A 54,701-nucleotide genomic window follows, 5' to 3' on the forward strand; every position below is an offset into this window, starting at 1 on the left:
TTAAGTTATTAGCCTCCACCGTATTAACCAATGGGTTTTTCAAATAATCTGTTTGGTTAATAACCAAAATCAAAATTGGGCTAAAATATTTACTCATAATTACGTAAAATGGATGCGTAAATACATGAAATGAAGGTATAAAAGCTAGAAATATATGAAAACATTAAATGGTTTGGTTAATTTCGGTTAACCTAGGGTAAAGAAAAAATAACGATTTTCGGTTAACTTCAGCTTCGGTTCTGTCAGTTTTCGTTTAAAAAATCATTCATAGAACGTGGGGTCATGAAATTTCTATTCATGAGACGTCAGACACGACTAAGTACAGCCTTAGTTTCATAAAATAAATGTAGATGAAACTAAACACACAACACTGATCTTAGTTTAGAAGCTTTAAAGCTTTAATTAGTTCGGATGAATGTGAAATGTGCCAACGCAAATGCATAATAATAATAATAATAATAATAATAATAATATAAACCTGAAAACCCCAAATCTGGTTTAGGTAAGGAAAGAAGGAGAAGAGCGTACACGGTGTTGCGGCGTGTTGCTGGCCGCTTATTTAAAATGTTAGGGGCGCAAACAACTTAACAAGATGTGAGCTACTCAGAGCTTGGACGGATAATAAACTCAAAATGAGTTATGCGCTAATTATTTTTTGAGTTGAAGTTATGTTTAGTTTATATGATATCACAATTTAAACTATTAACTCGGTTGAACCTCTCGGTACAACCCGGTTCAACCGATTGTACAATTTTTTAGCCAGATCCAGTACGAGTTAAATACCGGTTTTTAAAACACTGGCCAAGACTATGTGTGGTGGGACGTATTGAGAGCAATATCGCCCAATGAATCTACAAGCAAATAAGTAATTCATTTATCAATATTGAAAATAATAGTGTCAAATTGTCGGTGGATTAACAAGCCAACCATGTTAAGATAGAGGTGTAAACGAGTTGAACTGCTTGAAAGCTACTCAAGATTTGATTGATTAAAAGTTTTTAATGAGTCCAGTCTTGAGCTAAAGCCAAACCCAAGCTTCAAATAATGCTTGTTTAGTTAACTAGCCTTGTGTAGTTAAGTTTTAACTCTTTTAGACTTTTATGTTAAAATTTACCACTGCACTACCGAGCTTGAGCTAAACTTTGGCTCGTTTAAAACTTTAACGTACTGCACACAAGCTCGAGCAGAGCTTATGGTTTCTCTCAACATATAAAAAACAATTGAAAATGTAAATAAAATGAGCCGAGCTTAAACTTGAAAAATTTGCAAGACTTGAGAGCCTAATTGAGCTCAGGCTCGGTTCAGCTGGTTTACTTACACAGTTACACACTTACACCTAGAGGTGCACAAATCGGGGTTTTCAAATACCCGGGTTCGGGTATGGAATCAGGTTCGGATATGATCGGGTATTGGAAAATGGGGTATTGGCAATACCCGGGTCCGGGTCCGGGTATTGTCTCTAAAAATCATACCCTATGTATCAGGTTTGGGTCGGGTATAGAACCGGGTGTTTTAAAATCGGTTATTTGAATACTCTATTTTTAGGTATTGAAAAAACCCTATTTTCAGGTTTTTTCAGGGATTTTTCCGGGTATTTTTCGGGTATGTGGATTTTTTTAAAGGAGTTGCACTTTTTAGGGGTATTTATCGTATATCTTTCAGGTATTTTTCGGGTATTTGAAAAACCAGGTTCCGTGTATGGAACCGGTTTTGGTTTTCTGGTATTACCGGGTACAAATCGGGTCCGGTTTGGGTACGGGTTTTGGTACTGAAATGCATACTCTATCCGTACAGTACGGATAGGGTCGGGTACGGGCTCGGATATTAAAAACCTGGGTATAAATAACCGATTCCATGTCTTTTTTTTTTCATGTCCGGTTCCAGGTTCGGTTTTTTGTGCACGGCTACTTACACGGTTACACCTAACAAGTAAGATCTCTTTACTTGGGCTTCAACAAAATTGGCAAAATGCAAACCGGTCTCTAGGCCCACAAACTTCCGGATCTAAACCCATCTACAACTCAAATCCAAAACATAACCCGACCCAAATATATCCGGATCCTGTTTCTAGTTACCCAACTCAAAACCCTGCATCACTTTACACACACTCTCTCTCACAACAAATCATCGTCGCTGTCGCCGACGACGGAGCCATAGAGAACATGTTGCGGTTAAAGCAGCTGACGTCACACAGATCTACGGTTACTCTGAGCTCTCGGTTATTATTACTATTATCATCCACCGGACAGCAACATAAAGCAATTTTACCGAATAATATTCCGGCACGGTTAACCTCTAACCGCTTTCTCGATTTCTATCAGGTTACTTAATTAATACGTTTACGCATTTATTATTTATTAATTAATTAATTTATATACATTTTTAGTTATTTTTATAAACATTTTATATTATAATTTTATGTATAGTAAATATATATATATATGATAGGCTCGATTTCGAACTCGTTTGTTAAACAAGCTTATTTTAAGGCTCGAGCTCGTTTAAGCTCGGCTTGATTGGAGCTTTTAACGAGCTGCTGCTCTCGAGTAATGAAGCCTGATTTGAATGCAGCTCGACTCGAGCTTTTAACAGTGGTTATTATGTTGCAAACGTGCGGAGCCTGAACACGATTAGGCTCCAGCGCGGCTCATCTATAGACTTACGAGAGCGAGAGCACGGTAATTAGTAATTTGGTATCACGAGCCAGGTTGAGCTTGATAAGTAGCGAGAGCTTGTTTAGGTTCGCGAGCTAGCTTGAGCTCGTTTATTAAACAAGCTTATTTTAGGACAAGAGCTTGTTTAAGTTCGGCTCGATTCAAGCTTTTACGTGAGTGAGAGCTTGCTAATTGTTAATTTGGTATCGCGAGCCAGCTTGAGCTTGATAAGCGACGATCGGTTTTGTTAGGCTCATGAGCCTGGTCGAGCTCGATTAGTGAAGCTCAGGCTTGGGCTCGTTTATTAAACAGGCTTATTTTAAGGCTTGAGCTCGTTTAAGCTTTTAACAAGCTGATCTCAATTAGCTCACGAGCCTGCTCGGCTCATTTGCGCCACTAGTACTTGTAATTTGTAATGAAGCTTAGTTGAATGCAGCTTGGAAATAAGGATGCGATCGAGAAAGAGCGTGCTCGACTGTAAGTTTTAGATTCGGTGTTTTGTAACTGTAATTTGTTCTTGAGTGGATCATATTGGATAATTTTTGTTTTGTGTGATTTAGGGCAGTAAAGATGAGATGAATAGAGGATATTTTGCTGATATGGCAGAACTCAAAGAACATGGTGGTAAGGTAAGTTGTTTCTTTAATAATATATGCAGATTATATGAACTCTTTACGGTTTATAGTTTATCAAATGTTTACACATCACACAGATTGCTACAGCAAATAAGATTATCATTCCAGCAATGGCAGCTGTGAAGTTTCCTCAGCTAGAAGTCAATTCGTCAAATGGCAAATGTTTCAAACTACCGATAACTACTTATGGAACCGACACTGACTCGATGAAGGATGATATACCGAAAGCTACTTTAATGTGTCTTTCGTTTCGAGCAACCTCTCAGGTTTTAATTTCATTTCATTTCTCATCAATTTTGTGTAAGGAATTATGTTAATCTGTGTCACATTTTATGAATTATGTTTTTTTCAAAAATGTTTACTTATACATGTTAATTGTAGCATAGTTAATATAAACCTGCTAAAGAGAGACTATTTATAAGCAAATTTCTTGATTGTCATATACTCATATATGTTATATGAAATATGAAATACAGTATAATATAGGAGGGTAAACGAGCCGAGCCCGATCTCGTTTTGGCTCGAGCTCAGTATATTTTAATTTAAGAAGGCTCGAGCTCCGCTTGTTTAGAGCTGTTTTTCTAAAGCTCGAGCTCGGCCCAGAGTAGTTTGTCAAGCTCGAGCTCTTCTCAGGCTTTACTTGTTTATTTAGTTAATTATTTAATATTTATTTAGATATACAATATAATTATTTACATATATATATTTATAATTATAATTTTTATATATAATATAATATGTATTATATAATTATTTTTATAACATGGCTATATATAATAACATTTAGTATATAAATATATTAAATAAAAATTATATAAATAAAAAGCTTGTTTAGGCTAGCAAGCCGGCCTGAGCTGGATGTGCGAAGCTGGCGCTTGAGCTTGTTTATTAAATGCGCTTTTATAAAAGCTTGACTTGATTTGAGTTTTTAACGAGCCGATCTCGAGCAGCTCACAAGTGGCTTGGCTTGTTTACACCCCTAGTATGATGTAAAGTTTATAATCGGGAATATATATATTATATATTTATTGAATTATTGAAATGCTATCTGTTTACAGGCAATGACTGATTCTTGGAGTGCTCCCTTTATTGAAGCTTTCAAAGACTCAAATAAAGTTCGGTTATATGAGGTATTAAATAGTAGTAACGCCTATCACTTTATAATTAAAATTCTATAAATTTCAGGTTTTCTTGCATATTCTTTATAAATATTATAATTTATTTTTATTTTTATTTTTTTAGATATCATTCATTGAATCATGGTTGCTATCTTTGACCCCAATAAAGAAGCTTTTACTTCTAATATTAAAGAAGTCAAAACCTGAGGAAAATGGCGTGTTGCATAAACAAACCGCGTATGCATTCGGTGATCATTATTACTTTAGAAAAGAGCTTAAAATACTCAACCTTCTAACCGGGTATCAATCTTTTTATGTACATCTTTCTTCTCAGCTTATGAAATATAAAACATCATTCGTTTTTTAATAAACTCGTGTTATCGTTCATGATCAACAGTTACATGTTCTTGCTGGACAAATTTGGTAGAATACGTTGGCAAGGGTTTGGCAATGCGACACCAGATGAATTGTCTTCACTTCTATCATATACCTCGCTTCTGCTCAAAGAAGATTGATGGTAACAAAAGTTTTGTAATTCTTTTTGTTGAAAGATTGTTATAATAAAATTCAAAACATGCCTTATGGTTTAGATTTTGGAACTATAATATATGCAATGTTGCCTTGTAAGTCAAAACTGAGAAAACAATTTTTCGCAAATGTTTATGTACCGATGAATCCGTTCGTTGCTTGAACTTTGCAACAAACTTTGGTTCTGTTCGTTGTCAAAAGGCGTGTAAAGTCTATCGAGTATGTGCAATAGAGATGCATAACTACGCCATTTGACCTTGTTTTTAGTCATCATGCCGAGTCTTTTACACAATTTATGAACTATTTAATGCTCATACGATGAGTCTTTGATCCTTGCGTTTAGCTTTAGCTCACTTCCCCATCATCTTCCTTCGTTTAAAAGGGAATGTTAAAGATAAACGCGGGTAAAATAATAAAAATCTCTTCATATACAATATCCACTTGCTAATAAGGAGAGCTTTGAAGTTTCAACAATTTCAATCCTTAGGAAATCTTTTTATAATTAATTTGTTATAAAATTGATTAAAGGCTTTTATATACAAATTAAGATTTCATAAACTTAAGTTTGACTAAATTACGAATTTCTCTACATTTTATCATGTTGCAAAAATATGAGCTTGAATACCAATTGTAAATTATTCAAGAAACATGACGGTGATAGGAATCACTGAAAGTACTAAAGAAACAAGTACAACAATAAGGGATAGGGGTTTTGTGAAATATTCTAAATTATTAATAGGTAAAAGAATTGGTGTTGGTTGAATATATTTACCAAAATAACCTAATCCTCTTTTGATAAGACCCGTATAGATACATGCCACAAACGTAAGTAAAGCCAAAGCTAACAGTTATTCATATTACAATGAATTGTGTAGATTCTATGGATTATGTGTAGGAAATATACCCACACATTTGCAATATCTATAAATAAATGAACTTTATTTATGTATTTTTTTAGAAGGTTAAAAAAGATGAAAAACATTGACTTTTAACCATTTACTTGTATTTTACCTACACACATGCAATATCTATTTGCATGGTGCAAGACTGCAAGATTCACCATTCTTAAGTTAACTCCATTAGAGAGGCCCTTGACATCACAAACAAGTGCATTGGTAAAAAATATTAGAAAACAGCTATTAATGCAATTGTACTAGTTTCTCTTTGGTCAATTTAACGTGCGAGAAACGACAAGATTTTCAATAGTGTAGTTACTTTACCTTTCATAAGTGTTGGAGCGAATCAAAGCACAAGGATTTCTTTGAATAAAGAATATGACATAGCTTTCTGGCTTAGATTAAGATTATTTGTGCAATTTTAGCTTTGTTAAGTTTTCCAACTTTTAAGTCAATTGTACGACCGGAGCGGTTTAACTAAAAAGTGAAAAACGTTGCGTCACTACCAAATAGGCATGGAGGCTCTTGTTAACTTTTCCTTTTAGAAATTCGTAATGATTTAACTAACAATATATTTATATTTATATTTATATTTATATTTATTTTTATTATTATTATTATAAGCCCTGCTTGCGGTGCGCACATATGATGTATATATGTGTGAACCCTCGGGTGGGCAAAAGTGAATTTGCACTAATTTTGACGTTATTTTACTAATCACGTGAAAATAACGTTAAAAGTGACGGACGGTTAATCAGGCATCATGTAGTGGCGTTGATAGCCGAAAGACAAGGGTACATGCACCGATCAGCCGGTGTCCCGATGATTGAGTGCTATGTGCCTTATGTCCAAGGCTTGATGCAAAACTACTATCGAGCCGGGGGTCTCACCGGAAGCAGCCTCTCTATCCTTATGGGGTAGAGGTAAGGCTGTCTACATCTTACCCTCCTCAGACCCTACCATAGCTTTGCTATTGGTGGGATATACTGAGTACGATGATGATGATGATGATGATGATTTATTATTATTATTATATGAGTGGGTGAGTGTGATTCTTTGGGAAAAGTTTTGACACACCCACTTAGCCCCGATGCCTGTTATTAGGGGTGTGCGTGGTTTGGTTTGGTTTAGCCCAAAACCAAACCAAAAACTAAAACTTCGGTTTTGGATTTTTAAACTGTTCTGTTTTAGTTTTTCGGTTTTAATTTTGGTCTCGTTTCGGTTTTTACCGTTTGAGCTTGAAAATTTTAGGCTGAAAAAAAGTTGGCTGAAATAATTAATTTTAAATAATTTGACTAATAATTAATTAATTGACTATTATACATATAGCCAAAATATATGAGTTACATATTTATTAAATTCTTATAAATTACTTAGAATAAAAAATAAAAATAAAAAACTATAAATTCGGTTCGGTTCGATTTTTTTGGTTTCTAATACATGCAAAACCAAAACTGAACCGCAAGTTCGTGCTTTATAAAAACATAAAACCAAACCGTCGTTTTGTTTCGTTTATGTTTCTTCGGTTTGGATATTTCGGTTTTTTCGGTTTCGGACTCAGGTTTTTCGGCTTCTTGCACACCCTCCGCGAGTATTACATTAGCGCCCGAACAAACTTTCTCATCTTTGATGCCCACATGAAATCTAGACGAAATGATTTAACATAAAAAGTAGGGTGAGGTGGCAGCAACATCACCCCACTACATCTCATAATCACCGGCTAATTCTAACTAACCAATAAATATTATCGTTATAAAAAACAAACATTTCATTCAACTTATGTTAATCTAGACCGAACCCGAGCCCAAGCCAAGATCAAACGAGATCGAACCTGAGCCCAACCCTAAAAATAACCTTTCTAATAAACGATACCAAACCGAGCTTCACTTACCGAACCATAATCAAACTTTTGGTGGGTTTTAATAATAATATTACCGACTTTCAAATTTGGGGCTTCTCATCATCCTTAAATCTTCATCAAACACCAACAAATTATCACAATCACAAACCCAACATTACCCAATTTTGAAACCCTTTGATAATATTATTATCTTCACAAAATCACAAACAACCCTTATGCACACCAGGTGTTTGATAAAAGTCCTCAAAGAAACACAATACAATTAAGATCAGAAATTCGGGATGCGGGCATTGTCCGGCATTGCGGTCCGTGTTATTGTTACAAGGGGTGGTTGTTCTTTGTAGTTTTCCGGCGAGTTTTAAGCTAGAAAGAGCTTTTCCACATAATAATAATATTGATAATTTGGTGGAGTTGAGTAAGATTAGAGATAGAGATTATTCGAGGCACCGCGGATTATTACAGCAGGCTTCGAGGAAAGATTTTATTGATTTCCCGGTTAAAGGGACTTATGATCCGTATCGTGTCGGGTAGTTTGTTTATTTTTATGTATTAGATGTTTAATTGTAGCAAAGTTTTAATCTTTTTAATGTAAGCGAAGCGATTAAATAAGAACGAGGCATGTTCATGTTCGTTCGGTTAAGTTTATCGGAACAGAGATTGAACAATAACAGATTTTCTTCGCCGTATTCATTCGTTGTGAAAATGAATGTGTTCATGTTTGTTAGGGGTGTGCATGGGTCGGTTCGGTTTTGTGCTCAAACCTAACCAACATCCAAAATGCCAGTTTTTGAATTTTTGGAAACCGTTTGATTTTGGTTTTTTAGGTTTGGATTTAGTTCGGTTTCGATATATTTGGTTTTGCCATTTGGGCTTGAAAACTTTGGGGCGAAAAAGAAGTTCGCCAAAAATAATGAATTTGGGCCTAAATTTTTTTGTTAGCTGATAATTATTTGATTATTATACATTTGGGCTAAAATATATGGGTTAAACTGTATATTAATCTATTATGAATTACATGCACACCGAATCGGATCGGTTTTTTCGGTTTCATGCACACCCCTAACATTCGTTACAATACAACGAACGCTTCATTAAGTTAAACGAACAAACATAACTGAACAAACATAAATGAGCATAACCGAGCGGAAACCACTTATAAGTAAACATGAAAATCAATCTACTGGGCCTAAGAAGTTAATAAAACCAGACTAAATTGTAACGGGTTATATTTCAATTTCATGAAACTGGACTAAGTTGTAATGGACCAAAAATTTTCAAATAATTATATAAAGGAACGCGCACGAACAGACATAAAACAAATTTAAATTAATGAACATAAACGAACTCACGAATATGACATGTGTTCATGTTCGTTCATTTATTAAATAAACGAACTTTCTATCGAACAGTTCACCAAGCATTTTATTCGTTTACATGCATACTTATTTTGATAAGAAAGATGAGTAATATTCTAGGTTACTTTGTAAAATTGTTTAAAACTGTTGGTGTGTTAATCTACAAGTTTCTTTATTTTAAAGAATTATATATGTGTTAGGCTTTATTATTCAAAGGTCAAATTGGGTTCTCCTCCAAAGGAATATTATGTACAAGTTGATACAGGAAGTGATGTATTATGGGTCAAATGCAAAGATTGCAAAGGCTGCCCGAGATTAAGTGGACTCGATGTATTATTCACACACTCTTTTATATACACTTTCATCATAGTTTGACATTTAAACGATCGACCGATGACAATGTGCGCGTGCTTTTTTTTTTTAATTTAAAACAGATTCCAGTCATGTTGTATGACCATTCAAGTTCATCAACATCTTCTGTAATCTCTTGTTCACACAAAAGCTGTTCCATTGGAATGCAATCTGGTGATGCGGAATGTTCAAAGGACCAGTGCAGTTATAGATTTAAGTATGGAGATGGTAGTGCAACATCAGGATATTATGTGTCTGATTTACTTCATTTGGAAATGATGTCTGATAAGACAAACCTATCATCAAATGCTTCATCCTCGGTTGTGTTCGGGTAAGTTATTAGCTAAATAAAAAAGTAGCAAACTTTGGTTAAATTTCGGTTTTAGGTAACAATAATATTTTCTTCACCCGAACAAAAAACCATCAAAGTTTCAAAAAATTGATTTAACTAATTTGACCTGTCATCTGCTCAAATTAATGATGTGCAGGCCACATCTTGTTAACTTTGACCATGTTGACTTTTTTCTTGGCATGATACTTGAAAACCGGTTAAGTCAAAAGATTACTTAAGGTTGAAAGTTTGAAACTTTGATGGTTTTATCGACATGGAAAAGTGGCACAATTTTATATATGTACATTTTATGCCTTTTTTAGCTAACAAAGTTCTAATACTACTCTATTGACTCGGAAAAACTTGATAAATGTAATGAAGGGTAGATGAGAAACTTTGTAAATTATAACTATCATTTTTGAAAACCGGTTAACTCAAAAGATTACTTAAGGTCGGAAAGTTTGAAACTTTGATGGTTTTGTCCACATGGAAAAGTGTCACAGTTTAATATTTGTACATTTTAATGCACTTTTTAGCTAACAAAATACCAATTTTACTCTATTGACTTGAAAAACTTGCAAGATTTAATGATGAATATAATGGACGGGAAAATGGGAACTTTAAGTTTTAACTATCCGTTTTCGAAGGTGAATGATTATTTTCTGACAAAAACAAATAGAAAGTTGGTTTACCTGAAATAGAAATTTAGTCAAAGTTGGTCAACTCTTTATGCATTTTGGTGAATGTTAAAAGTTAAAACCTTTTTTGATCTAACAGAGTTGTGAAACAGTTGCAGCACATATCAATCTGGTGAGTTAACTATGCCCGATAGAGCGGTTGATGGAATATTCGGGTTCGGTCAACAGGGCTTATCTGTAATTTCACAACTTTCTTCTCAAGGGGCAGCCCCGGATGCGTTTTCTCATTGTCTCGTTGGTGATGGTGATGGCGGGGGTATTTTGGTCATTGGTCAAATCATGGATCCAAACATGGTCTATACGCCACTTGTCCCGTCACAGTAAGCTTTCTTTTGAATCACTGTGTTTGCAGTTTGTGGCACGGTTTCTTAGTCAAACACAGTCAACCTTGCAGACAACATTATAATCTAAATCTGCAAAGTATTTCTGTTAAAGACAAAAAATTATCAATCGATCCATCGGTTTTTGAATCATCAAATAACCGAAAAGGAACTGTAATTGATTCGGGAACAACTCTTGGATACCTAGCAGAAGAGGCGTATAATGCGTTTGTAAACGAGGTAAGAACCAAAGGGCAAAACTGTCATAAAGCTTTAAACTTTTTAACTCTCTTAATAATTTAACAGTTTTGCATAATGTTTGCAGATTACAAAGTCTGTTCCTCAATCTGTGCAGCCTTTTGATGCAAAGGGATATCAGTGTTATGTAACTAAGAATAAGTGAGTATTTGATGCTTTTTTTAAATGATTTTATTAGTATTTGTTTTCTATTATTTAATATTGTTTTAGTGCCTCTGAGGTGTTTCCAAGTGTGAGCTTTAATTTTGCGGGTGACGCTTCTATGGTTTTAAAACCCGAGAACTACCTTCTGAGACAGAAGACTGGTATTTTCATGCTCAATATTGTTATTATAGTAAAACAAGTGAATCTTTTTCTTTTTTGTGGTCATATTTGAATATATATTACATCTTTTTAGGACGGTGAGACCGCATGGTGTATCGGATTCCAGAAGGTTAAGGGTCAAGGTTTCACAATTTTAGGAGGTATGAATATTTAAATTATTATTATTGTATGAGTTCTTGATCATTAAAGGTAGCAATTTTAGCCCTTTATATGAAACGGGCCAATTAGGGTTCTATTTGTTCGGTAACGGGTCAACCAGGTAATAGATTAATTTAATAAAAAAGCATCTCGTTTCATGCAGATATTGTTTTGAAAGACAAGAGCATTGTTTATGACTTGGGCGGTCAACGGATTGGATGGGTTGACCATGACTGTAAGTCCATCAAACTTTAACTCTTATTGTAAAAAAAAATAAAAAATAAAATAAATGAAGACATTGTTAAGGTTCTTAATCATGTTGTTAGGTAGAAAGCCGGTTAACGTGTCTACTAAATCAAGCGGTCGCAGAAGGATGTCAAATGCTAGTTCAATGGATTACAGAAACTCACTGCATAATACACTTTATAAACTGACCCTCACCATGTATCTTGCTTTCTTGCTACATTTATTGTAGTTTTTTAAATGAAAATAATCTTTATTTATTTTTGGATTTTATAGCATAACCATCATACTTTATGATTATGTCAATAGTTACACGAGGTCGGTTTTTGTATATCTATAGAGCTTAGACATGTATATGTACTTAGTTTTGAACACAAATGTTTTTTTTTTCTTTTTCATTTGTATAAACTCAAAGAAACATTGCATGCTACAATCTTCAAATCCAATATTTTGGTTGTTTTCGTCTTGTATTATCGTTTCCATTTCCTGGTCTATACGCCACTTGACGAAACTTAATGAAATGATGCTGTATATATACAGCATTTGAAAGTTTCCGTTCAAAGTCAGAGTCTGCAGTCATTACCAAACAACAAAAACATAGAAAGTTTCATATGCGGTCCAAATATGAAATATGCAGGAATCTTCATCCGTCATATTCATAGTCCCCGGTCCAATTAATGTGATTCGATGTTTCATTTGTTCATTTCTATTTTAAGTTTTTCTCGTGACAAATCTTGTGTACCGTGTACGTTGGGCATAATGGGGAGGGAAATTTTCCAAAAAAACCTATTAATAAAGAGAAATTTCATTTTTGTTTTAATAAATAAAAGTTTCTGAAATATCCTATATAAACACGTCTTTAACGACATATTTGGTTTCAACGCGTCTTTCGCAACATGGTGGCCTCCAGCGCGTATTTCACAATGTGTTTGGCCTCTTTTGTTTTTTTTTTAATATTACATTATTATAACTAATTTTACTAATATTTGGATTTTCTTTTATAACTTTTAATATATAAAGTTACATATAATTTCAAATATGCCATTGAGATGTGTTTATTTTTATCTGCACGTTGTCATTAAGTTTACTCAAAACCGGGCCGTGTCAAATTTATATCGAAATGTTCAATAAGATTTGACCAAGCTTGGTTTTAAGTAAAGTTTATGCCAACACGTAGATAAAAATAAGCACGTCTCAACGGTATATATGGAACTTTATAAAACTTTGTAAATTAAATTAAAAAAAACAAATATGAGTAAAATTAATTATAATACTGTAACATTAAAGAAAACAATTAAGAGGCCAAACATGTCGTGAAAGACGCGTTGGAGGCTAGTAAGTCGTGAAGACGCGTTTGGTGGCCAAACAGGCCGTGAAAAACGTGTTGAGGCCAAACATGTCGTCAAAGATGTGTTTAGAGGGAACATATCTGAAAACTTATATTTAGGGGACAAAAGATATGCAAGGATTCCATCACTTCTAGTTCATTCAAAACATCATTATACATTGTTTCTCTAACAGGAACATAGTTATGAGTTACTACTCCCTACTTGAATATATCAAACTTGTGAAACAAGTGGAGTCTTACAGCAATATTATCCCAGAAACTTTGATACATTCCTTTAAATCCTACACCATGTTAGTATACCAGTCAGATCTGCAAAGTGAATTCAGCAAGCCTATGCCATGGATTGGGATGTACATCGCGCTAGCTTCTCTCTTTTGCATCCTTGCGATGACGAGTGACTTAGTTCATGGTTTCCGAAACAAAAACCTGTGGTTTCCATGCAAATATTTCACTCTAAACGCGGCTTCTCTTACAATGATAGCTGTTGCAATGAAACTACCCGTGGATCTTAATAATTCAATGCCAGGGTATGTGGACCAGACCGCAAAGCTCGGAAGCTTGGCGATTATGTGCACCATGATGGCTAATTCACTGCCTTCTCTAGCAACCATGGACCATAAGGAGCTTCTCACAAACGTCATCGCTTTAGGCTTTCTGGTAATCACCATCTGTGTTAATGTTTGCATTCAGATAAATACGGGTGTTCTTTCATACTATATGGATGATGCGTACTCGCTTGAGAATATTTCTGATGCTAAAGATCTATCGTCACACACGCATTTATGTGACCGAAGCTTTATAGCAATCGCTTATGTGGTTTTGCTACTCATGTTGTTGATAATATACGTGTGTACCTCGTTAGCGATTCTAACGTCCAAACAGACACTCAAGTTAAAAAACAAAGTAGCTCACGAACACGCTTTAAACGACCTACAATCAGGAAAACCAACCGTCGAGAAGTTAAAGCAGCATGTGAGCAACTACTGGATCATGGATGTCACTAGCAACTCCATATACATGACAACTTGTTTTACTACAACCTCTGCTTCAGGAGTAATATCTATTATAAACACTCTCATGCATTGTACTACTATGTCTTTCATGTGTGCACATGTAGTTAAGCATAATTTAGACAATAAGTCGGATTACAAGTGGTCGATGTTAGTGATTCTCGGTATACAGTTTATTGGAGTTATAATCGCCACAATCGCCCCAATTTTTAGATGCTTTGCGGGATTAAGCTTTCGTGTGTCCACAGAACGAAGTTCGAACCATATTAGCGTGTTTAAAGTAGAGAGCTATTGGACTCAGAAGTTATGTGATTATGAACAGAACAGCGTATCGTTCTCAACCGGTGGTAATATTAAAATCCTAATTCTGAGACTTTGTATAGGACTTCAGAAGAAAGTTGTGGTAGTATGCAAGATTATAGCGTTGATCCCGGTTTTCTTTGTCATTTGCGTCTTATGGTTTCAGATCATCTTTAGTTGCTCATGGTTCGGGTTAGTTTTTAGACATGCACAAAAAGATACAAGCATTAATACTTGTGATAATAATCGACACGATGTGGAGACAATGGAGCTAGCTGATACGACAGTGAAAAAGATTCTAAACTTCGTCGATAGCGTTATCAAGAAAGGTGAAAAACAACAGCCTTGTAATCTAATGAAGCTTCTGGAGAGATCTCGTGGTTTCAAAGGAGTCGAATTCTTTAGCAGGCATCATGTTCCGCCTTTGCTTTCAGAAGAACTCGTTAATTGTTGGAGCTTACATGTGATAACCTTGACAAGCATAGTCCTGTCTCTTCCAAACATCGAAAACGACAAAGTTGATACCTTGCTAAGCAGTGTAAGTGAAGGTCTTGTATATGTCACTCTTGTGGAAGAAAGCCTCAATGCTACTAGTGATTATATAAGCATTCGAAAAGCGGCAAAGATGTTACGACTAGAAGTTGAAGTCTACCATAGATGGCTAGGAAACAAGCTGCAAAACCATGTTCCTCGTTTGCATACGACACGAGAACTTCTTGAATGGTTCAGGGATACCGCCAAAAACATGGTCATCGAAAACCAAAATGATAATACCATTTGTGCTAATTCAATGTATTTTGTTAGCCAAAAACTCCTGTTTTCGTATCGCTCCAACGTTGAGCGGATTAGCCAAGATGAACTATTTGAGCAATTATCATCACTGATTGCAGACACATTGGCTGCTTGTCTCACAAACTTACCCCGAGTTATAGCAACGAAATGCCACAAAAGTGAGGCCGGCATCCATGCTGCAGCCCGACTTCTTGGTGAGACAAAGCAGATAATCGATAACCTTCAAGATCGTGAACTTCCAAGCTTGAATCCGGATGAGCTTCCGTTTATCGACAAGTGGCATGCTTATTATAGTTTGTAAGCAAACATTTCCTTGAAAATCAAACTATTGGACCAATGAGGCAAGTACATTAATATCTATATATCATCATTTCTCTTCATTAGGCTAAAGATGAAATTTGTTATTAATTGCTTAATTCCTTCTCTTGATTTCATTTCATATTGTTTTATGTTTTAACATACGGTAATGAATTCCAGGATCATGTCGATTATATCGCGGGCAACGTACACTCCAGCATTCGAAAGTATGCTAATAACAATATGGGGGGTCAAGTTATTGTACAAAAGGAGACAAAAATGAGAAGGATTTATAGACACACAAAAAAACCTTTCGAAAAAAATTAAAAATAAATAAATAAAAAATCATAACTCAAAATTTAATAAAAAAACAAAAAAAGTAAAAACACAAAAATGTTCCCACCGTCTTTCTCATTCTTAAAAAAAAACCTTGAAAAAGACACAATGTTGAGTGAAAAAGACCATTGTATCTTTTTGTTTATCATTGTGTTTTGTGTTTATTTTCGTCATTGATTGTGTCTTTTTTCCTTGATATTGTGTCTTTTTTTCTTGACATTGTGTTATATTAGTCAACATTGTGTTATATTTTGTTTGACACTGTGTTATATTTTGCGATTTATTGTGTCTTTTTTTAGTTATAATTGTGTCTTTTTTTAGTTATAATTGTGTCTTTTGTTCATTTTCGTCATTGTGTTTTTTGTCTCTGCATTGTGTCTTTTCGGTGTTTTTTTTGGAACGAGAATCAAGAGGGAAACATTTTTGTTTTTTAAATTTTTTCATTTTTTATTTATATTTTGAGTTATGATTTTTTTTATTAATTTTTTGGAATTTTTTAAGAGTTTTTTGTGTGGCTACAAATCCTTTTCACTCTTCTCATTTTTGTCTCCCTTTGTATTTTATTTTTTCCCTCCATATGGGTTCCTAGTAAATTAATATATAGAAGATATATTATTTGAGGCTATTATCTTGTAAATTAATATTTGTGATTATCTTGTATCCCTGTATATATTGTATCCTTGGTATCAATAAAGTCACTTATTTATTTATATAGTAGGTTTTATTCCCCGTATAACGGATGTTGTTTTAATTTTTCGTTTCTAACATTTATATATATTTTTTATTTTAATTTTATTTATTATAATAAAGTTAATAATATACTTAGAGTTTGAGGATAAAATGGTTTCACAAATAAATGAGATGCTATAACCGTTTAAAAGTTATCTGGGTTTGGTGAGACCCATGACTCGCTTATTTTTTTTACTATAAAATTGTTTCTTAATTATAAATAATATCTTTTTTAAATGCATATTAATTTTTAGTATATCGATATTTTATAGGATTTTCATATAAAATATTTGGTAAGATCGATTTTTAATATAATGAGATGTTATAATCTGTTTAAGATCGCCCTGCTTGCGGTGCGCACATATAATGTATATATGTGTGAATCCTCGGGTGGGCAAAATTGAAATTGCACTAATTTTAACGTTATTTTACTAATCTCGTGAAAATAACGTTAAAAGTGGGGGAAGGTTAATCAGGCATCATGTGGTGGCATTGATAGCTGAAAGACAAGGGTACATGCACCAATCGGCCGGTGTCCCAATGGTTGAGTATTATGTGCCTTATGTCCAAGGCTTGATGCAAAACCACTATCGAGCCGGGGGTCTCACCGGAAGCAGCCTCTCTATTCCTACAGGGTAGAGGTAAGGCTGTCTACATCTTACCCTCCTCAGACCCTACCGTAGCTTAGCTATCGGTGGGATTTACTGAGTACGATGATGATGATGATGTTATAATCTGTTTAAGGGTTATCTGGGTTTGGTGAGACCCATACCCGTGAATTCGGGTCAAATGCATGAGAAGCCTTCATTTACAAATAAAACAATCGGGTGGCTTGAGATAATATAGGAAGCAACCAAAAAGCTTTTAAATGTTTCGTTTATATATATTTAAGATTAAGATATGCAATTGTAGGAGATTGTGTGCATCACTAGTTGTATTTTATGCTTTAGTGATATTCTTTATTTTATCTTTTTTTTTTACTTTTGGCGCCAACATTTATCATAGTTTACAAATATGTCACAAAATATTTTTTAGTTTTAACTCTTAACATTTTTCCACTTTCAACTTTGGTCCCCTATACTTTTCATCTTTTACAATTTTTTTGTTTTATGTTTCGGTCTAAATTTAACGAGTTAATACACTGCAACGCGTGTGTGTGGTTCAACGTTTTTGTGTCTAACTTTTCCCGTTTAACGGTCCTGTCGCAACACGTAGTTGTTAAGCTGACTTGGTTATTTTTTATTTCTATATTTTGCGTTTCAGTCTAATTTTTGTGTGTTAACACAACGCAACGAGCGTGTGTGGTTTAACGTTTTTACATCTACTTTTTGTTCGGTTTTCTTAATGGTTAACGAAAGTTACTGGCCATGGGTGAGTGGATGGTGATCGAAGGTGGTGGTAGTGGTAACTTCATACTTTCGAGTGTAGTGGATGTGTAAATAGACGGTTTTACCCGGCCGCAACGCTGGGGGTGTTAATACTAGTTATACTTAATTTTGGTGTGATTTAACTATTACAGACATGTTTAATGAATTCTCTTAGTGAATGGTTTGTTTTTTTGGTTTTGTTCTTTATTTGAAGCTTGTTAAATAGAAAACAAATTCATAAAATGCAAAAAATAACGCTGAAGATCAACCAAGGAAATAGGGATGAGATGGTACATGTTACGTATCAATTTGGTAATCAAGTGTATGATCATCAAAGAGAAAGAAGAAGTATAGAGAAGGAGTTAAACTCTCAAATCATCGATATCATTCTCATTCACGACTCTAGTATATGTATATGAACATATTACAAATACAACATTAAACTATTAGACATCTACACTTTAGTCCCTTTACTATTTAATGCCTAATAGTACAGTATTGATACCGAATCGGTATTCGTATGATTATATCAAAAATACCGAAACCGAAAATGAGTAGATCACAAACCGCAAATACCTTAACGATTAGGGTGGTACAGTACCGGTTCAAAACTCGTAATGAAAAATTTACTAAAACCGAAAACAAAAATGAAACCGATACCGGCACCGATGTTGTTTGATCAATATTAGTTCGGTATCATGCCAATATAGAAAATACCAAAACCGAAAATAAGTAAAAGCACCAACTAAATATGGTACCTGTTATGGCAATGCGGTACCGGTCTGTAACTAGTAGTGAAAAAATACCAAATGTATCAAAACAAACTCATACCAAAACCAAAAACCACAAAAATAAGGGTAAGTACGAGTACCGATGATGTTCGGTTGGTTCAGTATCGTACCAGCACATTATTGGAGCGATACGCAATGTGTTGATCCCACTTAGGGCTGCAAACGAGCCGAGCTGCTCGCTCAAGATTGGCTTGTTAAAAAGCTCGATCGAGCCTAGCTTAATCGAGCCCGAGCCTAAAAGTAAGCTCTTTTAATAATTGAGCCCGAGCCCGAGCTTCACTTATCGAGTTTGAGCCAGCTCGCGAGCCTAAACAAGCCTGTCATTTGTATAAGTTTTTAAAATATATATTAAATAATAATTAATTAATATATTGTTATGAAAAAATAAATAAAAATAACTAAATTATATATATATATATATATATATATATATATATATTTTATACATAAATTATAATAGAAAAAAATATATAAAAATAATTATAATTATATAAAAAATAATTGATAAATAGTAAACGAGCCGAGCTCGAGCTTTAAAAATAGAGCTCGAAACAAGCTGAGCTCGAGCTCAAGCTCTATGTTAGTTAAACGAGCTCGGCTCGTTTGCACCCCTAAATTTCCCACTATTTTACCAAAACACAATGGTTATGATCTGTGAATGTTAGTGAACAAGATGATTACAACTAGAAACATATGAATACAAACTTTAAAGACCAATAAGTCAATAACCAAAACACTAATGTACAAACTTTAAAGACCAATAACCTCTACAAACTCACTGTCTTGTGTCTTCTCATCACATACTTCTTGTCCAACTTTACCAACTGCTTAAGTGACACAACAGACCATCCATGTTTACCTTTAGCAAGCACCTTCTCATCAACACTATCAATAACAACACTAACATTCCCGAACCCGTAAACTTGACGCCCGTCGTGCATCCTCCCCGGTTTCACTTTAAACATCACATTATTCTCTTGCGCGTAAAGCTCGATAACCTCTTTCAAATTTATGTCACTTAAGTCACTCGGGCGCCAAACATGCACAACACTTTCTAACCACTTTTGTATAGTCGAATAAAACGTATCGAGCTTTTTCCCTAGTAACGGGATCCACGGATGAAACCATGTGTGTATCGCGGTACGCTCACGAATCGGATCCCACGAGTCAACCGCAGCCGACAGTTTCGGCATGACTACATGGTCCAGTAACGTTTGAACCGTCTGACGTGGCATTAACCGTTCCCATGAATCGAGAAACTTAAGCATCGGTTCTAGGGCCCGCACAAGCCACGTGTTGGTGCTCGATGCCCTTATGAACGGGGACACGACCTCCATAAAAACCTGACTGTACGACGAGTCGAATATCTCGTCTCCTTGTAACAAACCTTTCCAAACCAACACAACGTCTAAATAATTTTCCGGGTTTGTCACCGGGTCCCACCATTGAAATTCTCTATAAAACAAAGGGAATGCAAACAAACACGCGAGTGTCGATAAGCTGCCGAGTTTATACTCGTCGGGAAACTGGTTCTGTAAACTTGTGAAAGATTTAGCGAGCAAGTCTAGAGTCAACGCACGCGTTTCACTCTCGTGACCCAATTGTTCGAGCACGTTAACGATCTCTTCCATGTTATCGAGCTCTTCCGTGGTGAACACGCAAGTAAACGGGCCCTGCAGTTGACTTTCTGAAATGGACCGAGTCAAACCCTTTGACCACATCTTCTCCTGCAGTTGACTTTCCGAAACGGGCCGAGTCAAACCCATGTTCTTGTCAAACATGTCTTGTAACTTAACCACATTAACAGTTTCTTTGTCTTCTTTATATCCCATTCCCATATTCTTCGGGCGCACTTTCGCTTCGATCGGAGCAACGATTCCTTGCGCGTTTTTGCCTAGCCCGCCTCCTTTATACCCCATTTTTTCAGGTAACTTTGCCCCGATCCCTTTCGTTAAACCGTCTATATTTCCATCTGCCCCAAATCCGGTAGAAATAAAGTCAACATTGACTTCTTCACCAGCGTTGACTTTCTTTGACTCAAAACCGGGCTTAAAACCATCGTCATTTGGATTATTTTCTTCGATGTTTTGACTGATTTCTTCGGCTGGCATTACAACACCTTTAGAAACAAACTTCATTGGTTTGGTTAGATCGGAAAAAGTCGAAAAACCACCTTTCCTACGTTTATTCTTGCGTTCTGAGCCATTGTCACTGTAATAAAAAACACCATAGAGCGTGTCATCTTTGGTCTGGCGACGCTTTCTTTCTTTGCGTTTTCGATAATAATATTCTCCGTCAATCCATTGACCGTCTTCGTAATCGCTCTCAATCCCGAATCTCTCCATTTCTTGGTCTTCATCCATAGTAAACAAACCTGCAACATGATCAAATATTTGGTTAACAATCTTAACTACTAACTATTTTGACTTATTATTATTATTATTATTATTATTATTATTTTCAAATTTTTATTTCTAATAACCTTTCATACAATTTTAACTATCACATGATACGATAAAACATTAATAATCAAAATCATCTTAAAACCAAATGTGAATAAAAATACAGTTGACTTTTATCATTGACTTAGCTGACAATTTCATTCTATCAAGTAGGCCATTAAACGACCATAACGTTCATGAACTGTTCGTTTACTTATGTTCATGAACTTCTGTCCGTTTATGTTCATTCATTTATTTACATTCATTTAAATTTCAATATATATATTTATTATATAATATAAACATAAAAGGGCCTCGTTTAATTTATATGTATATATACTTGGTTATGTTTTATTTGGTTTGGCTAACCGAAAATAGTCGGTGTTAACAGTTCGGTCAGGGAATGTTTTTTTAATATTCATATGTTAATTTTACATATAAATTAGTCACATAAAACTCATATATATTTTTGATTTTATAGATAATAATTTTGCTTAAATCCTAAAAATAAACAAACAAACATTAACGGATACATTATCGAATGTTCATTTAGTTAACTGAACGAAATTTATTGTTCATGTCCGTTCTTTTATTAAACGAACTTCCCACCAAACTTTCAAAAGTAAAAAATAAACAACGAAAGCATATGAAGTAAAAAAAACTTACTGGATTGTTATTGTTGATCGCCGCTGTTAATTGTGGAGTTAAAGATTCGAATGTGTTACGGAGGGTAAAAAGGTTTACTTGGTACGAAAGTAATTTGAGTTTGTATTTGATTTTTATGATTAAAAAGAATTGATTGAGTGATATATTTATAAACCCACCGACTTTAACTAAAAGAAAAATTAACTAAACAAAAAGGCTCTAAGTTTGTAAGTATGACATATAACACCCTGTACTTATACATTGTTACACTAACAATCACTCTTGTTCTTTTATTAAGTCTCAAGAAGACAATAACCACTCTGAGTTTCTCGTCATGTGATTACTTGCTCCGTTATTAAGAATCTATTTAATTTTTGTCGAGTTTAGCATGCTTTTGTGGATCAACCCAATCTTACATCAAAAATACCGCGTCTTCTTTGGTCTCGGGGTCTGGTGACTTGGTGAGCATATTTGGAACGGTCCATTATCTTGAGCAAGATTGTTTTCTTCACCTTGATCCTTTTTTCGTGTAGGACACGATGAGGCGAAGTGCTCTGGCAAGTCGCATTATAGTGGTTAAGACTTAAGACCGCTTAAATGATCGGCCTTTTCCTAGAAAAGAATATAAATAAAGATAATTGTGTTTTTTAAATCCGGATTTACACGATACGATTTTTGTTCCAATTTGATCCCAACGGTTCATGTCTATGCAGGTTACTTTCATTCAAAACCAGTTTGGGTTTAATTCAGGTTTGACTTTATTGACGGATTATGATCCGGTTTAAAAGGTTACGGTTTGTTCACTTGTTTATTATCACAAATAACACTTAGGATATAAAAAAATATACTTGTTAATTGTTAGGTCATAAATTGGTGAGACTGATGCGTATCAAACGAGCTACAACATGATCAGGACAAAAGCGAAAGAAACAAGAAAGCGTGAAGAGTTGAAGTGGTGCACTAAGCTAGTTTATGGGTTGATTAATATAGTTTGTGGGAATTAGTTTGTGGTAAAGCACTCTCATAGCCGTTCTAGAGCAAAACAATTTGATAGAAAAACTTATGTACTAGATGGTTATTTTAACTAATATAATCATGTGCATTAAAGTTATACTGTTGTGTTCATCTTTAAGTATTCTTGAATCACCATTCACCAAAATAACTAGTTTCCGCCTACTTACCGTGTTTGGGTTGATATCATATTGTGTAAGATCCAGAAACGATTTCATAGAAAAACTTATGTGCCAGACGGTTATTTAATTTAATTAATATAATCGTGTACATTGAATTTATACTATTGTGTTCATCTTTAATCGTATTCTTGAATCACCACGGTAACTAGTTTCCGCTTACTTACTGTGTTTGGGTTGATATCATATTATACAAGATCTGGATTTGGGACTTGCATTAATTGTTAGTTTTCATCACTAATTTATTAAAGGAAAATTGGATTCTAATAATCCAAACTATTGAGTATTGGCCAATAATAATCCCAACTAACAATGTGACTAGCATTAATCCCAACTTTTAGTTTTGTTACCAATAACAATCCTAATCTAACGAAGCGTTGATTTCATTAAATTTTTGATGACATGGGGAGGTGGCTGCCCTGGAGGATAATAAGAAGTTGGATGGTGATGGGGTTAGGGTTTGGTGAGATTGTAGGTTGAAGAAGATGAGGTGGGTATTTTATTAATCCTAAATTTTAATTAATAAATAGGGTAATTGACACATCACAAGCTATGTCATTAAAAATTTAACGAAGTTAACGCTTTGTTATATTAGGATTGTTATTGGCAACAAAACTGAAAGTTGAGATTATTGCTAGTCACATTGTTAGTTGGGATTATTATTGGCTAATACTTAATAGTTTGGATTATTAGAATCCAATTTTCCTTTATTAAATTACAAATGGAACAACATTGTAGCAAAGAAAAATATCTTAGTTAGAGACTTGGTTCTATTTTTAAACATTTACAAAAATTGCAATTTTAAAACCGAAAGTTAATAATACATGAACAAAGTTATACGTAAACAACTAAAGAGCTTCAAATTCACGACTTCAACTTACTTCTTTTTAGGAAAGTTAATAATACATGAACAAAGTTATACGTAAACAACTAAAGAGCTTCAAATTCACGACTTCAACTTACTTCTTTTTAGTCTCTTTCTTAAAAAGTTGTTGAAATAACAATTAAATGTATTATTGATTATGTAATAATCGTGTTAAAGTACCTAAAACTATAAATGCCAGCTCACCAACTGGCTTTCAGCTATTATTTCTCCACTAAATCTAAGAAAATAAATAGCATGCTTGTTAGTTTCCAACACTAGTTTATTAAATAACAAATAGAACAGCGTTGTAACAAAGAAAAATATCTACTTTTTAAACATTTTTAATTAAATACATTAACAACGAAAGTTTATAATACATGAACAAAACCTATACATAAATAACTAAAGAGCTTGAAAAAAAAAATTATGACTTTTAACTTATTACTTTTTAGCTTTTGAACAAATAACTAAAGAGCTTCAAACAAAACTTAAAAAGGCATGGTATACACCACAAAAGTGTCTTTCATGTTTGATTCGGCCACATTGCATGATATGGTGGTGCCATGTTAGCGCATTTAACATAGTTATACGAGTGTCAATACCATTCTGAGCGTTTATTGTGATCCTTTTTGGGTTAATTGTTGTTAACATAACAAATTTAAACTGATATACACCGAATTGTGTTCCTGCTAGGGGTGTAAACGAGGCGGAGCTCACCTCATTTCGAGCTCTTTTTCTAAAGCTCAAGCTCGGCTCATGAATTGTTTTCTAAAGCTCGGGCCTGACTCAGGTTCGAATCGTTTGTTATTTATTTAATAATTTATATACATTTTTTTTATTTTGAGAAGAACCTTAAACTAGCCTAAGATCGGCTTGCATTTTGTACTTTAAACAAGTCAAAGCTTGGCTAAAGTTTAGATGTGAAGTGTTAACTTAATACATGGATTTCAAAAGACGTTAAACATAAAAAAGCACAATGCTCGTTAAGGTTTGACGAGTATAAGCGAGCTTCCTATACAAGCTCGAGCTCAAAAAAGCTCGGGTCATTTCGGGCTTTCTATTCATCCGAGCTCGTGTAACTTGCAAGCAGCTTGGCTCATTTGGCACCACTAGTTGTTGCGTTGCTACACCCGCAGTGAATATATTAATTACCTCCCCCCCCCCCCCCCCACAAGGCACCAATAACCCGTAACTATTAACTATGCCATCTTCCTCTTACGCTCTCAATCAGAAATATGTCTGTGAATGCCAAATATGTGTTTTGATGGAAAATGCAAAGATAAGTGTCACACATCTGTTGATCCTTTCTCACACGGCCGAAACAACCAAACATGAAGTGAATACGTGTTCATTGGAGCCCCCACGAATTCAAACAAAAGCCGCTGAAGAAACACTAAGTGAACCCTGGGCAGATTATAGATAATCTGGGGGTTAAGTAATGTTTCCCACGAGGATTAGGTTCAGCAGAGAAGATTGTTCTTCAGATGACCTGCAAAACAGACACCGTAAGCTCGTCACTGAGAATGGGGGGGGTTCCTCATTGTGACCACCCTCCGGCGTGAGAATCAGACTAGATTGCTCTGAATATAAGTGTATATTAAGAGATTGCTAGATAAGATGAGATATCAGATGATGTCCTTACCATTCCAAGGTGTTGGAGTATTTATAGCCGAAGGTAGGTTTCCTAGAAGGTACAGCCGGCTGAATAGTATTCCTGTTCTACCAACAGTGGACTACGCACAGGCCATGCTGGTTGGTGGATAGGCTACGGCCAACAGTAACAAGGTCGGCTGTACACTGTTCCTTTACTGCCGGCTACGCACTGTTCCACCAACTGTAGGCTGCGCACGTCCCATCGTAAGGGTTGGTGAGTAGGCAGCGGCTAATAGTGACAAACAGTACTAGAGGGTGCTCCTCCTCGTACTGTTGTCGGTGAGCTGTCACCTTGTGATTGGTTCATGGGCTGTTCTGGTCAAATCGTCTGTTCTGCCCATACCTTAGTAGGTATAGTACGAAAGATCTTCCAGAAGCATACGGACTGGCTCATTTAGGCGGGAGTATTCCCGCCTTGCTCATTCCTTCATGTGACTACTGAAGTAGCTAATGCCTTGTGCGTGTAGCTTTACTGTTAGTGCGGGTAGCCTTCCCTGATGGCTTGTATCCGCAGCTGCGGGAACAGGCGGGGTACTTCACCATTGGGAGGCTTTCCCTGCGGGTACAGCTGGCGTACTGCGCGTAAGGTTCTCTGAGCATGGTGGGTCCTGCTGGAGCAGTTGGTCGTTGCGCAGACGTCCTTGTTCAAGGAGAGTCTTGCGGGTCCAACTGGGCTCTGCTGGGACCTACCTCTTCAGCCGCACATCTCTAGACATACTATAATGTTCCTCGTTTTCAGATCATCAAACGACGGAAGCATGTTTTGCATAGCCCGTCCAACAAAGACATAAACTTCTTCCACTTCAAAATTGTAACGTCTAATCTTTCAATAAAAAGAATACAACAACAATAATCATACCAAGTATATCCCACACATAGCAAAACTATTAGTAGGGTCTGAAGAGGGTGGGATGTAGGCAAACCTTACCTCTATCCCTGGGGAATAGAGAGGCTGCTTCCAAGGGACCCCCGGCTCCAAAAACAAACAACATAATAGTAGAATAGTAAATAATGTATAAAATAGACTATTGGGAAAGTGTAATATTTAGTACTAACGAGAAAAAAAAGTAGATAGAATAATTATAATAAATAGCAGTATTAGTAGTAAGATAAACAATAATAGTAACAAAAACAAATTATACTAAGGAGGTAAGGTTATGACTAATGATCATGGTATATCTATAAATTACCTTTATTAACAATGGTAAGTTATTCTGTAAAGGGAGACAAAAATAAGAAGGATGGGAAAGATTAATAGCCACATAAAAAAACCCTTCAATAAAAAATAAAAATTCATAACTCAAAATTTAATAAAAAAACAAAAAAAGTAAAAACGCAAAAATGTTTCCACCGTCTTCCTCGTTCTTAAAAAAAACTCTAAAAAGACACAATGTTGAGTAAAAAGACCATTGTGTTTTGTGTTTATTTTCGTCATTGATTGTGTATTTTTCCTTGACATTATGTCTTTTTTTCTTGATATTGTGCTATATTAATTTATATTTTGTTCGACATTATGTTATATTTTGCGATTTATTGTGTCTTTTTTTTAGTTATGGCTGTGTCTTTTGTTCATTTTCGTCATTGTGTCTTTTGTCTCTGCACTGTGTCTTTTCGGAATTTTTGTTTTGTTTTTGGAACGAGAATGACGAAGGAAATATTTTTGGTTTTTAAACTTTTTCGTTTTTTATTTATATTTTGAGTTATGATTTTTTTGGAATTTTCTTTAAGGGTTTTTTTTGTGTGCCCACAAATCCTTCTTACACTTCTAATTTTTGTCTCCCTTTATATTTTAACTTTTCCTTTGTTAACAAATAAAAAGATCCAATCACATTAAAAAGACAAGTAAACGAACAACAAACTGCGTAACCGTCACCACCTTTTGCAAAACCTCTCCTCTATAAAATATAAATGCCAGCTAACAAACGGGCTCACAGCTTTTAATTCCCGCAACCTTCCTTCACGGTTATTCCTCCACTCACATATATTTGTTACGAGATTCAATTTCCTTGTATCTATATCTATATCTATCTATATATTATTATTATTCATTCTCCAATCCTAGATCTACATTCATTCCATTCTATCTTCCTTCTATTCATTTACTCTTCAGCAACAATGTCTATCACTGCCAGGTGGTTGTTTATTACACTAGCTTTCACTCTTCTAACCCTAACCGTTTCCTCAGATCCAACCGCAACCTCACCGGCACCGTCACCACACCTCGGTACCTCCGACGACTCCTCACCGCCACTTCCTCCGGCCGCCGCCGCACCGGCAACCGGATCTTCACCGTCATCAGATCTACCACCTGCTCCTACTCCGGCAGCTGATAACTCCTCATCTCATACTCCGGCACCGGCGCCGGAGGCTGCGGACGCTGCTGACGTGTCGACCGTGAAGAGTGAAGAGAAGAGTACATCTAATTCTGGAGGAATGAGCGGCGGAAAGAAGGCTGGAATTGCGATTGGAGTGATTGCTGCTGTGTGTGTGGTTGGAATCGGAGGAGTGGTGTATAAGAAGCGGCAGCAGAATATTCGAAGAGCCGAGTTTAGTTCTGCTGCACGCAGGGAGTTTCTCTAAACATTCTAGATCCAGATCTATTATTATTATTATTATTATTATTACAGTTATTATGATTATTATTTGATATGTTATTATGATGTAGATTTAAGCTGGATCTTATGGATTCATTTGTTATATTCTTTACATATAGAGTTTATAAGCATTTTATTTATGTCTGGTTATTAGCTTTGTTAAATGTTAATCGTTACATGTTTACTGTTTGATTAGTATTATAATTATAATACTATAATATAATACATGTTACATGATGACTGAATTTCGGTTTTTAAATCAATTTCTTGTTTGTTGACTGACTTAGATTAATTAGTGGTGTGGAAGTAGCTAGTAATCGGGATTAATTGGATTTGAATTTTTATAAATAATTTTCAGTTACATATCTATATAATATGATGAGGGTCTCTTTGGAAGCCACCTCTCTATTCTTATTCTATTGGATAGAGATGTACGGTGTGCCTACATCCCACCCTCCCCAGATCCTACTTATAATTTTGCTGTTGGTGGGATTACCACCGGGTATGATTGAAAAAAACAAATTTATATAATATGCACACATTTTTATATGTAAAATTTTGCAGTAGACATGCTTCTATAGGTGTGAACAGGTCTCAAAAAGTTCGGGCTCGAGGCTCGCTTGATAAAAGCTCGAAGAAAACTAGCTAAAAAAACTTGATTTGAAACATCCTGAGCTGAGTTGCGTCATTTTTGCAACAGAGCCAAAATCGACCCATGCTCGGCTCGCTGGCTCGATCTCAAGCTCATTTAACTTCAAAATTGTGCTAGAGCCTATCTAAGTTGCCTCGTCTAAATTCGAGCCCGAGCTCGAAGCCACCGTGGCTCGACTCGAGCTCGACTCGTGAATAGCCCTAGGTGTGAACGAGCTAAGCCACCTGTGAGCTACTCGAGTTCGGCTAATTAAAATGCTCGAATCCTAAGCTCATAGTTTTAAAACCCCTGACTAGGCTAATCGCTAGTCACTACCTCATTGCCTGACTAGCGCCTAGCGAGCTCTATAACACTGCCTAAGCTTAAATAAAGCTAGTTATTTATATGTATAATATATATTTAATTATTTTTATATATTATGTTATATATATAAAATAATAATTAAAAAGAACGTGTAGTTAATTATAAATATATAGAAATTTTTTAATACATAGTATACTTGTCGAACTTGAACTTTAGAAATAGAACTCGAAACAGGCCTAGCCTGAGCCCTCTGCAAGTTAAACAAGCCGAGCTCGAACCCAGTCGAACTTAGGCTCGGCTCGTTCACATCTCTAATTTGGTCCAATTAGTGGCTAATGTTGGCAATAACCAAAAATTTATGTACAGGGTTGCAATTAGTCGAGTTCGGGCTCGGCTTGTTCACATCTCTTATTCGGCGCAATAAGGAACTATTAGTAATTAATGTCGCAGATTACCAAAAATTTAATCAACAAGGTAGTGATTAGCGATTAGTCTGCGACTAATAGCCAATTTTTTCCCGATTTTACAACCATGGATCAATTTATAAAACATCATTGTTAACAAACACAACACACCACTCATTATCTCAATATAATCATGATTTAGCTTCCTCTTAAAGCTTCTGTATTATTAGTTTCAGTTGCTTGTTGAGGAACAGCTTGAGACTGTGAGGATGCAGTTTGATTGTGTCTCGGTTCAGGGCGTAAAACAATCTGTGAGTTTATTGGTTGATTTGCAGATCTGTCATTTAACCACCGTCTTTTTAATCTTAAAATCTCGACGATAATTGAGCTGCCGCTCATTGCAATCCCACAGCCTGCAAATGTCGCAAGCAGTATCGACAAGACGGGCTGAACATGAACCTGAAAATTATCATTAATAAGATAATCATGCAGTAACTGTTTTTCATGTGCGATAAGCTGATATAGTTTGTTGGTTTCTTACGAGAGAGTAGAAAATATGCGCGAACATTACAACCAATGCAAACTGAATCGATGCGTATAACCACACGAATCTTCTTTTTACTGTAAACAAACAAAGTATTTGAGATATGAGAAGATATGATAGGTGTTCATAAACAGTAGAAAGCAACAGAACCGTCTAAACCGAAACAAGTCGACCAGTTTGAGATTTAGGCGCTTTGGTTCATAGTTCATTTTTACAGTATGCAATTACGCATATGTATTATATTCATAAACCATTTTATTATAAAAACTGATATACTACGCAAAATGCATTTACCAACCCGCCACCCCGTCTGATTTGGTTTGTTGCTTTCTAAACGCATAGACCGTAGTTAACGGGCTGGCCCATAACTAGGGGCGCAAACGAGCCGAGCAACTTGAGATAGGCTCGTGAAAAAGCTCGATCGAGCCCCAGCCCGAGCTCAAGCCTAAAAGTAAGCTCGTTTAATAAACGGGCATGAGCCCGAGCTTCACTTATCGAGCTCGAGCCGGCTCGCGAGCCTAAACGAGTCTGCCATTTATATAATTTTTTAATATATATTTAATAATATTAATTAATATATATATATAATGTTATGAAAAAATAACTAAATAATATACATTATTTCATACATAAAATTACAATTTAATATATATATATATATATATATATATAAACATAAATAAAAAAAATAATTAATAAATAGTAAACGAGCCGAGCTCGAGCTTTAAAAATAGAGCTCGAAACGAGCCGAGCTCGGGCTCGGCTCGTTTACTCCTCTACCCATAACTTATGTTAAAACGAGTCAGACTTTGACCGTGTGCTTACCCATGGTTGAAGATGTCATGGATGAAAGAAGACCCAAAACACATGAAAATGGAAGAGAGAGCGCAATCACACTTGTACCCATGTTTCCGATCTTCATACAAAATGTAATGTTGTCAAAACTATTATCCTTCAAAACCTCGAATTTAAATAAGGGGGTGTTAGGGATTGCGTTTCAGACTGATTATGTCGCTCCAAAATAATAAGATAATCAGTTTGTCAACGCAATCCCAAACCGGGCTTTAATGATATTATTATGACTTATGAGTCTTACCAAAAGTTGCTCAATGAAACAGAAGTAAGCCAACATGCTGACAATAACAAGAATTGGCACTTCTTGCCACACTCTATAGACATCACTGCCAAATTCGAATATAAGTGGTTTTAACATTAAATATTAACTGATAAAAGAGTGAATTGCAGTTTTCGTCCATGTGGTTTGTTAAAATATGCGGTTTTAGTCTAATAGTTTCAAATTTGCGATTTTCATCCCTGTTATTTCATTTCACTTGCAATTAAACCCGAAGTCACTAATCTCGTTAAGTCGATCGTTAAACCCATCGTTGTGCCCTTCACGTGAGGGGCAGTTTTGTCATTTTTTCCCCCAAAATACACCCCTGCCCCTCACGTGAGAGGGCTTGTGAATCAGGACTGAGGTTTATTTTGGGAGAAAAGGGACAAAACTGCCCCTCACGTGAAGGACACGCTGATGGGTTTAATGACCAGACTTATCGAGATTAATGAATTCGGGTTTAATTGAAAGTGAAATGAAACCATAGGGACGAAAATCGCAAATTTGAAACTATTGGACTAAAACCACATATTTGGACAAAGCACAGAGACGAAAACTACAGTTTGCTCCCGATAAAAGTATCAAACCATAAGTACTAACGAATGACCCAAAACGGATGGCTATGGTTAAAATACCCGAACCCGTCTGCTTCCATTGGTTGTGATCTACTTACACCCGTGTGTCGGTTTCTAACAGCACTTTGTATCCTTAAAAGTGTCACTGGTAGGTTTTGGACATCTTGATGACACACATCACAAGTCTTGTTACCTTTGATGCTAAACCATTTTACCGCACAATCTTTGTGAGCCAATGCGAGCTCGCCTTTGCAACTGCATTCCATTTTTAGTGTTTCTCCGCCTTCGCATAGTTCAACCATACATATCCTGCAAACCGCCTCTTCTTCGGGTATATCTTCATTATCTAAAGAAAAATGTTTTATGATCAAAGATTCAAATATGTAAATATGACTCAAAGATTCAAGCTTTATAAATTTTAATCACCCTTGTCACTAATTGGAGAAGGGGTTGGTGAAACGGTATCGAAATCTTTCACTCGTGGAGTTGAAGGAATCACGCGGAAAAAAGATTCGATTGTCTTGATACTTGTATCTTTATTGAGGACTGGGACTGAACGTGACCGCGCTATATGCACATTGAGTTTAGTCTGCAAACAAACGATAAATAATTAAAACGTTTTACACGTCTAAAACACTTTTTCATTATTTTCTAAATAATATAAATCAGTTATTAGTACCAAAAAAACAATTATTATGGTAAAATTAAAAAAAGAAAACAATTCTAAAAAATAAATCATTTATTAGTACTAAAAACAAAGTAATCAGACAGGGAATGAGTCAGATGGAACTTTCACCTGCCAGACTCGTTCCCTGTCTAACTAACATTTTTGCGTGTCACCGGTCTGATATAAAATACAATTAAAGTTGACCCATTTGCCAACTTTCTATGGTCAACACATAGCACTTAACGGGCCGAAAGTCAACATACCTCCAAATTAAGTGAACCACCTGAGTTTCCCAGTACAGATTCTTGATCCGACTGTATAATGGGCGTAACGGGCAAAGAAGATGTCCTTTGAGGGGTAAACATTTTGGTAAGTGACCATGATCGCGGTATTGAAGGCCTTTCTTGCATCACCGAACATGAGGCTGCTGGCATTACATTATTATTATTATTATTATTATTATTATTATTATTATTATTATTATTATTATTATTATTATTTTCTACATCAAGAATGGTATTCTTGTTTATAAATTTTGGTTTTGGTAGCAAACTTTTCTTTGATGATTTTGTTCTTGAAGCACAACTAGCAGAACATGCGTTTGCATTTGCATTTGCGTTTGTTCTTATATGTGATGCTAGATTGAAATTTACTCTCTTGGGATTTGGTGATGAGTTTATCTTGATTTGAACAGATTCGTGAGACGAAGACGGTTGTGTTGTTCTTGATGGTATCTCCAAGAACAGATTTTGTGTTTTCCTGTTTGGTGTATCGGTCGCAGTAGAAATCTCTTCTTCAACCTGAAAACAATGAACAAAATTCATGAAAATGAACTAATAAACATTAGGCAGCTACAAAAATAATAATAATAATAATAATAAGTTCTTGTCACATTTAAATCTAACACCGTCTACTATCTATCATCTATGCAGTATGTTACTTTGTTATTTTTGATCATTCCATATTACACGATCGCTTTCAACCCATGACACCAACAACTACAACGAAGATTTCGCCTTTTGAACTCGTAAGAATTAAGAAACACCCTTGGATTGCAAAAAGGAAAGAACTTTTGGTTCTTTTTGAAGATTTGTTTGATAAATAATGCAATCCAAATCATTCTCCACCAAGTTTAGTTATGTCAAGCTTATTCCAACAACATAAATGTCAAGTTAAAAGCACATATAACTTTTTTCGCCTTTCGAGTTGCATAAAGTACGCCACTAATCTAGCGATAAATAGTCGTTAACTGCTTCTTAGTGTTGTAAGCTTGTGATCATAAGACATGTAAGTGGGATTAAAAGTTCATTAAAAGTGAGATTACTTTTTGCCTCTAAACAAGGATTAGCCTTTTATGATTGCTTTTATTCCTTCATATCAGGAACTTTTTACTTACTATGTTAATAGAATTTAAATTCTAGTACAAGTATATAAACAAGTTGTTCTATATATATATATATATGGGAAGGTTTATGTACAAAATAATTTTAACATGAGAATGTAGGAAATAATATCAATCTATCAAAAATGAGAAGACATGAAACAATATCAACTACAATACAATCTACATAAGCAATGCTTTATAATAACAAAAAAAAATCTAATAATAACAACAAAAGAATCAAAATCAGCAACAATATAAAAACAGTAAAGACTTATAGCAATGTAAGAAAAAAAATTAATAATAACAACAAAATGTAAATCAACAAATACTCATAACGTCTCATAAATGTAAATTAGCAAATACGAACAAAAAATAACATCAAACAATTATAAAAACAAACCTAATGATAACAACAAATTGGTTTTCATTGTTTTCATGTTAAGAATAAAATGAATAAAATGTATTTGATCCTGAATATATATATATATAGGGTAAGGTTAAATGAAAACCCACTTGAGTTGCGAAAACCCTATGTAACATCGGTTTTTTTTTGTTACGTGTAATATATGTTGTAACATTTAATACAAACCATCGAAACGTCAAAAAAAAATTGTTTTGCTATTTTTTAATATTTTTTTACTAATTTTTATATATGTTTTTAGGAGAAAGAAAAAGTTATATTTATATTTACATTTTTTATTCACTTTAATTGTGGACCACAAGATTTAAACATTAATTAAAAACATGTGGTTGAGAATGGGTTTCTAAAGTTTTCACAACTCAAGTGGGTTTTCATTTTATACTTAGCCTATATATATATATATATATATGTGTGTGTGTGTGTGTAAAAACAAGTTGTTCACATTTTATACAAGAATCACCCACGCAATACACACGAACAATGTTCACATTTTAATCGGTTTAAGTAACGAGTTCACCGTCTTTAAAGTGGAAATAATAAGTAGACACATCATGTGTTAGTTTGGTATATCTTGTTGCTAGTGAGTGCCAACATCATGAGTTGTTTAGTTAAAGCACCCCTTATCATGAGGGACATAAATCTTGAAACCAACTTTAGAAATTAATAATAATGGGCTTAAATTATTTTATAAAAACTAAGCTAAAAATAGAAAATCAATAGGGTTTGCTGGCATGGATGAGAAAGTGTTTTTGGTTCAAAAAGCTTTTAATAAAAGCTCCAATTTGTTGCTCCTGAGGAAATTCTCTATAATGAATCTGAAAAGTGACATGACTCAAAAAAAAGCCACAAATATGAATCTTTTGGCATTGGAATTAAAGATCGAACCGAACCGAACTCGATTGATCTTCCCTCCAAGAATTAGGCAAACTTTCATGATTAACATAAACTTATTCATAATAAATAAATAAAATAACTATAAACTATATGACAAGATTAACTAACAAACAGAAAAGTTGTTACCCAAAACTAGCATAAAGTCATAACTTCTTTAATGTCATAAACACATATCATTATTGTGCAAAATGCAATGGACATAATGTGCATAGAAACTTCATTACTATGCAAACTTCGTATCGCCGCTTGTTGCCTGTTTGCATTCTGTTTCGATACAATCACTGCTTTTCAAGTTTTTAAGTTATTAAAAAAATCGATTCTAAAAGATCATCCTAATAACTGATATTATCAACAAAAAGTTTGTCTCTTGCATATAGTAATTAACTGATATTTAGCTAAGACTTGATCAGCATGAACCACAAACCAACATACCCACATGCTAGAAACTTAAAAAGATCATAACTTTCGCAACAAACAACCCGAATACCGAAGACCCATAAGCGATTTCATACGATAAACAAATAGAATCAAGAAAACAAAGAAAAAAATGTTAAAAACAAGGGAAGAAAGTGAAAACCAGCCTTGTGAATAGAGATGGCAACTTCTTCACTTTGTGGTGAACTTGAATTATGGTCTTGAGCTATAGACATGATGTGGTTAATGTTATTCTCTTCAAGATTTATATGAAGTTTTGGTTTTTATTGAACACCAAGAATCTTGAAATGAAAAATTTTGAAGAAAAATGATGAAAGATGAGATGGGTAGAAACTAGAAAGAAAAGATGAGCCTTTAATGCTATATATATATATATATATATATATATATATATATATATATATATATATAAAAGTTATATAGATATAGATGGTATTGTGGTGTCATTTAAATCCTTCATTTGTTCTCACACAAAAAACAGACAAATGGGCCTACTTCCATACTCATATCCTTCTATATTATGCCTTTTTACATTAGAGAACACCCCCCCCCCCACCAAAATTTTTTTTTCTTCTTTAAATTTCTCCTTTATTTCAAATGTGTCCATCACCAAAATATTGATAATGATGTCACAATGGCTTAATTGAAATTCAATTAGCTAACACAAAGTTCACATGGACTCCTTTGTAACCATATGTTTCTTTTGAGTAGCATGTGGATGTGTAGAGTAAGCAATAGTACAATACTTCACTTTAATTGATGTTTTTTTAATTCTATTTTACATTTCCTTAAATTCTCATGATATGAATTTTATGAATTTGAACAAGCAAGATCAAGTATGATAACACTTAACAACTTTTAAAATTTATTATAAAACGTGTCTATAATGTATGACAATTTACATCTGAGTTTAATATCGTGTCGGATCATTAAAGATTTTCATTGTTTTAATTTTTTGTTTTATAATACGATACAAATAAATATAGGTAGAATTAAAGAGTGATATATCTGGTGTGTTGTAGATTTTAATTGTCACCGGCTCATATTAGTTAAGGAATATTACTTAAAATAAAAAAAAAAAATAAGAAGAAGAAGAACAAGTTTTATGTTACCTAATTAAAATACCATTGGAAGTTGGGAGTTTGCATGATTGATTAAAAACTGTATTGAAACCGATTGTCAGTCGTTATTGGTTGTCAGTGGTGTCATCAACATTAACTTACTACTAATTAGCAGCACTAATAACTAGTGGTAACCTGACATCAATTGTAAATGGGTGTACGTTGTTATACCATCATTTTCTTTTTGAATTATCCGATTAAACTTTTAAAGTATCGAAAAATTCTAATTCTAAAACCTACAAGTTGTAATAACATATACACATATATAAATATTATACATTTATTCTGCTAGGGTTTTTTTTTTTTTGATGGTTAGATGTTTTAAAACTTAATGTTTGTTGCCAAATATGGTAAATAGTTACTGTCTGACGCATGGTGAGTGTCGGTTAAAGACTTAAAAGTGCCATACGCATCTTACTTGTTATAGTATAAAAACGTGTATGTTATGCAATGAACAAATTAATAATCACTTTCATATAATCTAAGGGTTTTTTTTTTGTTTTTTTTTCATGTGTTCGATTTTCATTTTTTATAACAATTTTGATCCAACTGTTCTTTTAAAGTAATTTTATCATTTATTGAAAACTAGGTTTTATCCCCCGTATCACGGGGTTGTTTTCATTTTTCGTTTATAACATTTTTTTTATTTTAATTTTATTTATTGTAAAAGAGTTAATAATATATTTAGGATTTGATGATAAAAGGGTTTCACAAATAAATGAGATGTTTTAATCCGTTTAAAAGCTATCTGGGTTTGGTGAGACCCATAACTCGCTTATTTTTTACTATAAAATTGTTCCTAATTATAAATAATATCATTTTAAAAAAATTGGATATTAATTTTTATTGTATCCCTATTTTATATGATTTTTATATCAAATATTTTGTGAGATTAATTTTTAATATAATGAGATGTTATAACCCGTTTAAGGATTATCTGGGTTTGGTGAGATTCATACCCGTGAATTCGGGTCAAATGCATGAGAAACCTAAATTTACAAATAAAACAATCTGGTAACTTGAGAGAATGTAGGAAGCAACCAGAGAGCTTTTAAAGGTTTCGTTTATATATATTTAAGATAATTTAATAAAATTGAGCAACCAACTATAATCAATAAAATCAATATTTTATGACAATAATAATAATAACAATAAATAATAAATAAAAGTTTATAAAAGAAATTCTGTCATGGGAAAAGGTAGAACAAGCTCACAAGAAATATGTGAATGATAATGATGGAAGTTGTGAACAATTCAAAATTTGGAACTTAAATTTGTGATAATCATTGACCTTAGGTGGATAAAGTCAATCTTTATGGTACCATAACCATGCATGTATCATGATGTGTCATGCACTTAACAACATACACATAATTTATAAAGAAAAAAAAGGATTAAGAAGTACTTTGGTGAAATATAAAGAGCACGTGTAGTGGTAAATAAATATAATCGGTCATTTTATAACACTTAATATCCTAGTCAGTGATGACTGTTTTTATAAAAAATGACATAATGGCAAAATGTCTCATAGCTACGCGTGATCTTACTATTGGTTATGTATTAAAATTTATTTAAAAATACCTCAATCTCTTCATGCTTCAAAGTATCATATATTAGTGTTTTAATTGGTTAAATATGAATTTATCAAGTTCTAAGAAATACACACTCTTAGTTGTTTTCTCATTTTTATTTCTCTATGTAATGATTTAGAAAATATGGATATAGAAGCTTATTATAGAAGTTATCGAATTTGTCTTGTTAATGAGCAGTTAATTATTTTAAAAAAATAATAATCTATAATATATATATAAACGAAAACTCAAAAATCCTATGTGTCGTGATGTGGTCGCTCCCCCGTTTTATGGAAGCCACCAGATTACTTGATTTTTAAATGGAGGTCTCCATTGATTTAACCTAAATTCATGGATATGGGTCTTACCAAAACCAGATAGCTCTTAAACGGGTTATAACATCTCATTAAATTAAAAATTAATCTTACTAATTATTTGATATGAAAATCCTACAAAATAAGAATATACTAAAATTTAATATCCAATTTAAAAAGAAAAAATATTATTTATAATTAATAAACAATTTTATAGTAAAAAACATAAGCGGGTAATGGGTCACCAAATCCAGATAACTTTTAAACGAGTTATGACATATCATTTATTTATGAAACCCTTTCATCATCAAACCCTACGTATATTATTAACTTTCTTACAACAAAGAAAATTAAAATCCAAAAAATAAATATTAAAAAACGAAAAATGTAAAACAACCATTCTCTCAGGCCATCAGATTACTTTGTTTGTATATTAATGCTTCTCACGTATTTGACCTGAATTCACGGGTAAAGGTCTCACTAAACCCATATAGCTCTTAAACGGGTTATAACATCTCATTATATTAAAAAATTATCCCATCAAATATTTGATATGAAAATCCTATAAAATAGGAATATACTAAAAATTAATATCCTATTTTATTTTAAAAAAAGATATTATTTATAATTAAGAAACAATTTTATAATAAAGAAAATAAACGGGTAATGGGTATCACCAAACCCAGATAGCTTTTAAACCGGATTATAACATATTATTTATTTATGAAACCATTTAATCATCAAACTTCAAGTATATTAATTATTAACTTTCTTAAAATAAATAAAATTAAAATCCAAATATACATATATAAAAATAAACAAATAATGTAAAACAACCCCCGTAATATGGGGGATAAAATCTAGTAATTTAATATGCTAATGATGATTTTTTAAAACAATTTTTTAGATGAAAGTTGGGATCAATTTATAAGATATTCGAATGACAAAATAAATAAATGCAATTATTTGTTATTAAATAAATAATACTGTCATCAATAAATTAAATAGTTAATATTATCTTGATGAAATTGCACATTGTCGGTGTTGTGATGCCTCTTTTATACGACATTATTTGGCTTTATTGGAGAAACATTGTTTGAGGGGTCTAATTATTTTTATCTATCTTTGTTTAATTATGTTTGTTTATGTTTGTAAATTGTTCATTTAGATTTTAAATAAAGAACACGAACATGTTCATTTTTTAAACAAACAAACATGAACATCAAATATTTGTTCGATTAAGTGTTCGCGTTCGTGTTCGTTTAAAGTTAAATGTTCGTTTACAGGCCTACCAATCACATACCATAAATACATTCATTCATTCATCTATCTTTTTAGTTAAATCACAACGCACTTGTTAAAGGGTGAGTTAGTTAAAGTCCGCTATCGACATGGCCTTAACCGCCTCGGTCTCTAGCCTATACGTTATACGATTAATCTAATCGCATTTTAATTTATCAAATCTAATATAGCCAAAACTGAATGCAAAGATGGGTGACATTATATTACCTATTATAGTTTATTAGTTTTTCAATTTATATTGAAACCAATTAGTATGCAATTGAGTTAACTAGCATCAAGGAGTATTTGATGATATGATTTTATATAATATACAATACCCGTTTTTACATGTTTATACATTTCAACCCTCGAGTGTTATCAACTCACCGTGCATTTTCAAAAAGCAACACCGCAAAAACTCTTAGATTCGCTACTGGTTACAACTACTTGGATGTTGCATTGTAAGGTGTGCAAGAAACCGAAAAAACCCATCCGAAATCAAAAAACCAAAAAATTCTGACTAAAAAAACTAAACCGAAACAAAAACCGACAGATGGTTGTATGTTTTTATAAAAACCAAACTTGCAGTTCGGCTTTGGTTTTACATGTAATAAAAACCAAACCGAATTTCTAGATTTTTATTTTTTATTCTAAGTAATTTTTAAGAATTTAATAAATATGTAACCCATATATTTTTGGCCAAATATATAAGAGTCAATAGTTAATTATTAACCAAATTATTTTGTATATAAATTAATTATTTCCGACCAACTTTTTTTTGGCTTAAAATTTTTACGCTCAAATAGTAAAACCAAAAAAATCCGAAAAAACCAAAACCAAACAGTTTCAAAAATCTAAAAACCGAAGGTTTGATTTTAGCCCAAAACCGTACCAAACCGCACCACACACACCTACTACATTGTTACTTTAAACTGGAAAACATAACTTCTCTATTAATCACAAAATGGACATATCCAGGTGTTTTTTTAATCATTTTAAGAACCTTAATATTTATCCAAAAGAACTTAAAAGCAAAATAGAAAAGCACATTTGAAAGTTAAAAAAAATGGTCAATAGTGGAATAGTAGACCCCACCAAAAAAAGAAAAAAAGAAAAAAAAAACCCTGTTTTATTTGCTTATTCAGCAACCTCAGAGATGAATGAAAAGAAGATAAAAGAAAAAGAAAACACAAGCATGACTAGAAGAAAGGTGCATATAAATTGCTAGTGTGACTGTTACATATATATATACCTGCAAAAGCAAAAGGTGGTCTAAAAGTTATCAACAATAAGGTTGTTTCTCGACCTGTTTACATACAAATCGAGTGATTTGTGTCGTGTTTATATGCCAAAACATGTAAATTAATCAAATGAGTGAACCGCAATTTCGTCCATGTGGTTTCATTTCACTTGCAATTTCACTAATCTCGTTAAGACTGGTCATTAAACCCATCAGTGTGTCCTTCACATGAGGGGCAGTTTTGTCCTTTTCCCAAAATACACCCCAGCCCCTCACGTCAGGGGGCTTGCGAATTAGGACTGCGGTATATTTGGGGGAGAAAAAGGACAAAACTGCCCCTCACGTGAAGAACACGTTGATGCGACGACCAGACTTAACGGGATTAGTGAATTCGGGTTTAATTGCAAGTGAAATGAAACCACATAGACGAAAATCGCAAATTTGAAACTATTGGACTAAAACCGCAGATTTGGACAAACCACAAGGACGAAAAGCACAATTTACTCTAATCAAACCAACAAAATTGTTAAATGGAAATTACTCGTACAAAAATACAAAATTTCAATCAGTACACTAAACAAAGTGTTACCTATTCCGAGTTGTTGACAATGTGAATAAGTAAATAACATAAATAATATTATATTAGTTATTACTTATTACCTCTCAAGAAGCATTACTAATTCACAATGTGGAGTATGAGGAAATAGGTCAACGGCCATGGCTTTGACCGGATGAAACGGGTCAGAAACGGGCATAGATTTGGCTCTCTGGCGGGCCAAACTCGCACTACTCATGTTTCTCCATCCTCGGTTTTTGTTATTCCCTTTTTCGTTTTTTTCAGTAGATGGAGTGCAAAGCTCAATAGCATTCGCCATTAAGCTCTCGGGATTACATGAAATATAACTGCAAATCAAAGTTAAAGGAATTGATGTTATTGATAACTCGAGTTACAAATATATTGTTAAAATGGAGACTTACACAAGCCTCTTCAAACCCGAGTGAGTCCTGAGCGCTTTAACCACCTGCATATATATCCGTATTAAGATAACTCTTAACCCGAACTAAACCAATTTATAAATAATTTTATATGACCAAATATCATTACTTACAGTGGGATGAAGTCCAACACGAGGCGGGTCCACAATGGCAACAACGTTATCGAAACGGTGCATTTTAGTATCGTCGGTATCTGGTGATTTGTCTTCAGGGGCACTTGTTTCATCTTTATTACCAGTATTGCCATCTGACTCTTCTTTTGTTAAATACTCTTTTAGTAAAGATCCCATCACATCCTCAGCCTGTTGCACAATGCCCAAAAAAGTTTGTAAAATACATTGACGATTTAATAGAAAAACATTAAGTCCGTCTGTTTATACTCACCTTTGAACAGACAAACCGGCAATTGTTTATGCCGTTCAATTCGGCATTCCTATTTGCATCAGCTACTGCAGAAGCATTCATTTCAATTCCAACAACCTGATAAAAAGATTGCAAAAAAACTTATTATTTAAGGTAAAACCAAATTAGTGAAATTACATATATACCCTTCATTTAACCTGATTGAATAGACTCGTATTCCCATATCTAAAAAAAGTATCCTTCACAAATATGTCTGTCGTAGTCATTTTGTCTACTGTCCTTATAAACAATAAACATTTGCCTCACTCAAGCATCTTATTATTACAACTTTAAACAATACAATTTCATACAGCCTGTTTTATTACAATTAATACTGATTATTGCATAACCACTGTGTCAAAATGCACATCCAACCAACCCCATAATAGTTTTTAGTTCGTGAGTCACAATTTAACACCTATCACTGGGCCTGTAAACAAACTGAACGAACAATTAAACGAACGTGGTTTTCTTGTTCGCTTATTGAAAAGATGACTCAGCTCGTGTTCGTTTATGTGTGTTCATTAAAAAATATAAACAAACAGTTCACAAAAGTGAACAAACATAGCCGGACATAGATAAACGAACATACCTTAGCTAAAACCAATTATAAGTCAATGTGAACAAGAATGTGCTAGGCCTAAAAAGTTATTAAAATTATAAATTATGTTTTAATGAGCCTTGAAAATATATAAAAATAATAGCTGAACCAGCTTATAGTGTAAACTAGCGAAAACATAACTTATTGTAAACAAACGAACATAAACAAGTTTATTTGAGCAAACGTTCACGAACATAAGTGAGTGGGACATGTGTTCATGCTTTTTCGTTTAACTAAATAGACAAAAATTTCTGTTCATGCTTTGTTCATTTATTAAACAAACAAACTTCTTGCTTAGCGCTTCAAGAAACAGTTCATTGAACGTTCGGTTTGTTACAAGCCTACCTCCCACTAAGATAATGAAAAAAATTAATGAAAAGCAAGTTACCATTCCAACACGGTTAGCTAAAGTAAGACCAATGGTCCCGGTCCCACAACACACATCAAAAAGCAAAGTATTAGGTCCCAAACAAGCCCAATCTCCAGCAAGTGCATACAACTTCTCTGCTGCAAGAGTGTTCACCTGCAAGTTTTTAAAGTTAAAAAGTTATAAACTTACAATTCAATAATTAATATTTCAAAAATAACATATATGTAAAGTGAAAAGGCCAGTACTTGAAAAAAGGCCGTTGGAGATATACAAAAAAGAAGATTATTGATATAATCTTGAATCCTCGCTTCAGCAACGGCTTCGGATTTAACAAGAGGTAGGGACCGCAATGGAGCATCAGCTGGCGCTACATTGGATACCCCTTGATGATCCTACATATAAATTATAAAAAGGGTCAAAATGAAATCATGGATATTATTATTATATGCTATAGGACTATAAGAGAAGATGGTGATTAAGAAAATGATACCTGAACATGAAGTACCGTAAGAGGCAAAGATGGTGAATTTGTGGCAGCATTCGTCACAAAAGCTTCTGCCATTTTCTCAAGTTCAACATTAACAGCTTCCTCATCAAAACCTGCTGATGAAATCTGTGTATAGAATATTAGATATTAGCAAGATTCATAAAATGAATTAGAAGATGCAAACTAAATATTACCTGAACCATAAGCAAGACTTCTGCAATGTTTGATTCCCCGAGGTCACCCTCAGGAATATTACCCTGTTTCCTTCCTTCTCGGACCTAGTTTATTCGTTCCCATAAAGTGTTATAAGATAATTATTTAGACGTGAATCATAAACGTTGATTTCTTAACAAAAAGGATAAGTTTCACTTACTGTTAGTTGACGCCAAAATCCAGTATTACTCATTCTATTCCATATAGGAAACGTAGAATCTTGTAGAAAACTCTGGAAGATTTCAGCATACTTGCAACTAATTTTAGAGACATTCGGGCAATCTGAAGGTTCTTCAACTGCAGTCACACCCTCCCTAATTCATAATAATTTTAACTCATGAGCAAAACCAACGCTAAAAAATAAAAAAATAAATAAAAAGAATACCAAAATTCAAACCTGAAGTTTCCAAGCAAAAATCCCACTGTTGGTTTTCCCTGTAGTGAGTATCCAACAGAAAATTCACATTTGTTTCGGTATCCGTTTACAAGCGGTGATTCAATTATACCCTCTAGTTTGCAAGCAAGACCACCTGCAACCGTTAAAAGGAAAAAAACGCAAATTTTTAAACTTTAGTGTCTATTGTGTATCTATTTCAATATAAAACAAGTCTGAATGTTTAGAGAAGCAAATAGTGAATCATATAAAAATATATATCACCTATATCCCTGGATTTTTGTATCCAGTCTGGTTGTGCAACACCATCTGGACAACCTTTGCGAGCATTTCGAGCCTATAAATATTCAAAAAGTTAAGTGTTTTAACGGTAATGATACACCAAGTATAATATAGGATTAATTAAAATGAAAACAAGGGTAAGAGTTGCCTACAAGTTTTTTCAAAATCTGCATAATATTCTTCTTCTTATGCTCCAACTGATCTTCATAAGACATATGAGCAAGTGGAGTTACAGCATCCCGGGCACTTCTACCCTTTAATGCTGAACTTCCAGGGGTAGAATCGTCATTTGCCAACGCTCCATCTTCAACTTTACTGTCTGTATCCAATGAATCTGAATTGTTTGAAACCATTGACGGTTTCACATTTCTTTCAAATGATCTTGGAACTGCATCCACTATCTTTAAGTTTTTATTCCCAATTGGTTTGCCCTGAAGCTTCTGTTAAAACAAGGTGTATCATTACAACCTTCAATTATCCTATGTTTTAGTAGAAAATAAATCATATCCTATAATTAGATGATACCTCTATTGCAGCTTTCACTTGCTCCACTGTTTCAAAGCTTACAAATCCTACAACCATCCCTTTCCTTGTCTTAGCTGACTTGTATTCAACTCCCTATAATGCATTAATTAATATTAACCGTACTAAATCATATAATCAGCCAAAACATATTCCACCATACCTAGAGCTGTAATCAAACCAAACGTTCAGCTAACATTTACAAAGAATTTCGTTCAATTAAATAAATGAACATGAACAAAAGCCATGTTCGTTCAGTTGTGTTCGTGAACGTTCGCTAACGTGTTTGTTTGCGTCCATTTATGTTTGTTCATTTAAGGATTTTTATATTTTTCAATGACTTTCCTAGTCTTATCATATAGATTTGAGCAGAACCACTAACTATAACATACAAATACATATGACAATTAAGTGATTCATTTATATATGAACTAACACATGAATATGAATGTTTAAAAACACCAACACAGATTCCAAAATAGGTAGCCGACAAAGATCATTGTCAATGACCATTATCATTAAGCCAAATAAAAAAAAACATTTTTTTGCATTCACTTGTGTCTGTTTGTGAGCGCTTCACCAACAAGTTCATTTCCTTAATAGACGAGCACGAATAAAAAGTTCCGTTCAGTTAGGTGTTCCTAATCAGAACATAAACAAAGGCCTAGGTCCATATCATCGTAATGTAAACCCTAACAAACTACACAATCAAACAAAACCTTCAAAATTGAACAAATGGCAAAACCGAATAAACCGAAAGCAAACAGTTTTCAAAAAATCAAAAACCAAAAGTTTTGGATTTACTTCGGGTTTAGCCCAAAACCAAACCGGGCATGCATTGTAAACTATACAATTAATCAAAACCTTCAAAATTGAAAAAATGCAGTATACATGAAAAATTTTTAAACTCAAATGGCAAAACCCAATAAACCGAAAGCAAACAGTTTTCAAAAAATTCAAAAACCGAAGTTTTGGCTTTCGATCAATTTCAGCCCAAAACCGAACCGGGCATGCATTGTAAGCTATAAAATTAATCAAAACCTTCAACATTGAACAAATACAGTATACATGGAAATTTTTTAAACTCAAATGGCAAAACCGAAAACCGAAAGCAAACAGTTTTCAGAAATTCAAAAACCGAAGTTTTGGTTTTCGATCAATTTCAGCCCCAAACCCGAACCATGCACACATTCTACCCTAACCAATTACACAATCAATCAAAACCTTCATAACTAAACAAATGCAGCACCCATAAACAAGTAAGCAACACTCAACCTGCTCATCTAAAAACTTTTTTAAGTTATCCGCACTCCACTTCATCGGAACATTAACGAAACACTTATCGAGTCCAGTCTCCGAGCATCCGTCTTCCGTCACCACATCTCCATCACCTTCACCTTCCTTCTCCACCTTCAACTTCTTCACCCTCTCAGAAGTCGGATCCCAAGTATTATCCGGCCGAATCCGGAGCTCCGACTCGCCGTGAGCATACCGACACGTTTCACCATGACTACACGCAGCACCAGTCCGCCGGAAGTATGAACAGAGGCTCGTTTTCCATAACGGATGAACTGAACCTGTTTCCGGTTCAGTTAGGGTTTCGGTTTCGGTTACGGATTCGGATTCGGATTCGGTTCGCTTACGTTTCGGATTCGGTTCGTCGGCGGCGGCGGGTGGATTGGCGTCTGGAGGTGAACCGGAGACGTGTTCCGGCGAGTTTGGTTGTTCGCCGTTGGCGTTTGACGGAGGTTCGTTCGCCGGAGTAGTTAGGGTTTCGGTTTCCATTGTGGTTTAACGGTTTTGGGGTTTAGAGTTGGTTTTTGAGTTCGGCTTCTTTTCAGCTTAGAGTGTGTTCGGTTTCTTACTGTCTAAACGAGCCGAGCCGTTCACGATATACTTGAGTTCGGCTCGTAGAAAAGTTCAATGGAGCCGAACTTAAATAAGCTCGAGCTTAAACTTAAGCTTATTTAAAAACAAGCCTGAACCTCATATGTCAAGCTTGAGTCGGCTCACGAACCTAACGACAGTGGCGGAACTTGAACAGTTACTTTGGAGGGGCCAAAAATTTTAAGCCAGTTATAAGTTCATACATATAAAGCAACCAAATTTTTTTTCATCAAATAAAGAACATAAATCCCAAAAAATAACATGTTCTTTCACATAAATGAATATGAGCTTTCAGATAGGAGGGACAAAAGATATCAAACATAGCATAATTACAAAGACATGGGTAATATATTCTACTTCTGAACCGAAAACCCGGGGGGCCACAACCCCTCCCCGCCCTTAATAAGGTTTGCCCATGCCTAACGAGCCTAGCATTTTTATATAATAATATAATATATACATATATAATTATTAATTATTAATATATATGTATATATGCTATATTTTATCCTCCGTATTACGAGGGTTATTTTACATTATTCGTTTTTAATATTTATATATGTATATTTGGATTTTAGTTTTATTTATTGTAAGAAAGTTAATAATTAATATACTTGAGGTTTGATGATTAAACGGTTTCAGAAATAAATGATATGTTATAATCTGGTTTAAAAGCTATCTGGGTTTGGTGATATCCATTACCCGTTTATTTTCTTTATTATAAAATTGTTTCTTAATTATAAATAATATCTTTTTTTTTAAATAAAATAGGATATTAATTTTTAGTATATTCCTATTTTATAGGATTTTCATATCAAATATTTGATGAGATTATTTTTTAATATAATGAGATGTTATAAACCGTTTAAGAGCTATATGAGTTTGGTGAGACCTTTACCTGTGAATCGGGTCAAATGCGTGAGAAGTCTTCATTTACAAATAAAGTAATCTGATAGTTTGAGAGAATGGTTGTTTTGCATTTTTTGTTCTTTAATATTTATTTTTTGAATTTTAATTTTCTTTATTGTAAGAAAGTTAATAATATACTTAGGGTTTGATGATGAAAGGTTTCATAAATAAATGATACGTTATAACCCATTTAAAAGCTATCTGGATTTTGTGACGCATGACCCGCTTATGTTTTTTTACTATAAAATTGTTTATTAATTGTAAATAATATCTTTTTCTTTTTAAACTGGATATTAAATTTTAGTATATTCATATTTTGTAGGATTTTAATATCAAATAATTGATAAGATTAAATTTTAATTTAATGAGATGTTATAACCCGTTTAAGAATTATCTGGTTTTGATAAGACCCATACCCATGAATTTGGGTTAAATCAATGAGAGGCCTCTATTTAAAAATTAAGAAATCTGGTGGCTTCCATAGGGAGGGGGGCGACCACATCGCGACACATAGGATTTTTGGGTTTCGTTTATATATATGTTATAATTACCTATTATCTATGCAAACTTTTTCGTTATTTAACCCGTATACACCTCGTGTACTTAACATGTACAGACCTCGGATAGCAGACTCATATACGTCCCGAGTAGTTAACACTTCGCCTCGGGTATTTAAAATCGCATGCACCCGATGTATTTAACATCTATTCAGCATGTGTATTCGTGTGTGTATTTAAAATATACGCTCGATATAAATTTAAAAAATCAAAAGTCACTTAACCCATTTTAAGCTCTATATACCTCTACGTCTATACCCCTGGTAGAATCCGTGAACATATTTGAGATTTTAAGGCGAATACATGGTCGAATCGCCTAGTCGTATAAAAGAACACCCACAGTCCCACACAATTGATTTGCTTGGGTACTTTAGAACAATGCTTATTTGAAAGGTTGGTTATAGTGTTGAGCAGTTGAGCATGTAAAACAATCGATGCAATTACTGGTTTAGTCATTAAAATATTAGCTTTTTAGTGCATATACTAAAAATCGTTATTAACAAGTTTTTCTTTGTTTTCTTTGCCAAGGTAAGGTGTTTTACTAAATGTCTGAGTCAAATTTCTCACATATTGTTGCTATAATAGTTTTAGGCAGCTGAAGTAATTCAGAGTTTTGCTCAGTATAAATCGACGTCCATGACGATCAACAATCTACCTCTCGCTGTCGATGTCATCAAAGAAAGAAATCTAGAGAGAGATGGAGCGGTGGAAGTGTTGGGTGATGCAGAATAAGTTTATGGAAAGACCCATAATTTCAAATCAAACACAAAAAAATGACACAAGGCGTCAATAAACGAAGCAAGCAACATGACCTCGGCAGTCGGCATGGTACAAATATTATAATCCCAAGTTACAACTCGTTATCCACAAATCATACGAAATTGTAGTATTATAAATGGGTCGAGTGTGATGTGCTGACGTGATGCAAAGTTAAATTCCGTGACTCGTTGTCCATATTGCATAGTCTTGTAGCAGAACGATGAAGGGTGCCAAGTTACCAACCAGAGGTGTATAAATTGGGTATTTTTAGGAACCGGAACCGGGTAGGAACCGGTTCTAGGTATAGTCGGGTGTTTGACCGGGTTTTTTCGGGTTTCAAGTAGGGTAGGGTTGGGTTTTGATCGAGTATTTCCGGTTCCAGTTCCACCGGGTCTGAACGGGTCGGTTCCGGTTCCGGGTACGACTTTGAGGAGAAATCCTATACCAGGTCCTACCTGCGGATAGAGTACGGGTAGGAACCGGTTTTGGGTCAGGTACACCGGGTCCGGCCCCGGAACCGGGTATTTTCTATTGCCAACTGCCAACTGCCAACATAAGTTTACATTTCAATGGGCCAATATACGCCAGTTATGGACACCTAGACGCTATACCCATATGTCCATATCTATACATCAGGTGGGCTGACTGGGCCAACATAGGTTTACAGGTCCATTTAAATACATATGCCTATTTGTCTATTGAAAAGCCAAGGCCCGTCCAACTTTTAACTTGGACACCTTGTTTTTAATTTTTTAAGGCAACCTTGGTGCATTTTCTTTTTAACCGCAAATTTCTTTTAACTTTCGTTGTCTATGAGACTCGAATTCACGACTCCCAAACTTTCCCAACCCAAAGTGTTTAAAGATTTTGTTATTACCAACTGACTACCAGCCCATTAGTACATGAACACTTGGTTGTCCTATACACATATACCTAGAGGTGTAAAAAGAACCGGTTTGGGACTGGTTATAGGCAAACCGAACCAAACCGGTTTGGTTTTAAAACCGGTTTCATCCAAACCGTCAATTTCAGGACCGGTTTCTCTTGAGATCTACTAAACCGGTTTAAGGAAACCGGTTTATAAACCGGACCGAACTGACGTGACGAGGCCGGCCTATCTTGCTTCTAAACCAGTTTATAAACTGAACCGGTTTGAGTCAAACCGGTTTTGACCAGCCGTTGACAAACCGGTTCGGTTTGGTTTAAAACCGGTTTTGTACACCTCTACATGTACAGACAACAGAAACAACGATATATTATATATATATGTGATCTTCATTTAATATTTATGATTGTTAAGAAGTATTCGACACTTTTATTTCATCATTAGGCATATAATATTAAGAAGAATTACATTTATTCGTAAATAGTAAAATATATGTAAAATCTAGAAAAGTTGAATTCTTTTCTTTTACATGTGATGTTACTTTATGGTAATATTAAAATAATTTTACACACATAATAACTTTGTTTAGAAAGACAAGTTTAGGAGTACATGAATATAAAACAAAGATAGTTGAATCGTGTTTTCTTTTTATAAATAACTAGTGTTTAGACCCGCAACGCGGGTGGCGTTAAGTTGGAAAAGCATCGTTGCATAGGGTTTACAAAATGGAACCTAGCAACACATAAGACCACCGAACGTTATAGCATGTGCCATACACTACCAAGTAATCATACATACAAAATTTATGAGTAGTTAGTATAACACTTTTGAAGTCAACCCGTTAAGACAAGAACATGTGATAACCCGAACCAAATCCGTTGGCGCCTGACACGCATTGGCACCCAAACCTATACCCACTATACCAAAATAACCCTTTTTGAGTTAATTCGTTAAGATACAAACATGTGATGACCCTGAACGCATAAAATTCAGAGAAGAACATAATCCTTTCAACATTTACAAAAATCAAAACACATATCTAAAATGTCTTTTAACAAATTTTCAAACTGTACAAATAGTTTTGGCTAAATATTGCACATGAAATATGAATTGCAAACACCAAAATTACAAACACAAAACGCATAACGAAATACAAAGGGAGGCTGGTTTAGTTTTATCTTTATTTAGTACATGTTAGAACGTAGTTGTACATGTTATGTCAGATATTTGGTGACTGATTTAGTTTTGTTATGTGACTTTTGAAAAAGTAAATTATATTTTTAGCCACCGACCGTTATATTACACAATGCGTACTTACTATATAGACACCACGTATATGTTTGACGGTAACGCTAGTTCGTCGGGCCGCTTAAACTAGGTTTCTCGTATTGTTACCGTTATTGTTTAAATTTTTATTACATTATTTCTATTAAAATATTAATATTGTTATTAAAATGTTATTGGTATTAAAATTTTATTGTTAATAAAATAAAATATTATTATTGTATTTATTAAAATATTATTATTATTATGATTATTAAAATAGTATTATTCTAGACATATAATTGTTATTATTAAAATAATAATTTTTATGTTATTATTAGTATTAAAATATTCTTATTATTAGGTACCTGATGTACGATGTACGTCAGAGATTCAGATGCGGGTGTCAGGCGCCGGCGCAAAACGTTCGGAGTTACATTCTTATAGTATAATATAATATAATATAATATAATATAATATAATATAATATCATAACATAAAAATATGTTATTATTATATTATATTTTATTATGTTATGTTATGTTATATCATATTATATTATGTTATGTTATATTATTTAAGTTATATTGTATTATATCAAACAGGTGCGAGTTATGTTGGGTGGGTGTTGGTTTTCTAGAAAAGTCTACCAGTTTTGTCTTGTTATGGTTTTTTTTTTTTCTTTCTTTTCTTTTCTATTGTTATTATTAATATTATATATGTTTATTATTATTAATATTATTTACTTATCAATAATATATTATTATTCGAAATTCGACAACGGTTGTTCAGTTGCATGGCTTATTTGGGAAAATTGACAATGGGAAACAAACTTTCAATTTATTGGTTGGTTTCGTTATTGACATATTGAAATTAGTTGTAGGAGCTTACTTGGGAAAACTGGCATTTCCAAACGAACTTTCAATTTCTTGCCTGCTTTCGTTATCGACATCTCAAATCTGGTTCTTCGATTTCTTCGAACTCCAACTGTCTTGACCGTCGGTCACCACTGACAACCGCAGTTGTGTTGACTCAAACACATATCAGTCGTCAGTAAGCTTAAGCCTAGGCATTTTATTGCTCTAATGTTTAGTTGTGAGTATTGTAAGTTAATCATGTCGCGTATGCCAAAAGAATTATCGGCTTATATATACACATACATATATATAGTAGATGTGCAGTATAAGAATTCATTGCTCAGACTTAACCAGCATCATATCGAGATATTAGTTTGATGAGTTTGAATCTCTCGGATCCGCGGTATCCGCTAACGGCAGCGATAACCGGAGCCCATACTTTGGACAGAGAAGTGGAATTCGGTCATTGCTCCAACATAACGAGCAACGGATTGAGATATTAGTTAGGACTTACCTGAACAGGTTGGCACGTATGCTGGCGTGGGTTTAGGTTCGGTGTTAACGATGATATTAACACATTTGCTTAAAGCTTTCGTTACCTCCGGCATAATACACAATGAAAGCACAAACTCAAACAACAACAATGCTATTGTATGGATTGTTGTTTGAGTTTGTCCATACAATAGCATTGTTGTTGTATGGATTGTTGTTTGAGTTTGTGCTTTCATTGTGTATTATGCCGGAGGTAACGAAAGCTGTAAGCAAACGTGTTAATGCCAGCGTCAACACCGAACCTAAATCAACGTCATCATACGTGGAAACCGGTTCAGGTAAGTCCAGGATAATATCTCAATCCGTTGCTCGTTATGATGGAGCAATGACCGAATTTTCACTTCTTTGTCCAAAGTATGGGCTCCGGTTATCGCTGTCGTTAGCAGATACCGCGGATCCGAGAGATTCAAACTCATCAAACCAATATCTCGATCAGGTGCTGGTCATGTCGGAGCAATGAATTCTTATATCGCACGTCTACTATATATATGTCTGTGTTTATATAAGCTGATAAATCTTTTAGCATACGCAAGATGATCAACTTAAAAAACCCACAACTAAACATTAAAGTAATAACAAGCCTAAGTCTAAGCTTAGTGACGACTGATATGTGTTTGAGTCAACACAAATGCGGTTGTCAGTGGTGGCTGAAGGTCAATACAGCTGGAGTTTGAAGACATCGAAGAGCCGGATTTGAGATGCCGATACCGAAAGCATCCAAGAAAAGGTTCGTTTGACACTGTTAGTTTTTCCCAAGGTAGTCGCTGTAACTTATCAAGTTGTCCATAACGGCATCAGCCAATAAATTGGAAGGTCGTCTCGCAATGTCAATTTTCCCAGATAAGTCCTGCCACAAAACGCCCTTTGCCGAATTCCTAATGGTAATATGTTATTCATAAATAAAATAATATTAATAAAAATAATTATAAATAACAATAAATAACAAAAAAAAGAAAAGAAGAAAAAAAACAATAAACATAATAAGACAAAATGGTGGGTTTTTCTAGAAAAGCCCCTAATACGCTGCGTATATACCTATACGCGGCGTATTAGTGTGATTACAACCTGCCCTGCAAAAGCTGGGCTAGGTTGTCAACTCGTACCTTATACGCCGCGTATAGATCTATACGCGACGTATTACTTTTGTTGAATTATTGGAGCCCGGCTCCCCTCGACATTCAACCAAAAAACAATATAACATTTGTACTATATATACCCAGAATGTCTTGGTTTAACCATTTATTTCCGGAGGAGGAGCCGGGTTACGCGACGTATACCCAGAATGTCTTGGTTTAACCATTTATATACCCAGAATGTCTTGGTTTAACCATAGATCTATACGCGACGTATTACTTTTGCTGAATTATTGGAGCCCGGCTCCCCTCCCTACCCCTCCTTTCCTTTCTCTATTATAAAGCATGCGTGTTTGGTCTCGACATTCAACCAAAAAACAATATAACATTTGTACTATATATACCCAGAATGTCTTGGTTTAACCATTTATTTCCGGAGGAGGAGCCGGGTTATGCCGCTAACGATCAGCCTAGCACGTCGTGGTTACCCGACTTGAACCAGGTTTCGTTATATATTTATTTAGTATGAATTTGGTAGTTTTTTTTACTAACACATGCTACATTACGTTTTGTCAGGAGTATGTCGGGTATGATACCCAGCCCCAAACAACCTTATTGTCAGCCCGAACAGTTTTATGGTAACACTGGCTCGCCGGGCTTGCCAAACTTGAACCAGGTTTCGTTATAGCTGTTATTATTATTT

The 54,701-nt window shown here is 34.2% G+C and overlaps 6 protein-coding genes across 7 annotated transcripts; 3 read left to right on the forward strand and 3 right to left on the reverse strand.

Annotated features, from left to right (window-relative positions):
* Positions 1-2,162: 2,162 nt before the first annotated feature.
* LOC143579848 (uncharacterized) lies at positions 2,163-4,982 on the forward strand. Of its 2 annotated transcripts, none has more exons than XM_077063028.1 (7): positions 2,163-2,321; positions 3,091-3,131; positions 3,220-3,283; positions 3,367-3,555; positions 4,348-4,419; positions 4,532-4,707; positions 4,805-4,982. In XM_077063028.1, exons 1-7 carry the CDS (start codon positions 2,163-2,165, stop codon positions 4,920-4,922), a joined length of 819 nt encoding a protein of 272 aa, XP_076919143.1. In that variant the 3' UTR covers positions 4,923-4,982. The 2 variants fall into 2 exon arrangements, with proteins under 2 accessions (XP_076919143.1, XP_076919144.1); XM_077063029.1 differs by having other exon boundaries at positions 2,275-2,321; positions 3,215-3,283.
* A 4,505-nt stretch (positions 4,983-9,487) lies between these two features.
* LOC143579836 (aspartic proteinase 36-like) lies at positions 9,488-11,592 on the forward strand. The gene is made up of 7 exons (XM_077063018.1): positions 9,488-9,729; positions 10,520-10,747; positions 10,822-10,987; positions 11,073-11,146; positions 11,216-11,348; positions 11,403-11,469; positions 11,519-11,592. The coding sequence occupies exons 1-7, from the start codon at positions 9,491-9,493 to the stop codon at positions 11,590-11,592; spliced, it is 981 nt and encodes a 326-aa protein (XP_076919133.1). The 5' UTR covers positions 9,488-9,490.
* Positions 11,593-13,346: 1,754 nt separating this feature from the next.
* On the forward strand, positions 13,347-15,461 carry LOC143579837 (uncharacterized). Its single transcript, XM_077063019.1, has one exon. It carries the CDS (start codon positions 13,347-13,349, stop codon positions 15,459-15,461), a length of 2,115 nt encoding a protein of 704 aa, XP_076919134.1.
* Positions 15,462-19,447: 3,986 nt separating this feature from the next.
* LOC143579838 (septin and tuftelin-interacting protein 1 homolog 1-like) lies at positions 19,448-21,043 on the reverse strand. The gene has a single exon (XM_077063020.1). It carries the CDS (start codon positions 21,041-21,043, stop codon positions 19,448-19,450), a length of 1,596 nt encoding a protein of 531 aa, XP_076919135.1.
* An 8,567-nt stretch (positions 21,044-29,610) lies between these two features.
* On the reverse strand, positions 29,611-33,167 carry LOC143579849 (uncharacterized). Its single transcript, XM_077063030.1, has 7 exons — positions 32,591-33,167; positions 32,087-32,249; positions 31,721-32,006; positions 31,068-31,152; positions 30,797-30,887; positions 29,969-30,048; positions 29,611-29,886 (listed from the first exon to the last, which is right to left on the reverse strand). The coding sequence occupies exons 1-7, from the start codon at positions 33,149-33,151 to the stop codon at positions 29,626-29,628; spliced, it is 1,527 nt and encodes a 508-aa protein (XP_076919145.1). The 5' UTR covers positions 33,152-33,167; the 3' UTR covers positions 29,611-29,625.
* Positions 33,168-41,627: 8,460 nt separating this feature from the next.
* Positions 41,628-47,040, reverse strand: LOC143579839 (zinc finger CCCH domain-containing protein 24-like). Its single transcript, XM_077063021.1, has 14 exons — positions 46,531-47,040; positions 45,259-45,351; positions 44,886-45,173; positions 44,716-44,788; positions 44,455-44,587; positions 44,218-44,371; positions 44,039-44,122; positions 43,848-43,970; positions 43,603-43,749; positions 43,376-43,510; positions 42,369-42,464; positions 42,098-42,286; positions 41,967-42,010; positions 41,628-41,891 (listed from the first exon to the last, which is right to left on the reverse strand). The coding sequence occupies exons 1-14, from the start codon at positions 47,038-47,040 to the stop codon at positions 41,645-41,647; spliced, it is 2,316 nt and encodes a 771-aa protein (XP_076919136.1). The 3' UTR covers positions 41,628-41,644.
* Positions 47,041-54,701: the final 7,661 nt, after the last annotated feature.

The sequence above is a fragment of the Bidens hawaiensis genome, unplaced genomic scaffold, assembly GCF_021521415.1.
Source record: "Bidens hawaiensis isolate Kalapana, Puna unplaced genomic scaffold, B.hawaiensis_p1.1 tig00029992_1, whole genome shotgun sequence".
Classification (NCBI taxonomy): Eukaryota; Viridiplantae; Streptophyta; class Magnoliopsida; order Asterales; family Asteraceae; genus Bidens; species Bidens hawaiensis.

Excerpts from the sequence above, each read along its gene's own strand:
- LOC143579848 (XM_077063028.1), top strand. The coding sequence starts at position 2,163 with ATGTTGCGGTTAAAGCAGCTGACGTCACACAGATCTACGGTTACTCTG. Across the intron at positions 3,132-3,219 it reads GAGAAAGAGCGTGCTCGACT|TAAAGATGAGATGAATAGAG; the intron begins GTAAGTTTTAGA and ends GATTTAGGGCAG. Across the intron at positions 4,420-4,531 it reads ATAAAGTTCGGTTATATGAG|ATATCATTCATTGAATCATG; the intron begins GTATTAAATAGT and ends TTATTTTTTTAG.
- LOC143579836 (XM_077063018.1), top strand. The coding sequence starts at position 9,491 with ATGTTGTATGACCATTCAAGTTCATCAACATCTTCTGTAATCTCTTGT. Across the intron at positions 11,349-11,402 it reads TTGTTATTATAGTAAAACAA|GACGGTGAGACCGCATGGTG; the intron begins GTGAATCTTTTT and ends ACATCTTTTTAG. Across the intron at positions 11,470-11,518 it reads AGGTTTCACAATTTTAGGAG|GTAGCAATTTTAGCCCTTTA; the intron begins GTATGAATATTT and ends TGATCATTAAAG.
- LOC143579837 (XM_077063019.1), top strand. The coding sequence starts at position 13,347 with ATGTTAGTATACCAGTCAGATCTGCAAAGTGAATTCAGCAAGCCTATG.
- LOC143579838 (XM_077063020.1), bottom strand. The coding sequence starts at position 21,043 with ATGGATGAAGACCAAGAAATGGAGAGATTCGGGATTGAGAGCGATTAC.
- LOC143579849 (XM_077063030.1), bottom strand. The coding sequence starts at position 33,151 with ATGAATTTTGTTCATTGTTTTCAGGTTGAAGAAGAGATTTCTACTGCG. Across the intron at positions 32,007-32,086 it reads TTCTCCAATTAGTGACAAGG|ATAATGAAGATATACCCGAA; the intron begins GTGATTAAAATT and ends ATTTTTCTTTAG. Across the intron at positions 30,049-30,796 it reads CATGACATCTTCAACCATGG|TAAAAAGAAGATTCGTGTGG; the intron begins GTAAGCACACGG and ends GTTTGTTTACAG.
- LOC143579839 (XM_077063021.1), bottom strand. The coding sequence starts at position 47,040 with ATGGAAACCGAAACCCTAACTACTCCGGCGAACGAACCTCCGTCAAAC. Across the intron at positions 44,588-44,715 it reads ACAAAAATCCAGGGATATAG|GTGGTCTTGCTTGCAAACTA; the intron begins GTGATATATATT and ends TAACGGTTGCAG. Across the intron at positions 43,511-43,602 it reads CTCCAACGGCCTTTTTTCAA|GTGAACACTCTTGCAGCAGA; the intron begins GTACTGGCCTTT and ends AAAAACTTGCAG.